Below are 72,089 nucleotides of genomic sequence, written 5' to 3' on the forward strand. Positions count from 1 at the left end.
CATAAGTGAACACAAAATGCCTGATACTTCTGCCTTCCAGCAGCACCAAAGCTCCTCTTCATCTACTGTCAAGATGTCAGAGCAGAGGCTCATAGGGCCTCTGTATTCGCTGCTGCAATAATTATTCTGTTTCTATTGCTCAAATTAGGTTGCATTCCAACCTGCCTGTCCCGTTAACTGTGGGTAATGACACAGCAAACTCCTTGACTGTTAATATTGTGCAGCTTACTTCTGCAGCTGCTTCATAATATTTTTCATCAGAATGCCTCTGTGTCATTCTTTAAGCCCAGCCAGCAGCCCAGAACCACGCAGACGCTCACTCACTCCCCCACCTTCTTCCCCTGGCTCCTGGAGGGATGGGGAGGAGAATCGAAAGAATGTAACTCCCATGGGTTGAGATAAGAACAGTGCAGTAACTAAGGAGTAACACAAAACCACTACTGCTACCACCGAGAATAATAATGATAAGGGAAATAACAAGGAGAGAGAATACAACCGCTCACAAATACCGACAAATACTTCTGAAGCAGCTCGAACACCTTCATAGGCTGCCAGTATCTCTTTCTCAGTTGGGGTATAGCTGGCCTCAGATCCTCTGTATACCCGACTCCAAAAGCCGAGGGGTCGTCCTCAAGTCTTCCCTGGAGCTTTCTGCCAGAGGCTCCAGGTAGGGCCATTCTCCTCGGCTTGGGTGTACAGCACATTTTTTACATCAGGCCCAGTCCAGACTGCTCCAAGGGGTACTGCATGAAATCTCTCTCGTTTAATTTGTTCAAAGGCTTGTTGTTGCTCAGGGGCCATTTAAAATCATTCTTCTTCCGGGTCACATGATAGAGAGGGCTTACAATCAAACTGTAATTCAGGATGTGCATTCTCCAGAACCCCACAGCACCCAAGAAAGCTTGTGTTTCTTTCTTATTAGTTGGTGGAGACATTGCTGTTATCTTGGTGATTACATCTGTGGGGATCTGCCTACGGCCATCTTGCCATTTTATTGCCAAAAATTGTATCTCGTGTGCAGGTCCCTTGACCTTGCTCCGTTTTGTGGCAAAACCGGCTTTCAGCAGGATTTGGATTATTTTCCTCCATTTCTCAAAAAATTCTTCCGCTGTATCACTTTACATGATAATGTCATAAATGCATTGCAGGTGTTCTGGAACTTTCCCCTGTTCCAATGCAGTCTGGATCAGCCCATGGCAAATGGTAGGGCTATGTTTCCAGCCCTGGGGCAGTCAGTTCTAAGTGAACTGGACACCCCTCCAAGTAAAAGCAAACTGTGGCCTGCACTCTGCTGCCAAAGGAATTGAGAAAAATGCATTGGCAATATCAATCGTGGCATGCCACTTGGCTGCCTTTGACTCCACTTCATGCTAGAACTGCAGTTCTAGCATGTCCAGTATGGCAGCAGTCAAGGGTGGTGTTACTTCATTCAGGCCACGACTACTGTTAGCCTGCACTCTCCGTTAGACTTTCTCACTGCCCATATGCAGCTATTAAAGGGTGAGCGGGTCCTACTGATCTCTCCCTGACTCTCCAGTCTACGGATAAGCTTATGGATGGGAATCAGGGAGTCTCAGTTGGTGCTATATTGCCGCCGGTGCGCTGTTGTGGTCACAATTGGCACCTGTTGTTTTTCAACCTTCAGCAACCCCACAACAGAAGGATCCTCAGAGAGACCAGGCAAGGTGGGCAGCTGCTTAATTTCCTCCATCTCCAAAGCATCAACACCAAAAGCCCATCGGTACCCTTTTTGGGTCTGTGAAGTACACTCTCCTGAGGTAGTCTATGCCAAGGATGCATGGAGCCTCTTTAACAGTCACAATGGGGTGCTTTTGCCACTTACTCCCAGTCAGGCTGATTTCAGCCTCCAGTAGAGTCAGAGCTTGGGATCCTCCTGTTACTCCAGAAATATGGATGTCTTTTTCTCACACCCCTTGACAGCTTGATGGCCTCAGGGTACGCTGTGTACTGGCATCTACTAAAGCCTTATATTTCTATGGGACTGATGTGCCAGGCCATCTGGTCCACACAGTCCAGTAAATCTGATTGTCCCCTAACTCCACCTCGCTGGAGGCAGGGCCCCTCTAATAGTTATCACAACACTGGTCACTTCCATCTTGTTGACAGGGACTAGTCTTTATCACGGGAGCTGAAGTAAAATCAGCTCTTCCGCTCCATCTGGGAACCTGCTCACCAGAGACTGAAGCTGCAGCTTTCATGGGATGATCATCCGTGACCTTTGTTCTCCTCTTCAATTCATGCACCCGTTCCTCCAGAGCTGAGGTAGGTTTTCCATCCCACTTTGTCATGTCTTCTCCGTGATCCCACAGGTAAAGCCATAGGGTGGCCCGTGGCGTATACCTCCTGTATCTCCTCTCTCGAACAATAGGACGCCTTTTGTTAATAGCTGAGATGTGTTTTGGTACACGTGAGGAGCTGGATAAATCAGATAGATCGTCTCTCAATTTTTTGAACTCCTGAGACAGCTTTTCCACAGTTGAAATGATGGAAGTGGTGTGATTGTCTTTGAACTCTCGGAGTTGATGAAACATTTCGTCCACTGTTGGTGGTAATTTGTCATGCCAGGTTATTGCTGCCAATGAGTGGGCATATGATGATGGTGCATTCTGTGTAAATTTCCACCACATGGGCCATGTACATTCAACTTCACCTGGATCTATGGGTGCATTCCCAGCATCCAGCCTGCAGTAGATCATCTCTACAATGGCTGATTCCCTCAGAGACTGGATGCCTTTCTCTAGAGTAGTCCACTTGGCCGAACGACTCATAACATCATCCTTGTATGGAAACCTTTCTTTCACAGCTGCCAAGAGCTGCATCCGAATGCTGAGGGACCGTTTCTCTTTTACAAGTGCTTTCTCAATTTCCCCTTCCCTAGCAAGTGATCCCAGCTGCTTAGCTTCCCTAACCTTCTAGTTTGTTACCTTGGCCCCTTTGTCCCAGCATCGGAGCAACCAGGTGATGATGTGCTCCCCGGGCGACGGGTGAAATCTTCTCTCATATTCCATAGCTCGGTTGACGTCTGGGGTCGAGATGTCACCTCTTCCTCTGATCCACATAATAGTAACTCTTGTTCAGATGCTGTCCCATGTAGTAAGTGCATTGTTTCTTCATCTTTCTTCTCTATGTGGGTTGTTTTTTGTGCCTCTTGTTTGCTTTTCCCCTTGCGTACAGGGGCAATTGATATTGGCACAAATTGGTCCTCTGATTTAACTGCAGTGATTATCTCTGTGGTTGGAGTGGCTGCAGTGTCTGCCACTAGAGTGGGAGTGGCTGCAGTATCTGTTGTCGCGGTTGGTGCAACCGCTGTGCTTGGGGCTTGAGTAGCACCTGCAGCTGCACTGTCTGTTGCTGTTAGGGTTTGAGTAGCTGCTGTAATTGTCACTAGGGTTGGTGTAGCTGCTGTATTTGGAGGTTCAGTAGCTGCTTGCTCTGTTGCTTTGCCATCAGATCCAGAGACATTTTTTTCCCTTAGAAGGTGCTGGATAGTGTTGAACAGGGCTCTGCAGGCATAGGCCAAGCCCCAGCATGTTGTCATGGTTTGTCCCTCTCTGGTATGACCAGGATGGCAACACACCTTGTTTAAGTGTTTTACTAGTTTTTCTGGATTTTGCACTTGTTCAGTGGTGAAGTTCCAAAGCACTGGAGGGGCCCACTGGCCTAGGTACTTGCCCATACTATCCCACACACCCTGCCACTCATGTCAGTCAGCTGATCGGAGCTAGCCCAGCTAGAGCTGCAGCCGGCACGCTTCAACGACTGTGAGGTTCAACTGAGATTAGGAAAATCAGAGGGGATAGTGCAGAGGCATCCCGATTCCCGACATTTCCCAATCCCTGAAGCCCCACCAGCACTTGCGAGAGAATGGCTGACGTGGCGGGGGGCATTCCCACGGTGACGGCGATCACCTCCCCGCCCCTTGACTTGAAAGAGCCTTTGAGAGAGCAGCGACACGTTGCTGCCCACCAGGCACAGGGAAGAACAAGCAGGTCGTGTTGCTGACCAATATGGTCGCCTCCAGAAAGAGAGCTAGCAGTAAGAAGACTGTAGCAACTCAGATAGAGACCTCGTCCCAAACCGTGGCTGTTCAAATCTCTGGATGCAAGGAGTGCCAGAGCCTGCTACTGCCGGGGGAGGGAGGACAGCATTCCATATGCGTGAGGTGTGAGCAGGTAGAAGATCTGCTTAGCTTGGTGGCAAAACTTAAGGAGGAGGTTGAGACACTGAGGACCATCATGGAGTGTGAAAGGGAGATCGACTGGTGGAGTAACTCCCTGGTGGGCCAGTTGGAACGGTTCCAGGGTGATACCCCCCCAAAGGGGACGGACCCCCTGCCCTCTCAGACAGAGGGGGATGGCCCGAGACAGCCCCTGCCCTGTAGCTGTCACATGGAGGTAGGGGACCAAAAAGATGACAAGGGTTGGAAGCGAGTTCCAGTTCGGCGTCGTGGGCAACCCTCCTCCCTTCCTGCCCTGCTTCCCCAGGTGTCCCTCCGTAATAGGTTTGAGGCCCTGGATCTTGAAGGAGAGGTAGGGTGAGGATGTGGTGCAAGGCCCGCCTACAAGGCCACATAGGAAAAAGCGGTTGACTTCGCACCTCAAGACTGCCTCTGTAAGAAAGAAAGAAGGGTCATTGTAGTGGGTGATTCCATTCTGAAAGGAACAGAGGGCCCGATATGCAGAGTTGACCCTCATCATAGGGAAGTGTGTAGTCTGCCTGGAGCCCGGATCAGGGATATCACCAGGGCGCTCCCCAACCTGTGCACCCGACAGACTACTACCCACTGCTGGTCTTCCAGATGGGTGAGGGGGAAGCTGCTTCCCGCAGTCTGAGGGGGATGAAGAAAGACTACAGGGCCTTGGGGCAGATGGTGAAAGACTCTGGGGCTCAGGTGATCTTCTCCTCACTCCTTCCATCTTCTGTTGATGATGTGGGACTGAATGGGAAAATTCAGTCCATAAACGATTGGCTTCGAGGCTGGTGCTGCAGGCAGGGCTTTGGATTCTTTGATAACGGCTGGTTTTATAGGGCACCAGTCTGGACATTGGCATGTGGGAAAGGTTTATCGCACAGAGGTAAAAGGATGCTGGGGCACGAATTAGCGGGGCTCATTTGGAGAGCTTTAAACTAGATTTGAAGGGGGATGGGGTTGTAGCTGGGCTTGCCTCAGTGGGACAGCGCTCCAGAATTGATGAAGACTGGGAGGCCTCCTGTAATCCTAGGGTGAAATCGGTGTGCTCGGCTCGCTCCCTGAAATGTCTGTACACCAATGCGCGCAGCATGGGAAATAAGCAGGAGGAGCTAGAAACCTGTGTTAAGTCAGGAGATTATGACCTGGTGGCAATTACAGAGACGTGGTGGGACAGCTCACATGACTGGAATATAGTCATGGAGGGCTATGTCCTTTTCAGGAAAGACAGGCCAGCCAGGCGGGGTGGTGGGGTTGCTCTTTATGTGCAGAGCAGCTACAATGCGTTGAGTTCTGTCCGGGGACAGATGATGAGCGAGTTGAGAGTCTGTGGGTGAGAATTAAGGGGCAGGCTGGCAGGGGCGATACTGTTGTGGGGGTCTGTTACAGGCCACCGGATCAGGGTGAGGAAGTTGACGAGGCCTTCTACAGGCAGCTGAGAGCGGCCTCACAGTCACAGGCCGTGGTCATCGTGGGGGATTTTAACTTCCCTGATGTTTGCTGGAAGGACTACTCGGCAACCCAGCCGCAGTCCAGGAGGTTCCTCCAGTGTATGGATGATAACTTCCTCATGCAAATGGTGGATGAGCCAACCAGGAGAGGTGTGCTGCTGGATCTCATCCTCACTAACAAGGAGGGTCTGGTTGAAGGAGTGAAGGTTGAGGGCTGCCTTGGTTGCAGCGACCACGAATGGTGGAATTCAGGATCTTGTGTGGTAGGGTCAGTAGAATAGCAAGTAGAATCGCAACCCTGGACTTTAGCAGGGCAAACTTTGGCCTCTTCAAGCAATTGCTAGGGGAAATCCCATGGGCTAGGCTGCTTGAAGGTAAAGGGGCCCAAGATAGTTGGTTGACGTTCAAGGACTGCTTTTTCCGAGCTCAAGATCAGAGCATCCCGACACGTAGGAAGTCAAGGAAGAGGGTCAGGAGACCTGCGTGGCTAAATAGGGAATTGCTGGGTATGCTCAAGTGGAAGAGGAGAGTTTACAGGTCATGGAAGGAAGGGCTGGCCACTTGGGAGGAATATAAGGCTGCTGCTAGAGGATGTAGGAAGCTGCTAGGATGACTAAGGCCTCCTTGGAATTAAAGCTGGCGAGAGGGGTCAAGGACAGCAGAAACAGCTTTTTCAAATACATGTGTCCTGGGTTTAGCAGCAGCAGTCATTTTTCTCCTTCTTGGTAGCTGGTGCAGTGCTGTGTTTTGACTTTCGGGCTGGGAACAGAGCTGATAAAAATGATGTTTTGGTTTGGCCAAGGACTTTGTGAGCCTCATGCTCTGCCAGGGAGGAGGGGAAGCTGGGAGGAAGCAGAGACAGGACACCTGACCCAAACTGACCAAAGAGGTATTCCATACCACAGCACGTCATGCCCAGGGGGGAACTGGGAGTTACCCGGAAGGAGAGGGGGTCTGCCGGGTTGGACTCGTTGTTCGGCACGTGGTATTGTTCTCCTTTCCCTTGCTATTTTCTCTTATCATTGTTGTCATTGGTGGTAGCGGTGGTGATTTGTATTGCACATTAGTTACTAGACTGTTCTTATCTCAGCCCGTGGGAGTTGCATTCTTTTGATTCTCCTCCCCATCCCTCTGGGAGCGGGGAAGGGGGGGGCAGCCCCTGGGCAAGGGGGGGACTAACGTGGGCCTCGATTGCTTCCAGCCTGGCACCACTCACTGGGATTAAGTGCACAACTTGTCTGGCTGGGGTTAAACCACGACAGTTCTTTTTTGGTGCCCGACGTGGGGCACAAAGGGGTTGAGATAACAACAGATATGACCGGATTAATAGTCACTCGTCACAATGCTGATTTATTGGCTCTTAAGGTTGTTCCTCTTGATCTCACAGCTTCAGAATGTTGTAACTTACTTAGATCTGGTATTTGCTGTATTAATGTTTTTCAAGTGTGGGGCTTGGGTTAAAGTTCTTGTCTCATTGTACTTTATGGTAATGACTTGTAACACAATAGAATTATTGATCATGAAACTTATCTGGCTTATGTTCCCAGTATGGTCACCACCTTTATACTTTGGAAAGTATATAATAGAAGTGCTTTGCAATTACACATATTCTTTCTCCTTCTCGGGTGGTCAACCTGTGAAGGAGGCATTCTTTTACCCTCCCAGTCCTCCCCCCAGAGCATTTACAGCATCATTTGAGAGTTTTGAATGGCCTCTTAATGCTGTTGAGACTTGTTTCCTGATTGTGATGGGGATCACCATGTTGGCACGTATACAGGGTGTATTTTGCCCACAGCTATTTCATCTGTTTTCAAAAGTTAAGCAGAGTCAGGTTTGGGTCTTGTCTGGGGTTAAACAACAAAGTAGGAGGACCAAGAGATTTTCTCTGCGGCTGGACAGCCATGAGTGCAGGGTGTGTGGGACAGTATGGGCAAGTATCTAGGTCAGTGGGCCCCTCCAGTACTTTGGGATTTCACCACCGAACAACTGCAAAATCCATAAGAATTAGTAAAGCACTTAAATGAGGTGTGTGGTCATTCTGGCCATACCAGAGACGGACAAATCATGGCAACGTGCTGGGGCTTGGCCTATGCTTACAGGGCCATGTTCAATGCTTTCCAGCACCTTCAAAAGGAAAAAAATGTTGCTGGATCTGAGGGCAAAGCAACAGTCAGTACAGTTGCTCCAGCTCCAAGTACAGCAGCTACACCACCCCCAGTAACAAGTACAGTTGCTACTCAAACTTTGGCTGCAGTAGATAGCACAGCTACCCCAGCGGCAAGTACAGCAGCTACTCAAACTTCGACTGCAACAGGCAGCGCAGCTATCCCAGCTCCAAGCACAGCAGCCACACCACCCCCAGCAACAAGTACAGTCGCTACTCAAACCACAGTGATAATCACTGCAACTAAACCAGAGGACCAATTCGTACCAATATCGGTTGCCCCTGTACGCAAGAGAAAAAGCAAAAAGGAGGCAGGAAGGTTAAAGCAAGATGAAGAAACAATGTATCCACTACTCGACCCAGAACCTGATCAGGAGTCATCATCACATGATGAAGAAGAAGAAGGAGAGGTGACTTCTCGACTTCGGACCTCAGCCGAGCTACGGAATATGCGAAAAGATTTTACCCGTCAACCAGGGGAGCACATCATCACCTGGTTGCTCCGATGCTGGGACAATGGGGCCGATGGTCACGAACTAGAAGGTACAGAAGCCAAGCAGCTGGGATCACTTGCTAGAGAAGGGGGAATTGACAAAGCAATTGCAAGAGAGAAAAAGTCCCTCAGTCTTTGGAGGCGGCTCTTGGCAGCTGTCAAAGAAAGGTTTCCATACAAGGACGATGTTATGAGTCGTTCGGCCAAGTGGACTACTATAGACAAAGGTATCCAGTCTCTGAGAGAATCAGCCATCGTAGAGATGATCTATCACATCAAGCCGAATAACAGGAATATACCCATAGATCCAGATGAAGTCGAATGTACACGACCCATGTGGCAAAAACTTACACGGAATGCACCATCATCATATGCTCATTCATTGGCAACAGTAACCTGGAATGACATAGTACCACTAACAGTGGATGAAATGGTTCATAAACTCCGCGAGTTCGAAGACAATCTCACCCCTTCCATCATCTCAGCTGTGGAAAAACTGTCCCAGGATCTCAAACAATTGAGGGACGATATATCTGACTTATCCAACTCCTCGCGTGTACCAACACACGTTTCAGCTATTAACAAAAGGCGTCCCACTGTTCGAGAAAGGAGATACAAGAGGTATACGCCACGGTCTACCCTATGGTTTTACCTGCGGGATCACGGAGAAGACATGACAAAGTGGGATGGAAAACCTACTTCAGTTTTGGAGGAACGGGTGAGTGAATTGAAAAGAGGAGCAAAGGCCAAGACTGATCGTCCCATGAGAGCTACGGCTTCAGTCTCTGGTGAGCAGTTTCCCAGGTGGAGTGGAAGAGCTGATTTTACTCCAGCTCCTGTGATAAAGAAGAATAATCCCTTTCAACATGACTTAAGCGTCCAATCCTGTGATGACTATTAGAGGGGCCCTGCCTCCAGCCAGGTGGAGGTAGGGGACAATCGGATTTACTGGACTGTGTGGATCAGATGGCCTGGCACATCAGTCCCGCAGAAGTATAAGGCTCTAGTAGATACCGGTGCACAGTGTACCCTGATGCCATCGAGCTGTCAAGGGGTGGAACCCATCTGTATTTCTGGAGTGACAGGAGGATCCCAAGAGTTGACTGTACTGGAGGCTGAAATCAGCCTGACTGGGAGAGAATGGCAAAAGCACCGTATTGTGACTGGCCCAGAGGCTCCATGCATCCTTGGCATAGACTACCTCAAGAGAGGGTACTTCAAAGACCCAAAAGGGTACTGATGGGCTTTTGGTATTGCTGCTTTGGAGACTGAGGAAATTGAGCAGCTGTCCACCTTGCCTGGTCTCTCAGAGGATCCTTCTGTTGTGGGGCTGCTGAAAGTCGAAGAACAACAAGTGCCAATTGCGACCACAACAGTGCACCGGCGGCAATATCACACCAACCGAGACTCCCTTATTCCTATCCATCAGCTGATCCGTAGACTGGAGAGTCAGGGAGTGATCAGCAGGACCCGCTCGCCCTTTAATAGCCCCATATGGCCAGTGCGAAAGTCTAACGGAGAGTGGAGACTAACAATAGACTATCGTGGCCTGAATGAAGTCACACCACCATTGAGTGCTGCCGTACCAGACATGCTAGAACTTCAGTATGAACTGGAGTCAAAGGCAGCCAAGTGGTATGCCACGACTGATATTGCCAATGCGTTTTTCTCAATTCCTTTGGCAACAGAGTGCAGGCCACAGTTTGCTTTTACTTGGAGGGGTGTCCAGTTCACTTGGAACCGACTGCCCCAGGGCTGGAAACATAGCCCTACCATTTGCCATGGACTGATCCAGACTGCACTGGAACAGGGGCAAGCCCCAGAACACCTGCAATACATTAATGACATTATAGTGTGGGGCGATACAGCAGAAGAAGTCTTGGAGAAAGGGAGGAAAATAATCCAAATCCTGCTGAAAGCCGGTTTTGCCATAAAACGAAGTAAGGTCAAGGGACCTTCACAAGAGATTCAATTTCTGGGAATAAAATGGCAAGATGGACGTAGACAGATCCCCACAGATGTAATCACCAAGATAACAGCAATGTCTCCACCAACTAATAAGAAAGAAACACAAGCTTTCTTGGGTGCAGTGGGGTTCTGGAGAATGCACATCCCAAATTACAGTTTGATTGTAAGCCCTCTCTATTATGTGACCCGTAAGAAGAATGATTTTAAATGGGGACCTGAGCAACAACAAGACTTTGAGCAAATTAAACACGAGATAGTTCATGCAGTGGCCCTTGGACCAGTTCGGACTGGGCCAGATGTAAAAAATGTATTGTACACCGCAGCTGGGGAGAATGGTCCTACCTGGAGCCTCTGGCAGAAAGCTCCAAGAGAGACTCGAGGTCGACCCCTTGGTTTTTGGAGTCGGGAATACAAAGGATCCGAGGCAAGCTATACCGTAACTGAGAAAGTGATACTGGCAGCCTATGAAGGGGTTCGAGATGCTTCATAAGTGATTGGCACTGAAGCACAGCTCCTCCTGGCACCCCGGTTGCCCTTGCTGGGCTGGATGTTCAAAGGCAGGGTCTCCTCTACACATCATGCAACTGATGCTACATGGAGTAAATGGGCTGCAGTAATTGCACAACGATCTCAAATAGGAAATCCCAGTTGTCCAGGCATTCTAGAAGTCATCATGGACTGGCCAGAGAGCAAAGATTTCGGAATGTCACCAGAGGAGGAGGTGATGCGTGCTGAAGAGGCCCCACCATATAATCAGCTGTCAGAAAGTGAAAAGCAGTATGCCTTGTTTACTGATAGGCCCTGCCATATTGTGGGAAAACATCGGAGATGGAAGGCAGCTGTATGGAATCCTCGACGACAAGTTGCAGAAATTGCTGAAGGAGAGGGTGAATCGAGTCAGTTTGCTGAGGTGAAATCCATCCAGCTGGCCCTGGACATTGCTGAACGAGAAAAGTGGCCAGTACTTTATCTCTATACTGACTCATGGATGGTGGCAAATGCCCTGTAGGGGTGGTTACAGCAATGGAAGCAGAGCAACTGGCAACGTAGAGGTAAACCTATCTGGGCTGCTGCACTGTGGAAAGATATTGCTGCCCGGGTGCAGAACCTGGTGGTGAATGTACATCATGTAGATGCCCATGTACCCAAGAGTCGGGCCACTGAGGAACACCAGAACAACCAACAAGTGGATAAAGCTGCTAAGATTGAAGTGGCTCAGATGGACTTAAATTGGCAACATAAAAGTGAATTATTTTTGGCCCGGTGGGCCCATGACGCTTCAGGCCATCAGAGCAGAGATGCAATATATAAATGGGCTCGTGATCGAGGGGTGGACTTAACAATGGACTCTATTGCCCAGGTTATTCATGAGTGTGAAACATGTGCTGCAATTAAACAAGCCAAACGGTTAAAACCTCTCTGGTATGGAGGACGATGGCTGAAGTATAAATACGGGGAGGCCTGGCAGATTGACTATATCACACTGCCACCAACCCGCCAAGGCAAGCGCCATGTGCTTACCATGGTGGAAGCAACCACCGGATGGCTGGAAACGTACGCTTAGCCCCACGCCACTGCCCGGAACACTATCCTGGGCCTTGAGAAACACATTTTGTGGCGACACGGCACCCCAGAGAGAATTGAGTCAGACAATGGGACTCATTTCTGGAATGACCTTATAGACACTTGGGCCAAAGAACATGGCATTGAGTGAGTATATCACATCCCCTACCATGCACCAGCCTCTGGGAAAATCGAAAGGTACAATGGGCTGTTAAAAACTTCACTGATAGCAATGGGTGGGGCAACTTTCAAGCATTGGGATACACACTTACCAAAGGCCACCTGGTTGGTCAACACCAGAGGATCTGCCAACAGGGCTGGCCCAGCCTGATCAGAACTTTTACGCACTTTAGAGGGGGACAAAGTTCCTGTGGTGCATATGAAGAATTTGCTGGGGAAGACAGTCTGAGCTATTCCTGCTTCAGGTAAAGGCAAACCCACTCTTGGGATTGCTTTTGCTCAGGGACCTGGATACACTTGGTGGGTAATGCGGGATGATGGGGAAGTCCGATGTGTACCTCAAGGGGATTTAATTTTAGGGGAAAACAGCCAATGAACTTAACTGTATGTTGTTGCCTGCTGTGTAATACTTTAATAGCCCATCAACCAGATGTCTTCAGGCCACCAGCGAATAGCCCTGACTTCCCTTCAACCATCACCCCAACAGAGAATGAACTTTGACAGAACCAGACAAATTCTACAGTAAGGGAATGATCAGCATCAGCAGGCAATGATCCAATACTGCACGCAGCGTCTCCTGTTCTGAAAGACTGTTACAAGAGATGGAGCCTGACATCATGGACCAGATGGACTCAGCAGCTTTACAGGGACTAGTCCATGCACTAAGATAGAAGTGCACTGAGATCAGAGTGATGGTATATTGAACATGTAGGATCTGAGCATGACGGGAATGGTATGGAATAAGGGGTGGATAATGTCCTGGGTTTAGCAGCAGCAGTCATTTTTTTTCTTCTTTGCTGTTGCAGTGCTGTGTTTTGACTTTCGGGCTGGTAACAAAGCTGATAACAATGATGTTTTGGTTTGGCCAAGGACTTTGTGAGCCTCATGCTCTGCCAGGGAGGAGGGGAAGCCGGGAGGAAGCAGAGACAGGACACCTGACCCAAACTGACCAAAGAGGTATTCCATACCACAACACGTCATGCCCAGGGGGGCAATGGGAGGTACCCGGAAGGACAGGGGGTCTGCCGGGTCAGACTCGTTGTTCGGCGCTTGGTATTGTTCTCCTTTCCCTTGCTATTTTCTCTTATCATTGTTGTCGTTGGTGGTAGTGGTGGGGATTTGTATTGTACATTAGTTGCTAGACGGTTCTTATCTCAGCCCCTGGGAGTTGCATTCTTTCAATTCTCCTCCCCATCCCTCTGGGAGCGGGGAAGGTTGGGGCAGCCTCTGGTGAAGGGGGAGGGACTAACGTGGGCCTCAATTGCTTCCAGCCTGGCACCACTCACTGGGAGTAAGTGCACAACTTGTCTGGCTGGGGTTAACCCACGACAACATGGCAGGTAAAACTAACACCAGAGGCAATGTAGGCCCACTGATGAACGGGATGGGTGCCCTGATGGCAGAAGATACAGAGATGGCAGAGTTACTGAATGCCTTCTTTGTCTCTGTCTACTCTGCCAGAGGCAGTCCTGAAGAGCCCTGTACCTCTGAGACCTCAGATGAAGTCAGGTCAATGGAGCGGTTTGCCTTAGTCGATGAGGAATGGGTTAGAGACCAGTTGAGCAATCTGGACATCCATGGGTCCAGATGGGATGCACCCGTGGGTGCTGAGGGAACTGGCAGAAGTCATTGCTAGACCACTCTCCATCATCTTTACCAAGTCTTGGGAAACGGGAGAGGTGCCTGAGGACTGGAGGAAAGCAAATGTCACTCCTGTCTTCAAAAAGGGCAAGAAGGAGGACCCGGGTAACTATAGACCGGTCAGCCTCACCTCCATCCCTGGGAAAGTGATGGAACACCTTATCCTTGGTGCCATCTTAAGGCATATCAAGGATAAGAGGGTTATGAGGGGCAGTCAACATGGCTTCACCAAGGGGAAGTCATGCTTGACCAATCTCGTAGCCTTTTATGAGGAAATAACACGGTGGATGGATGATGGCAGAGCGGTGGATGTGGTCTACCTTGACTTCAGCAAAGCGTTTGACACAGTCTCCCACAGCATCCTCGCAGAAATTGAGGAAGTGTGGTCTGGATGATCGGGTAGTGAGGTGGACTGTGAACTGGCTGAAGGAGAGAAGCCAGAGAGTTGTAGTCTATGGGGCGGAGTCTAGTTGGAGGCCTGTATCTAGTGGAGTGCCTCAAGGGTCGGTACTGGGACCAGTATTATTTAATATATTCATCAATGATTTAGATGAGGGAATTGAGTGTACTATCAGCAAGTTTGCTGATGACACTAAGCTGGGAGGAGTGGCCGACACGCCAGAAGGCTGTGCTGCCATCCAGCGAGACCTGGACAGGCTGGAGAGTTGGGCAGGGAATAACTTGATGAAATATAACAAGGGAAAGTGTAGAGTCCTGCATCTGGGCAGGAACAACCCCAGGTTCCAGTATAGGTTGGGGAACGACCTGTTAGAGAGCAGTGTAGGGGAGAGGGACCTGGGGGTCCTAGTGGACGACAGGGTGACCATGAGCCGACACTGTGCCCTTGTGGCCAAGAAGGCCAATGGCATCCTGGGGTGTATTAGAAGGGGGGTGGTTAGTAGGTCGAGAGAGGTCCTCCTTCCCCTCTACTCTGCCCTGGTGAGACCTCATCTGGAATATTGTGTCCAGTTCTGGGCCCCTCAGTTCAAGAAGGACAGGGACCTGCTGGAGAGAGTCCAGCGCAGGGCAACTAAGATGATTAAGGGAGTGGAGCATCTCCCTTATGAGGAAAGACTGAGGGAGCTGGGTCTCTATAGTTTGGAGAAGAGGAGATTGAGGGGTGACCTTATTAGTGTATATAAATATATAAAGGGGGAGTGTCACGAGGATGGAGCCAGGCTCTTCTCAGTGGCAAACAATGATAGGACAAGGGGCAATGGGTACAAATCTGGAACACAAGAGGTTCCACTTAAACTTGAGAAGAAACTTTTTCTCAGTGAGGGTGACGGAACACTGGAACAGGCTGCCCAGGGAGGTTGTGGAGTCTCCTTCTCTGGAGACATTCAAAACCCGCCTGGACACGTTCCTGTGTAACCTTATCTAGGTGTTCCTGCTCCGGCAGGGGGATAGGACTAGATGATCTTTTGAGGTCTCTTCCAATCTCTAGCATACTGTGATACTGTGTGACTATCCAGCCTCAGGGAATATCTCTTGGTTCTCCTATATCATCGTGTAATCCCAGACAGGATCTGACCCTGACTCTGCTTAACTTTTGAGATCATCCGAATTGGTCATGGGTAAAACACACTCTGTATGTGTGCCAGCGTGCTGATCCCCATCACAATCAGCAGGCAGGTCTCCAGGGAACCCAAAGGCCATTCAAAACTGTCAGAACTCTCAAATAATGCTGTAAATAGTCTGGTGGGGGGGGGCTGGGAACGTAAGGGAATGTCTCCTTCATAGGTTGACCACCCGAGGAGGGGAAAAAATATGTGCAATTGCTAAACACTTCCATTATATACCTCCCAAAGTATAGAGGTGATGACCACTTTGGGAATGCAAGCAAGATCAGTTTCATGATCAATGAGCCTATTGTGTTACAAGTCATAACCATAAAGTTCAGTGAAACAAGAACCTTAGCCCAAACTCCCAGGCAATAAATACTAAAACAGCAAATAATGGCTGTACGTAAGGTACAACATGCTGAAACTCTTGAGATCAAGAGCAACAACTTTTAGATCCAATAAAACAGGACTGTGACGAGTGACTATTAATCCGAAACAATGAATGCTTATCACAAATATGATTAAACACATTCTGGTTAGATCTGTCGTTACCTCAACCCTTCACTCCCCATGTTGAGCGCCACAAAAAATTGTCATGGTTTAAGTCCAGCCGGTAACTCAGAACCATGCTCACTCACTCCCCCCTTTCTTCCTCCCCCCACTCCCGGAGGAATGGGGAGGAGAATCGGAGGAAAATAACTCCCACGTGTTGAGATAAGAATAGTCCAGTAACTAAGGTATAACATAAAACCACTACTGCTACCACCAATAATAATTATGATAAGGCAAATAACAAGGGACGAGAATACAACCGCTCACCACCCACTGACCGATACACAACCCTACCTGAGCAGCCATCTAGCCTTTCCAGAACTGCCTGTGGGAAGTGAAGGTGATAAGATTTTCATGAAGAACAGTTTGTGAATGAGCTCTGAGGCCTTGGTGCTTGACAAGCCCTGGGGCAATGAGTTGGGGTGTTGAAGGCCAGAGGATGTGGGGGTTGTGAGAGGGTCTGCAGCATTGTGATTGGACTATTTACCTGGAGAGTTTTACAGGGGCCAATGAGATTGAACATTGTATGTATGTGCAGGTTAGAAAAGTACCAAACAGGGGGATAAAAAGGGCTTGGTTGTAATAAAGTTGGATTTGAGTCTCCTCATCAGCTTGGGTCTGTGTCATGAAATGCCACAAATGGCACCCACCATGTGGGGCATGAAAAGCGACTAGTTGTCAATCCAGTAGCGTGGCTCAGCCAAACTGCTTGATGAAAGTAAGTAAAGGTGTACGCTGAAAGGAAGCGAATTCAAACCGCACGGATTGCCTCTCGCAGGACAGGGGTAAACGGCTGAGAACTATGGAGTCTGCTTTAACAAAAGAGCAAGGAAACGTTCTAGAAGATCTTGCTATATTTCTTAAGCAGTATGGGAAAAAAGTTGATGAGGATGAATTGAAACAGATCCTTCTCTGGGCATCAGAGATCTATTAATTCTACTAATATTTATACCATGGAGATTTGGGATAAAATTGGTGTTAATTTGTGGGACCATGCGGCAAACAGTGATAAAGTCGCCACCACTTTATTGAGTTTGTGGCGAGTTATTTCTGAAACTTTAAAACTTCATGCCAGCTCACAAGCACAGGGGGCAGAAGTGGTACCTTCGGCTCCCTTACCACCACCCTCTTTGTCGGACTCTGCCGTGAGACCAAAAAATCAGTCTGCTGTTATTGGTCCTGTGGTTCTGCTGCCTGATAATTCTGATGCTGACCTGGATGGTCCTTTTGACCCGGGGCCTACTGATTTCGAAAAGGAGCCCGATTTATATCTCCCAGATCCTCATGATAAATGGGCAGCCGTAAACAGAGAAGCGAGACGTGTGGGGGATGCAGACGCATTGTGTATTTTCCCGGTGGTGTATGTGCCGGATCAAGACCTGCGGTGGGAAGGTCTCTCATATGCTTTTATCAGGGGTATCGGGTGGACTGTGGCAAGCCGCGGACTTGTGATTTGGAGAAAAATCCAGGAACTTGCCAACAAAGTTTTAAGCTGACAAGCAGGTATTCTTTCTTGCGGCGCTGGGAGGCACGGGGGATGGCTCCTCCAGGCATGTCTCTCCCACGCATCAACCAGGCTGTGATTATATTGTCCTTAAACATACATATTCATTAGATTACATACATTACATCATACTTCTTAGAGAATGCCTCCTGTATGAATGCAAAAAAGTGGTAGTGGGCTTTTGGACACCTGGTGGTTATTTTTTCATCACTTTGTTTTAGGATCATTGACATATCAGTAACCACCAGGTGGTTCTGGCAAAGCTTATCTCAGTAATTTTGTTTTCTCTATAGTTGCTAACAAAGCCTAACATTCTTGAGGTTACCTATTTACAACCCTATTCTTCAATCAACCCCATTCTTCAATCCACCTTATTCTTCAATCCACCTTATTCTTCAATCAACCCCACTCTTCACTTGGAGCCCCGTATACAACTCATTTGATACAGTCTCTCTGTGATACTCATGTACTAGAAGTTGGCAAATATAAGTATGTGCATGTTTCTATAAACCCTTGGAGACCTTTATCGATATTGCTGGCCACTTCTTCCAACATAGGCTGGCCACCTGTGTCGGAATGAGTGTGCATTTTGGTCAGTATAAAAGCCCAAGCCTCATGCGATGTGGGGGAGGCAGAGCCTCTGCAGGGATGCCTGCCAAGGTTGAGCCTGCCACCTTGCACTGCAATGATGCTTCTTGGAGCTGGTTTCCCGATAGTCTTCACAGGGTCTGTGTGCCACATTCTGTATGTGGGACTGTGTTCTGGAAGTAATGATTGTCTGGATTTTGTGTTTCAAATATTGTAGTTGTGTGGACTGTGCTTGTGGGATCCCATACGTGTGTGTGTATGTTGAGGGCAGATGGTGTCCTGTCTATTTTTTTGTTGTTGGGTTCATGTAAAAGTTTTTAATGGGTAGCAGATTAACATTCCGGGCAAGAAAGGGTTAATGCAAAAGTGCAGTTGCCGGCAGGTATTTATGGTTGCTGCTGAACAGGCAGGCATTTATAGCTGCTGCCAAGCAGGCCGGAGTTTGTAGCCATGCAAAGCAGGGTGAGCAACTTCGGAAAAAAAAACAAAACAAAAAAAAAACCACGACAAAAATAAACCCCACGTTATTTGCTAGAGTTCGGTCCCCATGTTCAAAAGAAGCTGCCCTCCGATTCGGCTCCCAGTGCTCTACCAGTGGAACGGCCAGGATAGATGCCAGAGCTGTGCAGTGAAGAAAGAAAAAATACCCCAAAAACCCAAAAAAACAAACCTCTTGATCTATTGAAGTATTGGGGCAGTTTGTAGAAACACCACAAAGAAAGCCTAAAGAGCGCCTGCAACATGCTGGGTACATGGCAGGAGCCTTGCTTAGTGCGTTTAAAGTAACCTGTGGCTGAATCCAAGACTTGGAGGAACAGATCGGTTGAAACAAGAACTGCTAACTGAAAAAGCAAGAGGGGTAGTGCAACCACAAACTTTATCAGCCATCACCCAAGCAGCATCAGGGTGGCAGAGAAAGAAGGAAAAAAAATGGGTAATGATAAAGCAGACTCTTTTGACTGTTAACACTGTGCAGTTTACTTCTGCAGCTGCTTCACGTTCCTTTTGCATTAGAATGCCTCTGCTTTAAGGAATCACTTTAACCTGTCTGCTTCTCAAGAACTGATAACCCGGGGGAGGGGGTATATTTGTGTCCTCCTACCTACAGGTCCATGGCGGCTGCCTGCAAAGTTTGTCAAGCCTTACCGTGAGCTGGACAGATGAGTGGAAGAACCTGATGCCTCAGCTACAGGAGCTGACCGTGAATACCCCAAGCAGAATGAGACAGAGGAAAACGAATGATTGCAAAACATCACTTGGGGGCAACTGAAAAGTAACAGCTTGAATATGTGTGCTTGTAAAGTAGCTATTATTAGAGGCTGTGATTTTGTGTATAAAACCACCTGTATTTACTAGCCAGTTGCTAATAAGAAACTACACCTTGTATTGTATGGATTTGTCACTTGTAAAAGAGATGTTAGAGCATGCAAATTTGCAGCAGCTGTTAGAAAATGCTAAGGCAAAAGCTAGAAAGATCCTAACACAATGGTAGTGTTATAAAGTACGTAATGGAACAAATTAAGAGGGTAGGAGAAATCCTCTGGTAAGAAATTTCTTTGGCTAGTCCCTCGCTAGTTTGCTAATGTAAATCTGTGTGTGCTTTGCCATAGTAGTGACTTGTTACTGGATGAAGCAGGTGAAACTCTGCATTGACAACAAGGTGCAGGGACTGAGGTTGGCCAAATGCCTGCTACCACTGTCAAGGGCAAGACTGGGTTGGCCTCTGCATTTGCCACCAGGAAGAACCTTTAGCTCCGCTGTTGGCTGCAACCCAACAGGCGTTAAGCAGTGGGGACACATGCCATGCCAGTCCTTGATGTGAGGGATGGACTCCCCTGTTATCAGAGAGCCATCCAGGAGAAAAAGGGCAGACCAAGCAGCCTGTGATTGGCATAGGTAGGAGATATGATCTAGTCCAAATCCCCTGATCAAGTAGGGTCATCTAAAAGATATATAAAACAACAACAACAAAAAAAAGGATGCAAGGATTTTCTCCACACGGACAGTTAGCAAAAGCACAATTTGTACTAAATTCTTTAAATTTGTCTAATTTAGATTCTCTTTCCACAATACAGCGATTGTGACATCTGACAGACAATTCCTTGCCCAAACCAGTGGTTCTATATAAAGACCTACATGATAATGAGTGGGAAGGACCAGTGCCATTGCTGACATGGGGTCAAGGATACAGCTATCGACAGAACCATACTGGCTGCCAGCAAAATGTGTAAAGCTCCAGAACTCAACAACAAAAAGAAATGACAATGACAGAAATCTTTGTAATATCTGTTCTATTATGTGTGACCATGGGTAATGGACAAGTATACTGGGCACATTTGTTAAATCCCCCATTCCGACCTGTTAAATGGTGTGTAGGATTCACTGGTATGCCACATGTTATAAAGGTTCAAGTGACTTCAAATCAGACTAATCTTACTGAAATAATGCTGCCTGGAGTAGTGGGTGGTTATGTTAATTACACAGGTCAAGCAGTGATAGAGTGGGCACACCAAATTGTTAAAAAACCCACTTCTAGTAAAACAAAAAGGGGGAATGATAGGGGAGACCCCAAATGCATGAATCAATAAAGCATTGTTTGTCTAAATTTTCTAACATTATCCAGGTCTGATTTACACACGGGCACGAATGTCCCCCCAGTGATTAGGCATTTTTCTTCACTAACCCATGAAGGCCTAGATCCGATACTGGGGAAAGAACTCATTATGGTAACGCTAAAGTCTTTCGAAAATCATAACTGGGAAGGTCCTTTTAGGTTAATAAGTTGGGGAAGAGTCTCTACAGAACGAGGACCCTGATGGGTCCTCATACAATGTACCCATCCGTTTATACAAGTGACGGCTGCCAATGAAGATTGATGCCGCATTAATTGCTGGTGTGAAGTTATCTCGTAGGAGCTGTACAAAGCGAACTGATCTCTTTTTGGAGAGCCAGTCAACAGAGAGCATATCTGTGCGGGAGCGTATCGCAACTGGACTTTCCAGCCACTAGGAACAGACTGGGAACATTTGACCCCTAAAATGGTACCACTGGACAACAGGGTTGCTTTTAGATGTTGATTCTGTGAGGCATGCCTCACTACAGAACAGAACGACTGTTGATATTTACTGTTAGCTCAAGTCCATGGGTGTGAAGATTTTGACAGTAGGTGCTGCACGAATTCATCAGATCGTCCATAAAAGCATTCTGGACTTAATAACAAGGACAGCACACCTGCAGACGTATTGTGTGTTTTCCCCGTGGTGTATGTGCCGGATACATATGTGCTGAATACAGCGAACAGCGGGCGTAGGTCAGTGGCCCTTCCCAAAAGAAAAACTGCTGCAATTACACAAATTGGTGAACAACTGAAAGCTGGTCACATAGTCCCCACAACCATCCCATGGAACACACCTGTCTTTGTGATTCAGATGAAAAATAATGTTTGGAGGCTTTTATATGACCTAAGAAATACAAATGAGGTCACGGAGGATATGGGAGCTTTGCAACCTGGGCTGCCCTTGCCAACAAGCGGGGGCTGGTGGAGCTGGTCCGATAAATAAGGGGAAGAGCAGATTTGGTAGGAGGCTTGCCAGACTGGTCAGGGAGGCTTTAAACTAGATGTGTTGGGGGAGGGGGACATCATTCCATCCCAACACACCCAGTCAGTTGCCAGCTCCTATAATAAATGCTCTGAGCAATGTAGAGATATTCCAGCTGCTCCAGCCAATGAGCCGGCTTCATTTGGAGCTCGACTCAGATGCCTCTATACAAATGACCGTAGCATGGGTAACAAACAAGAGGAATTAGAGACGTGTGCATGTCTATGGGGGTATGATATAATAGCCATCGCAGAAACATGGTGGGATGGCTCCTGTGACTGGGGTGTTGGAATGGAAGGTTACAGACTATTTAGAAAAGGCAGGCCTGGCTGGCGGGGAGGGGGGGTTGCCCTTTATGTTAGGGATAGGCTGGAGAGTATGGAACTTTGACTGGGGATAGGTGAGCAGTTAACAGAGAGTTTGTGGGTCAGGGTTAAAGGGAAAACAGCTATGGAAGACATTATTGTGGGGATCTGTTACAGACCGCCTGATCAAGAGGAATCTGCGGATGAAGCACTCTATAGGCAGACAGGAAAAGCCTCACACTCACAGGCCCTCATTCTCATGGGTGACTTCAACCACCCTCACATCTGTTGGAATGACGGTACACCCGCCACAAGCATTCCAGGAGGTTCCTCGATAGTGTGGAAGATAACTTCCTTCTGCAAGTAATAGAGGAACCGACAAGGAGAGGTGCCATGCTCGTGCTCACCAACATGGAAGGGCTCGTTGGAAATGTGGCGCTCCAGGGCATCCTTGGATGCAGCGATCACGAGATGGTCGAATTTGAGATACTCAGGACAGTGAGAAGAGCGTGCAGCAAGCTCACTGGCCTGGACTTCAAGAGAGCAGACTGTGGCCTCTTCAGGAACCTGCTTAGTAAGGTTCCATGGGATATAGCCCTAGAGGGCAGGGGGGCCCAAGACTCTTGGTTGGTCTTCAAGGATCACCTGCTACAAGCTCAGGAGTGTTGCATCCCAACCAGAAGGAAGTGCAGCAGGAGAGCCAGGAGACCTCCTTGGATGGATAAGGAGCTGCTGAGGAAAATTCAAATGAAAAATGAGTCTTACAGAAAGTGGAAGCAAGGACAGGAGACCTGGAAAGCTGCAATGATAACGGTCGCCTCTTACTAGAGTTCTGTGCAGAGCAACAGCTTACCATCACCGACACTATCTTCCAGCAGAAAGACAGCTGGAAGACAACCTGGATGCATCCACGATCTAAACATTGGCACCTTATTGATTATGTTTTAGTGCGCCAGAGAAATATTTGTGATGTCTGTCACACCCGAGTGATTCCTAGTGCAGAATGTCAAACAGACCACCGCTTTGTGCATTCCAAACTTAATTTCCACTTCAAGCCCAAACCTAAGAGGGGCGGCATTCCAAGGAGGAGGCTCAATGTTGATAATCTTCAAATAGCTGCAGTGAGGGACAGCTTTCAGGCTAACCTTCAAACTAGGCTTGAAGACCAACTTATAGATTCTTCTCCTGAAGCGCTTTGGCAACATATCAAAAACAGCATCCTGCAGTCCTCCGTAGAATCCATTGGGTTCTCCTCAAAGAAAAACAAAGACTGGTTTGACGATAGCAACCAGGAGGTCCAGGAATTGCTGACAAAAAAAGAGATCTGCTCATCAAGCACACCTCGCTCAGCCACTCTGCCATGTAAGAAAAGCAGCCTTTCGTCTTGCATGTAGCAAACTCCAACAGAAACTTAGAGACATCCAGAACAAGTGGTGGGTCAACCTAGCAGAAAAGACTCAACTATGTGCAGATTTGGGTGACCACAGAGGATTCTATGAGGCTCTGAAGGCAGTGTATGGACCCACATTCCAGGTTCAAAGCCCCTTACTTGGTGCAGATGGCCAAACGCTTCTTACAGATAAAATTTCCATCCTGAATCGTTGGTCTGAACATTTTCAAACCCTCTTTAGTGCTAATCGTGTAGTCCAAGGTGAAGGAATCCAGCACATTCTGCAACATCCGGTGAAAAACGAATTGGATTTAGCCCCTACCATGGGAGAGACTCTTAAGGCCATACAGCAGGTGAAAACTGGCAAGGCAGCTGGGGTTGACGGAGTCCCACCTGAAATATGGAAGCATGGAGGCCAAGCACTCCACGCTAAATTTCATGAGCTAGTTTTGTGCTGTTGGGAACAAGGCAAAATACCATCAGACTTTCGTGACGCAATCATCGTCACTCTGTATAAGAAAAAAGGTGCCAAGTCAGACTGCTCAAACTACCGTGGTATAACTCTGCTCTCCATTGCTGGTAAAATTCTTGCAAGAGTACTATTGAACAGACTAGTACCTGCCATCGCAGAAGAACTTCTACCTGAAAGTCAGTGTGGTTTCAGGGCTAATAGAAGTACCACAGACATGGTATTTGCTCTCAGACAATTGCAAGAAAAGTGTAGAGAACAGAATAAGGGGTTATACGTAACTTTCGTTGACCTCACCAAAGCTTTTGACACTGTGAGCAGGAAAGGCTTGTGGCTGATCTTAGAACGATTAGGTTGCCCCCCCAAGTTCCTGAAAATGATTATTCTGTTACATGAGGATCAGCAAGGCCAAGTCAGGTATGGTGATGCACTCTCTGAGCCTTTCCCAATAATCAATGGTGTGAAACAAGGTTGCGTTCTCGCACCGACCTTATTCACAATCTTCTTCAGCATGATGCTCCAAAGGGCTACAGCAGACCTCGATGAACAAGACGGCATTTATATTCGATATCGTACCGATGGTAGCCTATTCAATCTAAGGCGACTGAAGGCCCACACTAAGACCCTAAACCATCTTGTCCGTGAACTGCTCTTTGCTGATGATGCCGCCCTTGTTGCCCACACAGAAGCAGCTCTGCAGCGTTTAACATCTTGCTTTGCGGAGGCGGCTGAGGTTTTTGGGCTGGAAGTCAGCTTGAAGAAGACAGTAGTCCTCTACCAACCTGCACCCCAAGAAGATTATCGCCATCCCCATATTACCATCGGCGAGTCAGAGCTTAAGACAGTTCAGGAGTTCAGCTATCTGGGAAGCATCATTTCCTCGGATGCCACGATCGACAAAGAGATAGACAACAGAATAGCAAAGGCATATAGAGCCTTTGGAAAACTCCATAAAAGAGTCTGGTGCAATAAACACCTGCAGAAAAGTACAAAGGTCAGTGTCTATAGAGCCATTGTATTGTCTACTCTTTTATATGGGTCTGAATCATGGGTCATCTACCGTCATCACCTGCGACTCCTGGAACGCTTTCATCAGCGCTGCCTCCGTACAATTCTAAACATCCATTGGACTGACTATGTGTCTAATGTCACTGTCCTTGAACAGGCGGGGGTCACCAGCATCGAGGCCACATTGCTGACACTGCAGCTGCGCTGGGAAGGGCACGTCTCTAGAATGAAGGATCACCGCCTCCCCAAGATCGTGTTTTACGGTGAACTTGCCACGGGTAGCCCTAAGAGAGGTGCCCCAAAGAAGAGATACAAGGACTCCCTGAAACAATGCCTTAGCCTTGGCCATATTGACTACCATCAGTGGTCCACCTTGGCCTCCAATCGGGAGACTTGGAGGCACACCATACATAATGCCGCTGACTCCTTTGAGAGTTCACGAAGAACTAGTCTCGAGGAGAAAAGACAACGCAGGAAGAATCGTGTCCCACCTGTCCCACCCAAGGAGACCTTCTGCTGTGCTTTTTGTACCCGGATTTGCCTATCCCACATTGGCCTTCTTAGTCATCAGCACGCTTGTAGTAAGTGTGGGTAAATGCCCTTCCCAAATCTTCGTTCGCGAAGTCAAGCCATGATGATGATGATGACAATTGCAACATTGTGTTGACACCCATGGGTCAATCTATTTTTCGTGAGTTAGTTTTAATTTCAGTCTGTCATTGCCGCTTGATATGATTTTCCAGGGTGCCTTTGGAGCCTTCTTGACTTGAGTATGATGAATCCAGACGTTTTGTTCTCTAACTTTGATAGCTGTGAAATTTGTGAGGAGTACTTGGAACGACACTTTCCACCATGGTTTGAGGTCTACTTCCCCTGTAGGTCTGAAAGATTTTATATACACATAATCCCCAGGTTGTATATTATGTACAGGACTATCCAGTCCTCTGTTTCGAGTTCCAGCCACATATTTTTCAATTTTCCTGAGTTGTTTTCCTAACTCTATTATATAATTATTCATAGTCTCTTCTCCCACTTGGAGAGACGTTCCCTGTTGGACCCCATATGGTCTTCCATACAGAATTTCGAAAGGACTCAACCCTTCTTGAGTTCTTGGTTTAGTTTGAATTCTCAACAGGGCTAATGGAAGTGTCTGGGGCCAAGGTAAACTGGCCTCCTGACCCAATTTCACAATTTGTTGTTTAATTATATAGTTCATTTTCTCCACCTGACCACTTGACTGAGGACGGTAGGGAGTATGAAGTTGCCAATCAATACCTAAATGTTTGTTAATTTGTTGTACCACTTTTGAAACAAAATGTGGTCCTCTATCTGAAGATATAGTGGCTGGAACTCCATATCGTGGTATTGTTATAAAAATTTAGCATAGACAGGGTTTTGGTCCAAATTTAATTTATTTACAATTTATTGAGAGGCAATAAGCAAGCAGCGCTGGGTGCGCAGGGGAGCCTTCACTCCACCAGCAACGCACACCGAGAGTTCTGGGGTACAGTGTCTTATACTCCTCGGTCTTGGGTTTCAGCCAATCCTGTCGTCTCCTTCACCCAAATACCGACGTGATTCTTTTTCATTGTTCTCCTCCTGTTGCTGGGATCTTATCTTTGGGTGATGAAACTTCTTAAAAAGTCATTGAATTCCATGGCAATACATTAACAGGGAATGTCTGTCACAAGCTTAACCACTATCTTAGCCCCCTCAATTCCATTTCTTATATAGTTACATATCGAATACCAAGTTTCACCTCATCCCGTAACAGAATGTATCCCTTGATTACCTAACCCCCTTAAGGTATTCAAGCAGTTAAACAAAACACCCTCTGTAGTTAGCAAAGCATCTGAGACATTCAAGTAGTTAAACAAAGTACCCCTTAAAGTAACAAAGACTTTGATTAGGAAGGATTATTCCTTTGTTCCTTCTTTTCTTTCATCATTGTATTTACAGGAACTCCCATCTTAATCTGATCATTCCTATACATTCTACACATGATTTTCGATTCCTCCCAAAGTGCAATGATGACAAGGACTCCTAAGTTTCTGACACGAATCATTCCTATATACCTCACAGTATTATTTCCTGTAACAATATTTTTGTTACCTCCCGGGCTTGTGCGCTTCTTGTTGGAAAGGCTTCTGGCCAACCTGAAAAGGTGTCTGTTAGTACCAACAGATGTCTATGCCCCCTTTTTCTTGGCAGTTCTGTGAAGTCAATCTGCCATTGTTGGCCTGGTCCATTACCTCTGCTAATTTAGCCTAATTTAAGCTTGGGAGTAATTTTGGGATTTGTTTGAAGGCAAAGATCACATTGCTGAGATACTTGTTGGATGGTAGCATATAAATTTCTAGCTAGTATTTTGTTTATTAAATATTTATGTAAGGCATCCACTCCCCAATGGGTTTTCTGATGTTCATTTTTTATAAGGGCCCATAACAAGCATGAGGGAACAATTAGCCTCCCCTGTGGTGTACTAGCCCACCCTTCCTCATTAAATATTCCATCCTGATCTATAATCAATTTCTGATCTTCCTTATTATAGTTTGGCTTACCTTCCAGAGAAATTTTCCCATCTGGAACTAAAACTCCTTCAATTGTTATCTCACCCTTTGCTGCTTCTTTTGCCTCTCTGTCTGCCAGCTCATTTCCTTCTTCTAATTCTGAGCTCACCTTCTGCTGTGCTTTGATGTGCATAATTGCCACCTTCTCAGGTAGTTGGACTGCTTCCAATAGTCTCAATATTCCTTGTGCATGTTTGATATTTTTCCCATGTGAATTCAACAGTCCTCTCTCCTTCCAAATAGCACCATGTGCATGTACAACTCTGAATGCATATCTTGAATCTGTATAGATGTTTAACCTTTTCCCTTTTGCTAGTTCCAGAGCTCTAGTCAGTGCGGTCAGTTCCGCCTTTTGCGCGGAAGTGTTTATTGGCAAGGGTCCAGATTCTATTACTTCTCTGCAGGTGGTGACTGCATACCCAGCATGTCGCTTTCCACTGGTGATATAGCTGCTTCCATCAGTAAACCAGGTTTCTGTGTTGTCCAAAGGGGTATCTTTCAGGTCTGGGCGACTGGAGTATGTGGCTTCAATGGTGTCCAGTCAATCGTGGTGTACAGGTTCTCCTTCATTTCCACTAAGGAAAGAAGCTGGGTTGACAATGTTAGTTACCACTATCTCTATATCATCTTGTTCCACAATGACAGCTTGGTATCTCAGGAACCTCTGAGGGGAAAGCCAGTGTCCGCCTTTCATTTCCAGTACTGCAGACACTGTATGGGACACTAGCACTGTCATTCTCTGGCCCAAGGTAAATTTGCGTGCTTCTTGGATATTCAGCACGACTGCTGCGACGGCTCTAAGGCACCCAGGCCATCCTCTTGCCGTTACGTCTAACTGCTTAGAAAAATAAGCAACTGCTCGTCGGTATGGACCCAAGTCTTGTGCTAGTATTCCCAGGGCAATCCCTTGCCTCTCATGAGAAAATAGAAAGAATGGTTTGCTCACGTCTGGAAGTCCTAGAGCTGGAGCTGACATGAGAGCATTCTTCAACTGGCCAAAGGCCTGCGTGGCCTCCTTTGTCCATTGGAGGTTTCTATTTCCATTGGCAATGAGTGTATATAGGGGCTTTACAAGCAGCCCATAGTTGTAAATCCACAGCCTGCACCACCCTGTCATACCCAGGAAGGTCCGCAATTCTTTTATTGTTCAGGGTTTCGGGGTTTGAGATATTGCTTCCTTACAATCTTGCCCTAAAGTCCGTTGTCCAGCACTAATCTCATAGCCCAGGTAAATCACTTTCTGTTTCACTACCTGAGCCTTTTTCTTAGACACCCTATATCCCTGGAGTCCCAGGAAATTTAAGAGGCTTACTGTCCAAGCCACACACGTTTCTTCTGTCTGGGTGGCAATTAAGATGTCATCTACGTACTGCAGTAGCTTCCCTTCTCCCGGCGGAGCCTCCCAGGATTCTAAGTCTTTTGAAAGTTGTTCTCCAAACAGAGTGGGGCTGTTCTTAAATCCTTGAGGCAGCACCGTCCACATGAGCTGGGTTTTGCGCCCACTCTTAGGGCTTTCCCATTCAAATGCAAAGATTTTCTGGCTGGCTTCGTGGAGAGGGAGGCAAAAGAAGGCATCTTTTAAATCTAAAACGGTAAACCAAGTTAGCTCCGGTGTTAAGCATGTTAGCAAAGTGTATGGATTTGCTACTACAGGGTAAAGATCCTCAGTTATTTTGTTGACAGCTCGTAAGTCCTGTACCACTCGGTATGACCCGTCAGGTTTCTGAACAGGTAAAATAGGGGTATTGAAATCTGACTGGCACTCCTTTAACAGTCCCAGTTGTAGGAAATTCTCAATTATTGAGTAAATTCCTTCTTTATCTTTCTTTTTCAGAGGGTACTGTTTAATCCTGACTGGCTGTTTTCCCTCCTTGAGCTTAATCTGTATCGGGGGTGCATTTTTGGCCCTCCCAGGTATGTTTGTGGCCCATACCCCTGGGAATACTTGGTCCAATACATCTTCCCTGATTTCTTCCACAACATGATTGGCAATTAAAACTAAACTTAACATCTCTATATATTGTTGGCCATTTACTTTTAAAGTAATCTCGCCTCCTCTGAAAGTAATAATTGCTCCCAAATGTTCCAGTAAGTCTCTCCCTAGGAGAGCTTTTGGGGAATTAGGCATATATAAGAATTTATGAATGCCCCATTGCTTTCCCAATTGATATTTCAATGGTTTACAAAAATACGCCTTCTCACTTTGGCCAGTTGCCCCTTTTACCATAATATAATCATCCCCTAAGGGCATTAAGGCTTTGTTTAAAACAGAATATGTTGCACCCGTATCAACCAAAAATTCCACCTCCTTCTCCTCGTCCCCTAGCTTCATCATAACCAGTGGATCTGCTAGGGAAGATTCCTCTGGTTCTCGTCATTCTTCCTTCACATGTGCAACCACCCTTCCTTTAGTAGCCCTGTTTGGACGGCGGTTCTTTTTGTTTTCCGGACATTCGTTCTTCCAATGTCCAAACTTTTTACACAATGCACATTGATCTCTACCCAGTTGGGGTCGTTGTCTTTTGTCTCTTCTTCCCCCTTCTTCCACTACTGCCATCAATCTTCGTATTTCTTGCTTATAACCTTCCTCCCGGTTACTGAATACTCGCCATGCTTCGTCCAGCAAAATCTCTAAATTTCTACTTTCTGTTGGTCGTAACCTTTGGAGTTTCCTCCTAATGTCTCCAGTAGATTGTCCTAAAAATAAAGATACTAATTGCTGTATTCCTATCTCTGATCCAGGGTCTAATGGCGTGTTACGGCGCATAGCATCTCTTAATCGATCTAAGAATTCCGATGGTGATTCTGAAGGGCCTTGTTTCACCGCATATAGTGCTGACCAGTTCATGGTTTTTGGTATTGCCCTCTCGACTCCTTTTACAATCCATTCTTGGTAAGCTTGTAATTTTTCTAACTCTGCCAAACGGTTGGGATCCCATTTTGGATCCTGAAGTGGAAAAAATTCCCTTACATCTTCTTGTTTTACTTTGTAATAGTCTTCAGCTAGTTCTCTTGCTGTTTTTAGTATCAATTGTTTTTCTGTTTCCGTCATTGCTTCTAATAATAACTGCATGTCACTCCAATCTGGATTATGTTGTTTTATAAAGAACTGCAAATGTTTTGTAGCACTTACGGGATAGTTACGATAATCCTTTGCCACCTTTCTCCATATTTCCAAATCCAAGGTGGAGAACGGTACTTTAATCAGCACTGGAGTTCCTTCAGGTCCTACTGTTTCCCGAAGAGGTGCTTGCAGGACATGTCTTTGCTGGTTTCATTGGGTTCGTGAGGAGACCGGACTCCCCAGGGGAGTAATGGTGTCTTCTGAGTCCGTGTCCACCTGTGCCTTTGGTGGGGGCTTAAACACATCTATTAATTCCTGGTTTGCATCTTGGTAAATTTTATCCTGTTTAATACATCTCTGACCTATATCACACGATGAACAGCATCGCTTAGGCTTAATTTTTTCTTTATTACCCCTCTCAAGGGCTAATACCAAGGGATCCTGGGGTGGTATTATCCCACAGGCTCTTTGCCATTCCGGGTGGTTTCGGAGAGTGAAGAACATATCTGCATATGATACTTCATCCCACTTCCCTTCCCTTCTTAAAAATAACATTAATTGTAGCATAGCATTATAATCCAGTGTCCCATTAAGTGGCCACTTCACCCCGTCTTCTAATTTATAGAGAGGCCACCATTGGTTACAGTACTTAATCAGGGTTTTCTTATTTTCTGAGCCCTCGGGCCCTGTAATTTCTTTCCAATTTACCAAAATACACCCTAAGGGGCTCTTTCTTAATATTTCTTTACTTTGGTTTATTCCCATTTTACTTTCTCCTTTGTAATCACGTATCCTCAAACTTCTTTGATACTTTTACAAACACGTTCTCAGGTTTTTCTCACTTCCCGAGAACTCCTCAGGACTCTGTGGCTCCACCACAGATCAATCCACTTATCTTAGTTCCAAGAAATGGCCAGCCAGAAATTTCTGATTATCCAGAACAATATCTAGCCCACCGGAATTTTGTGTGACTAAAATAACAAAAAAACAAACTTTGCAGTAAACACGTTGTCACCACATACTGTTACAGTCACACAGCCACAATATCCACGTGAAATGCAGCCACGCTCGCACAAGGCACACAGCCACAATGCCACTGTCACGTCCACTTAACTCCCACAACGTCCACAATGCCACCGTCACGTCCACTTTGCTCCCACAACGTCCACAATGCCACCGTCACGTCCACTTAGCTCCCACAAGGTCCACAATGCCACCGTCAAGTCCATTTAGCTCCCACAAGGCCACACACAGGACAACTTCCACAAGGCACACAGCCACAATACCACCGTTACGTCCACTTAACTCCCACAAGGCACACAGCCACAATACCACCGTCACATCCACTCAACTCCCACAAGGTACCCACGCGGAATGCCACCATCACATACAGTTACACTCCCACAATACCACCGTACACTTCACTCCCACAAGGCACACATAGAATCTTTTCTTGGTGTCTGGCGTGAAGCTAGCCAACATAGGAGGGGCAGTTGCTCCCTCCCCTAATTTTAAACTACCTTTAGTTACAAACAAGACACACAAGACAAAAGACAGGAAACATAAACACTTCGTCCGTCTCCGGCCGCTCTCCTCGCGGAGAATACGGAACCGCGGATTAGGACTCTGCACTCGCTTCGTAGCTATGCCACGTCTCAGTCATACAAGGGTACACACGGCATCCCATACATTCACACAGCGGTGTCGCTTACCCTCCTCTTGGCTCCCGAAATCTGAGATGCAGCCAAAACCTGGAACTCGCTTAGTTTACGGCAGCCCCTGCTGGGGAGTTTCTGAACTCACCCGACCCACCACCAGGGTCGCTAGCGGCCGCTCTGTCGGTCGGCGAGTCCGTTCGCAAGCCCTACCTACCAAGGGGAACTACGCTGTGCGCCAGACGTCTCTGCGTGCCTTACCAGCAGCCCCGGGTCAAGCGTGCGACTTATAGACCCCCAAAATTACTAAAATAAATTTCAAGCATACCGTTTTTCCGCAGCCGGCACAGGTTTTTGTCTGTCCCCGCAGTGAGCGGACAAGAAGCGGAGCTCCTCCAGGCAAGCGGCCTGGGGCACCCAGGATATCCGTCTCCCAGCCGGTCCTGCAGTCGACAGAGATCTCCTGCCTGGCTCGCCAAATTGATAGCGGAATAGACTCCACAACTTCGTTAAAGTTGTAAAGTAGGTATGCTTTATTCAGCTGAAGACGCACGGGGGATTGGTCCTCCAAAAGGCATGCGTGCCTCAGTGTTGTTTCCCTCTACATTTATCCTCTAAAGTTACAAGGTTGCACAATACGCCTATACATATTCATATTCTATCCCCGCTTCGTATTATAATGACCTAGAAAGTCCTCTGCGCCTGCGCAGTGCCCCCTCTGGTCATGGGCAGGGGTCTCAAGATGAAGTAAATGAGTCTTCCTCTTGTGGGTAGGGGTCTTCAAGATGAAGTAAATGAGTGTTCCTCTTCTTGAACTTGTCACCTTTTAGTCTTCACACATATGGTTTTAGGGTTTGGTCGGTGCCCCAGCCATAAACCATCTGCTTCTTCCCGTATCCGGCGTCTGCTTATCAATAGGACCAGGTGTCTGCTTTTGCTTATCAATAGGACTTGGTGTCTTTGTTCTGCTTAGTAAGCACTTACAACAGACAATACCTTGTCTAGGCAAGTAAATTCCTCTAATGCAAGCAAATTCCTCTAACCCCCCTGTACAACCCCCCTGTACATTGGTCAACCCTCTGCATCACAGTGGTATCTGGGGTAGCTTAGCCTCAAGCTCCGACCCCCTCCCCCCCATGGAATCAGAAGGCTTGCTTTTCTTCTGTCCCATCTTCCAGAGTGCCTTCTCACACACACACAGTCTTTCGCTCCCTGTTCGTGGCCCAGTCCCTCGTCGGAGATGGGAACCACACTACTAAGGGCCGGGATGTGTCAAGTAGACATGTCGAAACTAGGCCAAAAGTCAGGAGGAAGATAGCTTATCTTCATCCCCACAACCACCAAGAGATAGAATACAGCCTTGAGCAACAAGCCCCACATGAGAAGATAAGAACAAGAAGGACACCTCATTCAGCCTCCCCGTGGGTTCAGTGGGTGTGGGGAGGAAGGCTCTTTATCTTCTTTTCCCTACCTAGTTTACTTTAACAGATCCTTGCAGTCTATATGCCAAATGGCAAAGTGTCAAAATTTTCCAGAAACCTTTAAGCAAGCAAGTAACTCTTAAACAATTAACTTTTAAGCAAACAAGATTTGATTAACAAACAGGAATTCACTCATCACAGTCAGTATTTTCTTATTTCTTCTAATTGCTTTTCCCAGATTGATCAGAAACTCTAGGAGATAACCTTCTCCCACTTCCAGAAGACTTTCTCCTTTAAACTGGGACTGATATTGTCTTCCATTTAAATTTTACATGGGATAGCCTCTTCTTTCGACTGAGGTTTAGTTCAAATTCTTAATAGAGCCAGTGGTAAGGCTTGGTATCAGTATCTTGACATATTTTACTAATCTGTGGTTTTATTATCTTTTTAACTTGCCCACTGGCCTGTATGGAACATGTAGTTGCCAATGAATTTCTAATTTTTGCTAATTTCTTGTACTAAAGTTTGAGCCTCTGTCAGAAGAAATTACCTCTGGTACTCCAGAACAAGGTATTACACTGTTTAACAATGTTCCAATTACTTGTCTTGCATTATTTATTCTACAAGGGAATGCTTCTGGCCATCCTGAAAAAGTATTTGTTAACACCAACAAATATTGGTCTCAATAATTCAGAAAAAATTATTTGTCAGTGCTGTCCCAGACAACTTCCTCCCCAGTTGTACCAATTTGATTTCTACTTTCAATTTTAGGGTTATTCTTGAAGCAGAGCTGACATTGTCACTAATTGAACCATGTTATACAGATTCCTTCCTTCAATTTGTTCGTCTAAGTATTTATCTTCCTGAACTAGCTTCCAGAGTTGGCTATAGGGGATTATAATTCGCCCATCAGGTATCTAAACCTAATCTTCTTTGTTTTCCTCTCCTTTGAGAGCTCCAATCAATTTTCTATCCTCCTCTGAATATCTAGGTTTAGATTTCTCAATTGTTAGTTTGCCATCAGGGATTAAGGGAATGAGTTTAGATTGTTCAGCTGCTCATTTGGCTTCAAAATTGGCCAAATTATTTCCAATTTCCTGATCAGATTCACCTTGTTGATGCCCTCAACAATACATAATAGCTACTTCCTCAGGTAGCTGAACAGCTCTTAGTAGTCATAGAATTTCTGTAGCATGTTTAATCTGTTTCTCCTGTGTGTTCAAACATCCTCATTCTTTCCAGATGGCACGCTGTGCATGGACCACACCAAATGCATATTTAGAATCAGTCCAAATATTTATCCTTTTGTCTTTTGCCAATTGCAGGGCACGTTCCAGAGGTTTCTTTCAAATCTGGTTGCCTTGAATATACAGTTCAGTCGGGTGTGAATAGTTCTGTTGGTTGTTCTGCAAAAGGATTCTGGATTGACAACACTGACCACAATTTCTGTATCATGATGTTGCACAAGGGTGGCCTGGTATTTTAAAAAACTTGAAGGAGATAACCAGTGGGCTTCTTTCTGTTCCAGGAATGCTGATACCACATGGGACACTAGCACAGTAACCCTTTGTCCCAAGGTGAATTTGCGAGCCTCTGCAATATTCATGACAACTGCTGTCACAGCCCTTAGGCATCCAGGCCATTCTTTGCTCGCTTCATTCAGCTATTTTGAAAAATACACCACTGCCCTCTTATAGGGTCCTAGTTTCTGAGTAAGGACCACGAAAGCTATTCCCTGTTCTTCATAAGAATATAGCCAAAAGGATTTAGTCATATCCAGAAGTCAGAGCTGCAGTTCTCATTAGCTCTGGTTTTTAATTTCTAAAGCCCTCCTCTAATGAATCAGTTCATTCCAAAGAGAGGGGGGCTTCTTTTAACAGTTCATATAGGGGTCTTACCAGAACACCATAATCAAGCATCTAAAGTCTGCATCATTCAGTCACTCCCAGAAACATATGGAGCTCCTTGACGGTCGACAGTCGTGGAGTTTGACAAATGGCTTCTTTTCTAGCAGTTCCAATTTTTCTCTGTCCTCCGGTTATTTTATATCCTAGGTAGGAAACTTGGGTTTGGATTAGTTGGGTCTTTTGTCTGGTTACCCAATAACCATTCAGTCCCAGAAAATTCAATAATCCCACCATTCATTGGGTACGTTCTTCCTTTGTTTCAGTAGCAATTGATAGGTCATCCACATATTGCAACAGAGTCCCCATCCGAGTGGGTGGTTTCCGTGATTCTAGTTCCAGTGCTAAATTATTTTGAAAAATCATTCGACTGTTTTAATACCCTAGAGATAATACTGTCCAAGTTAATTGGGTTTTCCTTACTGTATCAGGATTTTCCCATTCAAAAGCAAATAAATTCTGGTTTTCTTTGGCCAATGGTAAGCAAGATGGCAAATCATTTCTGATTCAATTTAGTCAATAAGGTATACGGATTAGCTATTACTGGATGAATATCCTCTATAAATGTGTTGATTCCTGAGATCTTGAACCAATCTGCAACTTTATTTCATTACTGGCAAGATAGGAGTATTATATTCCAATTCACATTCAATTAAAATAAATGATTTTTTTAATTTTTTTCTTTTAATTCCCTTTCCTGCAATTTTACGGGATATTGTTTTAGTCTAATTGGGCAGGTCCCCCTTTTTATTTCTACTTTAACAGGCAAAGCATTTTTCGCCTTACCTGGAACTTCAGATGCCTGTACTCCCAGATATACCTGGATTAAGGATTTCTTCTATTTCAGGGAGGTCCTGCTGTCTGCTTTTTCTGTTGAATTAAACATAAACTCAAAACTGCAATTAATTGATTTTAACTCTTAATTCCATTTTGCCTTCTTTAAATGTTGCTTATTGCCCTAATGAAGATTTCAGAGAATTTAGCATGCATAAAAATTTTATGCTTTCCTATTTGTTATCCCAATTTGTACTTTAAGGCTTGCGGTTTTGTTGGGGTTTTGTTTTTTTTTTTTTTATTTTCGGTTTTTTGTTGTCTTTTTTTTTTTTTTCCTTTGTGGCCAGTAGCTCCCACATCTAATTATTTTCCCTCTGATGTAACACCGAATAAGTTGCTCCTGTATCCACTAAAATTCCGCTTTATTTCCTCTAGTCCATAGTTTTAATGTAACCAGTGGATCTGTTAGGGTAGTTTCCACATGTCCCTTGTCAGTCTAGCTCCAATTCAGCCACCGGAGCCACCCCATGGCACTCCCTCCCCTGCAGGGCAGTCTCACTTCCAACGTTCAAAACTCCCCACAGCACACACACACCGATCAGGTCCCATAGGAGAAGAACCCACTTCCCCCACCTTTGCTCGACATACTTCCTCCATCAGTTTCAAAGCACTTCTGTCCACATTTATTCGACAACCCCTCAGTCCCGTCTGTCAGCATGTCTGTTCCCACTTGTTTGCCTGCCCCAGCACTCATCCCGTGCTCAACCACAGGAGCTGAGCGAGCTCCCCTCCTTTCCACTTGGTTTCTTAAAGTGAAAAACATATCTGTATATAGTACCTAATCCCATTTTCCTGGCCACCTCAAAACCAACATTCATTGTAACAACGTATTATAATTCAGAGTTCCACTTTTAGGCCATTTCTCCTGATCTTCCAAAGTATATAAAGGCCACCATTGGCTGCAATATTTTATCAATGTTTTCTTGTTTACCGAGCCCCCAGAAGACCCTCCCAGTTCTTTCCAATGTGCCAAAATGTAACCCAATGGGCTTTTCTTCAGAATCCCCTTGTTTTGACTGACTCCCATTTCAAACAATCTTTTACAAATCTCTATAGCTTCTCTTTCCCAGTGCTCTGAAAATGCACTTTAAAAATATGAGAGCACCTACACACAAATTTTATGATATTCTCAGGGGGTTCAGTAAAATAATATCTCTGGTTTCTGCAGATCAACTCCCCTGTTGTTAGATCATAGTTTCAGTTCTATCAAAATTTACACTGTCCTAGTATCCACGGCAGGTTCCACTGTTCAAAAGTTATTATGCACCCATATGTGAGGCTACAAGCCTCTGTACTGAGTGTAAAGTCCAGGTATCAAGAGTAAGACTACAGACATTAGAGGTTATACTTCTGTTATAAAGCCACTGGGGCGCAGAAGGAACTCTTCTTAACACCCCCACCCCCTCAATAGCAACAGTTTACTTTTGTCTACTCCTCCCCCACCGCTTAAGCACTGTAATCTTTAACACTAACGACAGACATATACACACAAAGCACTTAGACACAACACAAAACAAAGATGCTTCATCTGTCTCCAGCCGCTCTCCTCACGGAGAACACGGAACCGCAGATCAGGACTCCGCACTTGCTTCGTAGCTATGCTACGTCTCAGTCACACAGAAACACAAACACACACATGGGATCCCACACACCCACTGTGATAAACTATAGACTAGGGTATTGTTTATTAAGATTTATGTTAAGCCCAATGTAAAGCTTAGGCAACAAAAGATATGAAATCGCTTATGCAAACAGCCACCAGACACAGCTTACGCAAGATAAGATAACCGCAATCGCTTACACAACTAAACCAGATACCGATTGTGCAAACTGAAGATAACTGCAAGATGCTCCAGGAAATGGAAGAAAGTAAGATAACAACTCCATATAAGGACATATGAGTAAAAGGTCAACTATGTGAAGCATGCGCAGAGTACCTCCACTACTTCATGAACACGGAAGTAAAGATGTATAAAAAGGGGCTGTTTGAACTGCTCTTCACGGCAGTTGGCGGAGCGCAGACTCCCCTGTCGTCCAGCGCTGTTTTTGCTCATATTCTACTTGCTATAATTAATAAAATTTTAATTGGATTATGATCCGTTGTGGTCTCAATTTATAACAATTTCTGGTGCCGTGACTCGGATTAGGAACGGTGGGCTTTGGTCCTCCGGGGAGGCGCCCCGCGACATTTCGCTGCCCCGTGACCAACAGCTTACCCCAACCTTACCGACGAACCTAAATTCTAGAATAATGAGCAAAGGAAAAACCGGTAAAATCCCATAAAAATTCTGTGCACGGGAGTCTGGACGAAGACGCAGGACGCGTAAGTATATTGCGAAGTTGTTCGCGGGTTTGCCGTTCAGGCGGGATTGGGTTTCCTGGAATATAACGAGTGAGAGGTTCGATATACTGAACCAAGCGAGTGTGGACCCTTAAGTACTGCGTTTCCCATCTCCCGCGAGGGACTGGGCCAGGAACAAGGGGAGCAAGTGAGTGGATGTTTGTAGATATTCCAGAAGATGGGGACGAAGGGCAGCAAGCCTTCGACTCCCATGGGAAGGGTACCCACTGTACCTAAGAATACCCCTCTGGCATATATCTTAGACAATTGGAGAATATTGTACTAAGATATGGGGGGGGAAGAAGATTTCTAAGAATACCCCTCTGGCATATATCTTAGACAATTGGAGATATTTTCCCTGGAACCCTAGGGAAAGATGAGCAGAAAATGATAGAATATTGTACTAAGATATGGGGAGGGAAGAAGATTTCTAAAAATGTCTTTTGGCCAGTCTATGGGTCAGAAGAAGATTGGGTAAGACAGCAATTAAACCTCTGGGTTAATAATAAAAAAAACTCCTTAACCCGGAGGAGAGTCAATATGCGGAAGTGTGGCTAGAAAGACCGGGAGCTAGACTTTATCCGCTGAATGAAATAAAAAACTAAACAAAAGAAAAAGAAGGAAGAGTTAGACGAAACCCTTCTAACCCCCTCTCCTTACATTCCTCCTCCTGTTCCTGCAACCCCTCCAGAGGTCCCCAGAGCGCCCACTCCCCCACCAGGATCGGAACAAGGGTCTCCCCCTCCTCCTAGACGCGTAACTAGAAGTCAAAAAGGGGCAGCTCAGATGTACCCCCTAAGGGAAATACCCATGGGGGGACCTCAACCTGTGATCGGATATATTTCCGTACCCTTAAACTCGGCTGACCTACGAGATTTTAAAAGAACCAAGATGGGAAACTTAATAGAGGACCCACTTGGAGTAGCAGAAAGATTAGATCAATTTTTGGGACCAAACCTTTATACTTGGGATGAGATGCAATCTATCCTTGGTCAATTATTTACTACCGAGGAAAGAGATATGATTAGATGAGCAGGAATGAGACTGTGGGATGCTCAACATGACCAGGGACCTCAAGCAGATATTAAATGGCCACTCCAAAGACCTAATTGGGATAATCAGGATCCGGTGCATAGAACTCATATGCAGGACCTGAGAACTATAGTAATTCAGGGAATTAGAGAAGCAGTACCCCGTGGCCAGAATATCAATAAAGCATTTAATGGAATTCAAAAGAAAGATGAAAGCCCTACTGAGTGGCTGGAACGACTGAGGAAAGCCCTTGTACTCTGGGGTAAATCCAGAATATTTAAGCATTCTGTTGAAGCCTATGAAAAAAAAAAACAAAAACAAAAAAAAAAAACAAACAAAAAAAAAAAAACCTGGAACTTAATTATGTAATATATACACTATATTGTATATAAATAATTTGGCCTATGAATAGGAAATAGTTTTTCTAAATTAAATGTTTTGATGAAGATAAATAATTTCATTTTTTTATGATTAAATTTTTATCTGGGTAATCTAGCATTTTTATTCCAACTGATATCTACTCTTAAAAAAGTAAAATGTAATAATTGCTTTTAGTATGGCTTGTGTGTTGTATGGATGCTGGATTCCAAACTGGCGAAGATACTTCCTCATCTCCAATTTTACTCATTCAGATATGGTTTGAAAATTAATAACCTTACTTTTGCTTTTTGATAATTTAATACAAAGTTGATAATTTGTATTTTTAAAAAAAAATAATTAATTAAAGTTTTATTCACATTTTTTATCTTGAAAGACTGTAGTCTGTGATAATAAGATTATTTATTTTTTTTTTACTCTGGGAATGGTCAAGTCTTTCTACTCTAATAATTGGAGGGAAATCTTTGATTGCTTTTAATGGTTTTTGAAGGTAAGCATTTTGTAAGAAATTTTGTTATGCTGAAGTGCCTGTGTTTGCATGTACAAGTGTTTAATATTTGATTTTATCTCAAGAAATATGAACAGCAGCTTTTTCATTGGGTTTGTGAAAGCAGGAGTTTGCAGTTGGCCTTTCCATCTGACTCCACTGCCAGATACAGCCCTTTTAAGGCAGTAAATTTCTAAGTCTGACACTTAGTAGTATCACTGCTATGAGATATAGTGATTTAGTGTCAGTAAAAGAGAATTAGTCAGATCTTGAATATTGTCACACATATTCCTGATCAGTAATATTTACTGAAAAATACTTAATCTGGGATTATTTTAAAACATTTCACTAGAAAGGTATTATTCCAAATATTTTTGTTACAGAAAATTAAAAATATGAATCATAATAAAATCATTTGTATTTTGCCCTAATAATTATGTATACATTTTATGCTTGAAATCTGTTTATATCTCATTTTCTTTCTTGATTTACTGTTACTTGAACACATTATATCTCGATATGGAGTACCTGAAGTAATCGACTCGGACAGAGGAACACACTTTGTGTCAAAAATTGTTAGAGATCTAACAGAAAGCTTGGGTATTAAGTGGCAATACCATACACCATGGCATCCGCAAAGTTCGGGAAAAGTTGAAAGGATGAATGGAGAAATTAAAACTATTTTGACTAAATTAATGATAGAAACCAAATTATCATGGATTAAGTGCCTACCCATGGCACTATTAATTCTCAGAACCAGACCCCGAGCAGATGTAGGAATATCAGCGTTTGAAATGGTGTATGGAATGTCTTATAGAATTGAAAGTCCACAAACAAATGTTTTAATTCGAGACCGTGTGATTAACGAATATGTTTCACAATTAGCAGAACATCGTAACAAGCTTTGGGAACATGGACTGATTGTGCAACGACCCCTGTTGGACTTAAAAATTCACAATGTTAAACCTGAGGATTGGATATTGATTAAAGTGTGGAAGGAAGAAACCCTAAAACCCAATTGGGAGGGACCTTATCTTGTTTTGCTTACAACAGAAACAGCTGTCCGAACTGCTGAGCGTGGATGGACTCATGCCAGTCGCATTAAAGGCCCAGTGACGAGATCCCACTGGAAAGTAATCAGTACTCCAGGTGACACCAAGATAACCCTGAAAAGATAACGTAATGATAAAGACTTTATTTGATTATTTTGCCGCATTACCTTTTGGCATAAAGTGTGTATTGCTGTTTATATTTGCTATAATTATTTCTCTTTTTTCTATTATATATGGAAGCGTACAAAGTGTGTTGAAGGAAATTGCTAAACTTATGCAACCACACAATAGTGAATATAGAAGATATACTGATGTAAATAATATATGTACTCTAGATATACGAATTAAGTGTAATAATTTGAACTGCAATTGTTATCCATTTGCTTGTTTTAGGTGTAAGGTATGCCAGGATAAATGGTGGACACACTGTGAATATGGATACCCTCCAATAGGAGTTTGCACACAGTGTTGGAAAATCCAAAGAACTCTCACTGAGTGGAAATTAAAACAATTAGAGTCTAAACAAGAAATTATTCGGGAATCCCATGAGTGGTGGGAGATTTTTGCCAAAGGAATAAACCCTCAATATTATTGTTACCACTCCAACGAACCAGTCCCCTGTGTAGCTGAAATTTTGGTTATAAAGTGTAGAAGGGAAGTACTAACCGTGTCTTGCTTTGCCCCATTAGTTAAAGCTGCAAAGTGGGAAGCCTATGTAAACAGGCAGAAAGCCCGAAACAACTGTTCTCCTGAAGAATTCCCTTGCTGCCGAGAAGATGGTACACCCCGTGGCTCGAAGCAACCGAGTCGACGGGCGAGGCAGAGGAGGAACAAATTGTGGAGAAAAGAACCAGAACAATGGGACGCAAAAGCAGCAATGGCCAAACTTCCCCAGGACTGGTAAAAATATACTTAAATTGGCAAAATTAACAGACACCCTTTTTCCTGGTATACCGTTAGTTTTGTTATTGATAATAACCCAAGCAAATGGAAACCCTCATGAACCTATGGTATGGAAGATACATAACTTACAGGAAACACATGCCATTCAAAATATTACAACTCCGGAAAAGGTTAGATCAACGTAAGAAAGATCGTGAGGCGGGCAGGTCATGGTATGAAAACTTGTTTAATGTTTCACCTTGGCTAACCACTTTGTTGTCTGCTTTAGCAGGACCGCTTATTATGTTGATTCTGGGACTTATATTTGGGCCTTGTATATTGCGCTATATTTTACACTTTATTAGAGAACGGTTTGTCATAGCTAAACTGCTTATTTTAACTACGAGGTCTGGGGCAAAATATAAGAGTGTATCTATTAATGAGGATGAAGATTATTGTGAATGTGTTATGCCACGTGAAAGCTATGCCTATTGTAATTGTGAGGTATTGCCTTGTGAGTGTTATGGTAAATGTTGGGATTGTGGAAAAAGGTTTGCTTACAGTGCCGAGAATGAAAGCAGCGTCTAATAAACAATAATAGGATAAAAAGAAAAAGGGGGGATTGTGATAAACTATAGACTAGGGTATTGTTTATTAAGATTTATGTTAAGCCCAATGTAAAGGTTAGGCAACAAAAGATATGAAATCGCTTATGCAAACAGCCACCAGACACAGCTTACGCAAGATAAGATAACCGCAATCGCTTACACAACTAAACCAGACACTGATTGTGCAAACTAAAGATAACTGCAAGATGTTCCAGGAACTGGCAGAAGTAAGATAAACAACTCCATATAAGGACATATGAGTAAAAGGTCAACTATGTGAAGCATGCGCAGAGTACCTCCACTACTTCATGGACACGGAAGTAAAGATCTATGAAAAGGGGCTGTTTGAACTGCTCAGTACGGCAGTTGGCGGAGCGCAGACTCCCCTGTCGTCCAGCGCTGTTTTTGCTCATATTCTACTTGCTATAATTAATAAAATTTTAATTGGATTATGATCTGTTGTGGTCTCAATTTATAACACCCACACTATGGTTCCGCTTACCCTTCTCCTTCTTCTTAAGGTAGAAGGTCTGTCCTGCTTCCCAAAACTTGGGATGAAGCGAAAACCCAGACTCACCCGATGCACCCTCAGGGTCGCTAGCGGCCGCTCTATCGGTCGACGAGCTCCCTGCTTGCAAGCCCTACCTACCAAGGGGAACTACGCTGTGCGCCAGCGTCTCTGAACGCCTTACCAGCAGCCCCGGCCATGCGTACGCCTTACAGGCCTCTACCATCCTAGGACAATTACACCTAAATTTCAAGCATACCGTTTCTCCGCAGCGGAGGCTTCATATTACAGTGAGCTAGAAGGTCCTTTGCACCTGCACAGTGCCCACTCTGGTCATGGGCAGGGGTCGCAAGATGAAGTAAATGAGTCTTCCTCCTGTGGGTAGGGGTCTTCAAGATGAAGTAAATGAGTCTTCCTCTTCTTGAACTTTTCACCTTTTAGTCTTCACGTATGGCCTTAGGTTTTGGTCCGAGCCGTAAACCATCTGCTTCTCCCCCTTAACAGATTCAGGGGTCTGCTTTTCCCTATCAATAGGTGCTTATCGGTAGAATCAGGTGTCTGCTTTTCCTTGTCAATAGAACCAAGTGTCTGCTTTTCCTTATCAACACTTAGTGCCTTTGTTCTGCTTAGTAGGCATGATAGGTACAGACAATACCTTTGCTTAAGCAAGGGAATTCCTCTAACCCCCCTGTACAACCCCCCTGTACAACTCTCTGCATCATTATCTTCGGGTGAAGAAACTTCTTAAAAAGTCATGGAGCTCCTTGGCAATACATTAACAGGGGATGTGTACACAAGCTTAACCACCATCTTAGCCCCCTCAATTCCATTTCTTATATAGTTACTTATTCAATACACAAGTTTCACCTCATCCTGTAACAGAAGGTATCTCTTGATTACCTAACCCCCTTAAGCCATTCAAACAGTTAAACAAAGCACCCCCTGTAATTAGCAAAGCATTTCAGACATTCAAGTAGTTAAACAAAGTACCCCTTAAAGTAACAAAGCCTTTGATTAGGAAGGATTATTCCTTTGTTCCTTCTTCTCTTTCATCATTGTACTGACAGGAACATCTATCTTAATCTGATCATTGGTATACATTCTACACATGATTGTCGATTCCACCCAGAGTACAATGATGACAGACTCCTAAATTGCTGACAGGAATCATTCCTGTATACCTCACACAGGGGATGTCTGTCACAAGCTTAACCACCATCTTAGCCTCCTAAATTCCATTTCTTATATAGATACTTATTCAATACACAAGTTTCACCTCATCCTGTAACAGGATGTATCTCTTGATTACCTAACCTCCTTAAGGCATTCAAGCAGTTAAACAAAGTACCCCTTAAAGTAACAAAGTGTTTGATTAGGAAGGATTATTTCTTTGTTTCTTCTTCTCTTTCATCATTGTATTGACAGGAACATCTATCATAATCTGATCATTCTTATATATTCTACACATGATACAATGATTTCAAGGACTGTCGATTCCACCCAGAGTACAATGATGATAAGAACTCCTAAGTTGCTGACACGAATCATTCCTATATACCTCACAGTATATATGCATCTTGTACAAAAGGTTTTAGATTTTTCTGTTATTTGACTTTTGTTGTGGCTTGTTATAGTTATGATTTTGGTCTTGTGATTTTGGTATTGGTGACAGACTGTTATAAATGCGTTATTCATTGTTTTCTCTGTTTCAAGTGTTGTAAGATTTTGGTCTTGTGATTTTGGTATTGGTGACAGACTTTTATAACCGTTAACTGCTAGTTTGATACAATGTTAGTCTTTGTCTCGAGTGCTGTAACTGTGTGGAGTGTGTTGATGGGATCCCGTGTGTGTGTGTGTGTGTGTGTGTGTGTGTGTGTGTGTGTGTGAATGCGAGACTGATAATGGGAAATCAGCAGAGTGGAGAGATCTTGAAAAAGAGTCCTTTAGAGTGCATTTTGGCACATTGGAATGAACTGGGAGGGTTTCCTGGGGGTTCGTTAAATGAGAAAACATTGATAAATATTGTAACCAATGGTGGCCTTTGTACACTCTGGAAGATCAGTAAAAATGGCCTAAAAATGGAACTTTGAACTATGATACATTGTTACAATTGATGTTGTTTTTGAGGGGGCAAGGAAAATGGGATGAAGTAATGTATGCAGATATTTTTTTCACTTTAAGAAGCCGCCCCAAGTGGCAGACGGAATGCAAAATTAATATAGTGCTGCCAGATCCCTTAACCTTGGCTTTGGAAAAGGACAGGAAAAAAACTGAAAGTTAAGCTGGAGAGATGTTGTTCAGATTGTGATACTGGGGAAAGATGCTTAAAGTTAAGGAAAACATAGGGGAAATGAGGGGAGCTTGAGCAGTTCCTGTGTTTGAGTGTGGAATGAGTGCTTGGGAGGCAGAGGTGGAGGGATGTTGAGCAGAGGGGGAGTGGGTTCTTCTCCTATGGGACCGGATCGTTGTGTGTGTGCTGTGGGGAGTTTTTGTGCGTGTTTGGACACTGGAAGTGAGACAAGGGGGGGGGGGGGCACAAAATGGAATATAGAAATCTTTAGAATTAGTTTTAAGTAATGTTAAGTTTGATGGCTTTGTAACAGTAGCAATGGAAAATTACTGAGGTGCATGATACATAGAGAAAAAATATATAAAGAGAGTGCAGCTAGAGAACATACTGAGAATTCTCACAAGATAAATTGTTATAGTTGACATAGCTTTAAGAAAAAACAGTCTAGAAGAACAGGACCTAGGGATAAGGAGTATTTGGGAACCGCAGGTGTCCAGGATGGGCTACAGTTAAACTAACTGATAAGTAGGAGGATAGGAGGATTATTATGTCTCTGGTGCTAATGAACCAATTAAACTGGTATAAGCATCTACTGCGCGTGCTTCAAAGGCTGCCAGAAGTGATGAAGATTGTTGGAAGAAGTAAACGACCTACAGAGACCACCACCAAAATTCTGTACACCTGCAGGGAACTTTCTGGAAAATGATGTAATCCATACGTAGCCTCATGAATATGTATGTATGCCCAGGGACTATAAAAGGATGCCTTGTGTGGCAACTGGGGGACCCACGCTAGGTGGAGCTATCCCCTGTGTCTCCTGGTGCCGCAATAAAGAATACCTGGTTGTCAGCTTGAAAATTTTGTTGGCAAGTTTGTTCCTGGAGTTTTCTCCGAATCAATTTGGCGACCCAGATGGGACCCTCTCTGCTCGGCTGTAGGACCCGCTGAGGACAGGGCTCCCTAGGGCCCTCGGGAATTTTTCCCGGAGGGACCCCTCAACTCATTCAGATCACTGTGGGAGCAGACAAGGACCATCTCATAAAAGGTATTATTTTATAGTCTGTAAAGTGCAGGGGGCATCTTGCATAAAGACTAAATTGGTAATTGGGTTGGTTTGGTAAGTATACGCAAGATTTGGAAGCCTTCCATAAATCGAGATAGGAAATCTCGTAGGTAAAGGCGTATACCCGGCTGCTAGTGTCCATTTCGTATACACCCACCAGAAGCAGGGGGCTTCTTGTGGTTTGGGTCCTGCAAGATGCAGTGGGCGTCCTGTAGAAAAAGTTTTGGATTTTACTGGTATATACCCATAAGAAGCAGGGGGCTTCCTGTGGTTTGGGTCCTGCAAGACACAGGGGGTGTCTTGTGGAAATGGGTTTGGATCTTGTTGGTATTTGATTTATTTTGTGGCTTGTTACATTAAGGATTTTGGTCTTGTGATTTTGATATCAGTGACAGACTGTTATAACTAAGCATGGGGCATCCTGTGGTTTGGGTCCTACAAAGCACAGGGGGTGTCTTGGGGAAATGGTTTTGGGTCCAGTGTGCTATCAACAGCCCATAAGGGATTTGATTCAGTGATGCTGTCAGTGTGGGTCCCTGAAGAGGTTAGTCAAATCACCCTCCAATACAGTGGGCTCTCCAGTATCGTTCCCACAGTGGGACGCAGACAGGCTGGTCAGACACAAGGGTCTCATCCTTCTTGGCGCACTGACAGGCTGGTCAACTATAAAGGGTTCAAGGAACCCCCCCTATTAATGTTACAATATGGTCTGAGACATAGGGGTTAGGAAGAATTGCTTTTGATTCTACTGGTATTTGTCTTATTTTGTGACTTGTTACAGTAATGATTTTGGTCTTGTGATTTTGGTACTGGTGACAGGATGTTATAACTGTGTTATTAACTGTTGTTTGGTTGGTTGAATTTTCATCCCTGTCTTTGTCTCAAGTGTTGTGACTGTGTGGAGTGTGTCTGTGGGATCCCGTTTGTGTGTTTGTGTCTGTGCGTGAATGTGAGATTGATAATGGAAAATCAGCAGAGTGAAGAGATCTTGAAAAAGAATCCTTTTGGGTGAATTTTGGCACACTGGAAAGAACTTGGAGGTTCTCTTGGGGGCTTGGTAAACAAGAAAACATTGGTAAAATATTGTAACCAATGGTGGCCTTTGTATACTTTGGAAGATCAGGAAAAATGGCCTAAAAATGGAACTCTGAACTATAACACATTGTTACAATTAATGTTGTTTTGAGGTGGCAAGGAAAATGGGATGAAGTAATGTATGCAGATATGTTTTTCACTTTAAGAAATCACACGGAGTGACAGACGAGCAACCTCTTAATCTGTTCTATCTGGTATTGATAAGGAGGAAGAGAATGCTGTCACTGGCAATAAGTTGCACATTCACATTCAGAGTTAAGAAAGGGTTATAACAGAAGTGCTGTTGCAGAGGCAGGTATCTGCAGCCCCTGCAGAAAAGGGTGAGCAACTGTGAGGAAAAAAAAAAAAGGAAAACCAAGGGGGAAAGGAGGGGAGCTCGAGCAGCTCCTGTGTTTGAGCATGGCAGGAGGGATGTTGGACGGAAGTGGGGGAGTGGGCTCTTCTTCTGTGGGACCAGATTGGTGTGCGTGCTATGGGGAGTTTGGACGCTGGAAGTGAGACTGCCCTGGGGGGAGCAGTGCCATGGAGTGGCTCCGGTGACTGAATTGGAACTAAACTGACAGGGACCTGGGGAATCTACCCTAGCAGATCCACTAGTTAGATTAAAACTAGGGACTAGAGGAAATAAAATGGAATTTTAGTGGATACAGGAGCAACTTATTTGGTGTTAAATCAGAGAGAGAAGAATTTGTTACAGATGTGGGAGCTACTGGCCACCAAGAAAAAGAGAAAAAAAAAAGAGGCATTGTTTCTGAAACCTTTAAAGTACAACTTGGGAAAACAAATAGGAATGCATAAATCTTTAATTCAACAGAAAAGCAAAAAGGAGAACCTCCCTGAAATAGAAGAAAACCTTAATCAGGTATATCTGGGAGTATGGGCATCTGAAGTTCCAGGTAAGGCAAATAATGCTTTGCCTGTTAAAGTGGAAATAAAAAAAAGGGGGGGGGGGGGCTTGCCCAATTAGAATAAAACAATATCCCTTAAAATTAGAATATGAAAGGGAATAAAAAATTGATAAATTTGAAAATATAGATTATTAAATGAGTGTGAATTGGAATATAATACTCCTATCTGGACAGTAAAGAAATATTATGGGAAAAGTTGCAGATTGGTTCAAGATCTCAGGGCAATCAAAAAAATTGCAGAGAATATTCGTCCAGTTGTAGCTAATTCATATGATTTATTGACTAAATTGAACAATAATCAAAAATTGTTTGCCATCCTGGATTTAACGGACGCCTTCTTTTGCTCACCGTTAGCCAAGGAAAGACAAAATTTATTTGCTTTTGAATGGGAAACTCCTGACACAGGAAGGGAAATTCAATTAACTTGGACAGTATTACCTAAAGGGTTTAAAAACAATTTTGCTAAATTTTGCTAAAAAAGCTAATTTGGAAATTAGCTACCATGAGAACTAGAATCATGGAAGCCACCTACTCAGATGGGGACTCTGTTACAATATGTGGATGAACTGTTAATTGCTACAGAAACAGAGGAAGAATGTATCCAGTAGACAATGGAATTATTAAATTTTGTGGGACTGAATGGTTATTTGGTATCCAAACAAGGCCCAACTAATCCAAACCCGAGTTTCCTACCTAGGTTATGAAATAACAGGAGGACAGAGAGAATTTGGAAATGCTAGAAAAGAAGCTATTTGCCAGACTCCACGACTGTCATCTGTCAAGGAGCTGCGGATATTCCTGGGAATGACAGGATGATGCAGACTTAGGATCCATAATTATGGTGTTCTGGTAAGACCACTATATGAACTGTTCAAAGAAACCCTTCTCTCTTTGGAATGGATTCATTCAGCAGAGGAGGACTTTAGAAATTTAAAAGCAGAGCTAATGAGAGCTGCAGCTCTGTGACTTCCGGATGTGACTAAATCCTTTTGGTTATATTCGTATGAAAAACAGGGAATAGCTTTGGTGCCACAGATGCCACAGATGTAGGTCACCATTCAAATTGCAATCATACGATTAATATAGATGGTATTGTAGTTCAGTGGTTGCCTGTTCCTAAAGGGAAAGGATGGTATTGGTTATGTGGAGAAAATGTTTATAAGATTCTATCCCCCCACTGGAAGGGGGCATGCACCTTAGGTGCTGTAATACCCAATTTTACTATCGACAGGTATCCTTCCGGGACCTGAATTAGAAGTTTTGCTAAACAAATTAAGCGAGGGTTTAACCCTATTATTGAATGGCACACCGCATTTCATACTTTTGTAAGAGGGCTAATTCCATCTTTGGCAGTAAGTGAATTAGAGAAGGCAATTGTAAACATCTCAGCAACCATAGAGAAAATGGAAAGTAAAAACATCGATATAATCCAGGCAGAACAGCAAGATATAACTAGCCTATCTAAGGTGATATTACAAAACTGAATGGCTCTAAACATGTTACTGGCATCACAAAGAGGGGATTCTTCCATAATCAATGAAATTTGTTGTTCCTATACAGACTAAAGTGGCAGAATTGAAACAGATCTGGAGGAAATTTGGAAACAAACTAAGATATTTCATGCAATGGCCATGGATGACACCTCCTGGGGTATTGAAGAAATATGGAAAAAGTTAACTCCATGGTTACCCAATCTCTCCTGGGTGAGGCAACTTGTTGCAGGAATATTGGTGTTAATTATTTTAATATTGATTACTTGTGGTATGATACAATGTTCCCTCTGGTGTTGTAAACAGTCTATGATAAATTATGAAGATTGGAAAAGGAATGAAATTAAGCACCAAGTAGAAATGGGAAATTATTTCAAAAAGACTTTTGATGGCAATGGTAATACATAAAATGTTGCAAAAGAATTTGCAAAAGGATAGAACAAGGGGGGAATTTGAGATGGGGGGGGCAATATCCCAAAATGGAATATAGAAATCTTTTGAATCTACCCTAGCAGATCCGCTGGTTAAATTAAAAATAGGGACTAGAGGAAATAAAGTGGAATTTTAGTGATCATAGGAGCAACTTATTTGGCATTAAATCAGAGGGAAAAGTATTTGCTACAGATGTGGGAGCTACTAGACATCAAGAAAAATAAAAGGCATTCTTTCTGAAACAAAGTACAAATTGGGAAAAAATTAGGAATGCATTAATTTTTATGCATGCTAAATTCTCCGAAATCTTTGTTAGAGCAAGAAGCAACATTTAAAGAAGGCAAAATGGAATTAAGGGTTAAAAATCAATTAATTGCATTTTTGAGTTTATCTTTAATTCAAGAGAAAAAGTGAACTGGAGGACCTCCCTGAAATAGAAGATATCCTTAATCCAGGTATATCTGGAGTATGGTCATCTGAAGTTCCAGGTAAGGCGAAAAATGCTTTGCCTGTTAAAGTAAAAATAAAAAAGGGGGGCCTGCCCAATTAGAATAACACAATATACCCTAAAATTGCAGTCAAAGGGAATTAAAAGAAATAATTGATAAATTCTAAAATATAGATTATTAATTGAATGTGAATTTGAATATAATACTCCTAGCTTACCAGTAAAGAAAAGTTGCAGAATGGTTCAAGATCTCAGGAATCAACAGATTTGTAGAGGATACTCATCCAGTAATAGCTAATCCGTATACCTTATTGACTAAATTGAATCAGAAATGGTTTGCCGTCTTGGATTTAAAGGACTCTTTCTTTTGCTTACCATTGGCCAAAGAAAACCAGTTTATTTACTTTTGAATGGGAAAATCCTGACACAGTAAGGAAAACCCAATTAACTTGGACAGTATTATCTCAATGATTTTAAAACAGTGCAACAATTTTTCAAAATCAGTTAACAGTGGAATTAGAATAATGGAAACCACCCACTCAGATGGGGAATCTGTTACGATATGTGCACGACCTATTAATTACCACAGAAACAAAGGAAGAATGTGTCCAATGAATGGTGGGATTATTGAATTTTCTAGGACTGAATGGTTATCGGGTACCCAGACAAAAGGCGGAAGTAATCCAAACCTGAGTTTCCCATCTAGGATATGAAATAACAGGAGGACAGAGAGAACTTGGAAATGCTAGAAAAGAAGCCATTTGTCAAACTCCGTGCCCTTCCATCATCAAGGAGATCCAAACGTTCCTCGGAATCATGCAGACTTTGGAAGCATGATTATGGTGTTCTGGTAAGACCCCTATATGAACTGTTAAAAGAAACCCCTCTCTCTTTGGAATGGACTAATTCAGCAGAGGAGGGCTTTAGAAATTTAAAAGCAGAGCTAATGAGAACTGCAGCTCTGTGACTTCTGGATGTGACTAAATCCTTTTGGCTATATTCCTATGAAGAACAGGGAATAGCTTTGGTGGTCCTTACTCAGAAACTAGGACCCTACAGAAGGGCAGTGGTGTATTTTTCAAAACAGCTGAATGAAGCAAGCAAAGGATGGCCCAGATGTCTAAGCGCTGTGGCAACATTTGTCATGAATATTGAAGAGGCCTGCAAATTTACCTTAGGACAAAAGATTACTGTACTAGTGTCCCACATTGTATCAGCATTCCTGGAACAGAAAGAAGCCCACTGGTTATCTCTTTTATGTTTTTTAAAATACCAGGCCACCCAGGCAACATGATGATACAGAAATTGTGGTCACTAATGTTGTCAATCCAGCATCCTTTTGCAGGAACAACCAACAGAACTATTAACACACGACTGCTTGGCCACCATATGAAACTGTATATTCAAGCCAACCAGATTTGTAAGAAACTTATGGAACATGCCCTGCAATTGGCAAAAGACAAAAGGATAAATATTTGGACTGATTCTAAATATGCATTTGGTGTGGTCCATGCACAGCGTGCCATCTGGAAAGAACAAGGACCATTGAGCACACAGGAGAAACAGATTAAACATGCTACAGAAATTCTATGACTACTGAAACTACTGAGGAAGTAGCTATTATGCATTGTCAAGGGCTTCAGCAAGGTGAAATTTGGCTGATTTTGAAACCAAACGAGCAGCTGAACGATTTCAAATCATGTCCTTAATTCCTGATGGCAAACTAACAATTGAGAAATCTAAACCTAGGTATTCAAAGGAGAATTGATTGGAGATCTCAAAGGTGAGGAAAACAAAGAAGATTGGGTTCAGATACCTGATGGGTGAATTGTAATCCCCTATAACCAACTCTGGAAGCTAGCTCAGGAGGAACATAATAAAACTCATTTGGGTACCAACTCTTTGTATAAATACTTAGATGAAGAAATTGCAGGATTGAATCTATAAAACATACTTCAATTAGTGACAATGTTAGCTCTGTCTCAAGAATAATCCTAAAATTGAAAATAGAAATCAAATTGGTACAACTCGGGAGGAAGTTATCCGGGACAGCACTGGCAAATAAATTTTTCTGAATTACCGAGACCAATATTTGTTGGTGTTAACAAATACTTTTTCAGGGTGGCCAGAAGCATTCCCTTGTAGAATAAATAATGCAAGACAAGTAATTGGAACAATGTTAAGCAGTATAATACCTTGTTTTGGAGTACCAGAGGCAATTTCTTCCAAACGAGGCTTGCCCTTTAGTGCAAAATAGTTATAAGAAATTAGAAAAAATTAGAAATTGATTGGCAACTACAGGACTCAGACAAGTGATCAAGTAGAAAAGATGATCAAACAACAGATTAGTAAAATATGTCAAGATATTGGTACCAAGCCTTACCACTGGCTCTATTAAGAATTTGAACTAAACCTCGGTCAAAAGAAGAGGCTATCCCATGTAAAAATTTTATATGGAAGACCATATCAGTCCCAGTTTAAAGGAGAAAGTCTGCTGGAAGTTGGAGAAGGTTATCTCCTAGAGTTTCTGATCAATCTGGGAAAGCAATTAGAAGAAATAAGAGAATACTGGGGACAAGAGCGAGAGGTGTGGATCATCCGACTCACCTTTTTAGATCCAGAGACTGGGTTTATGTTAAGAATTTTTCAGGAGATCCTCTACAGGAGAAGTGGAGCAGACCGTACCAGATAATACTGACCACCTTTACAGCAGTGAAGATAAAGGAACAACCTGCTTGATACATCATTCAAGAATGAAGAAAGCACCAGAACCAGAGAAGATATGGCGGATTGAACCTTCAGGACCTTCACATATGAAACTGTATCAGTCGTAATTTGGATTTACGTGATAACTGACATACCAGCTTGGGACCAATACTTATACCTGAAATTAATGCAGAATGCTACTAAAGTTGTTAATTGTAGTGACTGTTGAGTGTGTGCACAATTGCCTGAATCAGGAGAAGATCAGGGCCTTCCATTAACTGGCCTTCCAATTTCCAACACTATCTCATGGACAAATTTAAGATTTGGAATAGTTAATCCTAATCCAAGTAAAGAATATTATACCTGTGTACAAAGATGTATTACACCAGGAACCAGAGTGTGAGGTTGTTTGTTTAAAAGTCACAGGTGTAAGTCAATATTCAAATTGCAATCACACTATTAATATAGATGGTATTGTGGTTCAGTGGTGGCCTGTTCCTGAAGGGAAAGGATGGTATTGGTTATGTGGAGAAAATGTTTATAAGACCCTACCCCCAACTGGAAGGGGGCATGCACCTTAGGTGCTGTGATACCCCATCTCGGACCCTGGGTTGGAAGTTTTGCTAATTTCATAGTTTTGTGAAATGGCTAATTCCATCTTTGGGAGTAAGTAAACTAGAGAAGGCAATCATAAATATCTCAGTAACCATAGAGATAATAGAAATTAAAACCATTGATGTAATCCAAGTGGAACAAGAATCAATGAAAGTTGCTGTTCCTGAAACAGAGCTGGAGGAAATCTGGAAACAAACTAAAATATTTCATAAAACAGCCAAGGATGATACCTTCAGGGGGTTTGAAGAAATATGGAAAAAGTTACCTTCATGGTTACCTGATCTCTCCTGGTTAAGGCAACTGGTTGCAGGAATATTAATATTAATAGTTTTAATATTGATTACCTGTGGTATAAAAAAAATTTCTTTCTGGAACTTTAAACTGATACGCGGATAGACTCCACAACTAGTTAAAAGTTGTAAAGTAGGTATGCTTTTATTCAGCTAAGACGCACGGGGATAATTCCGCAAAGTCATGCGTGCCTCAGTGTTGTTTCCCTCTACATTTATTCTCTAAAGTTATGTAAGGTTGCACAATATGCCTATACATAACCATGTCCTATCTCCGCTTCATATTATAATGACCTAGAAAGTCCTTTGCGCCTGCGCAGTGCCCCCTCTGGTCATGGATCTCAAGATGAAGTAAATGAATCTTCCTCCTGTGGGTAGGGGTCATCAAGATAAAGTAAATGAGCCTTCCTCTTCTTGAACTTTTCACCTTTTAGTCTTCACATATGGCCTTAGGGTTTGGTTGGTGTCCCAGCCATAAACCATCTGTTTCTCCCCCTTATCAGGCATCTGCTTTTCCTTATCAATAGCTGCTAATCAGTAGAATCAGGTGTCTGCTTTCCTTATCAATAGAACCAGGTGTCTGCTTTACCTTATCAATAGAACCAGGTATCTTTGTTCTGCTTAGTAGACATTTACAACAGACAATACTTTGTTTAAGCAAGCAAATTCCTCTAACCCCCATGTACAACCCCCCTGTACCACCCCCTTGTACATTGGTCAACCCTCTGCATCAATCCCCCCTTTTTCTATAAAGTGAGTAAATTCTTTTACTATATTATTTATGACAGAGCTATCCATGTTCCTTCTATCTATTTATGAAGTGATTTCGATATACATTGTATTATGCAAGGTACAATCATTAAAATGAGTAGTCCTATAGCTAAGATTAGAAGGCCTTGTTTAAGTCTTTCCCTGAACCATCCAGTAACTCCTAGATTATTTAGCCATTCATCCAATCTGCCTCCAACAATTCTAAGCTCTTGCATATTTTCCTGCTTAGTATGAATTGATTCAGAATGGCCAGAGAAGTTCACGAAGCACATACCTTTGAAATCCTTACAACCATGTCCATGGGCCAATAATAAAAAGTCAATTGCTGCTCGGTTTTGTAAAGATGCGTGTCTTACACTATCTGTGTCTGTGGCAAGCGAGGATAGCACATCTGAAGTTATATTTAATTGCTTAGCCGCCCAACATGCCAAATGATGCATATCTGTCAATGCTTTCCCCGCAGCTATACTTGGTACAAATAATGCTGCCAAAAATCTTGCTGTGCGATTCCAGATTCTTAAAGTGGAATTGCAATTCAGGCCTAATTGCCCAATGGATCGTTTGTTTCTGCGAAGGCTGTGCGGTCAGAGCCTTTGCCAGTGAAAACCAAGGTAAAGAAGTCATTCAGAACCTCAGCCTTCTCCAAATCCTGGGTAGTTAGTTCTCCCGAGAGCTTCCTGAGGGGGCCTACGTTCTCCCTAGTTGTTTATTTGCTATGTACCTGTAGAATCCCTTCCTGTTATCCTTAATATCCCTAGCCAAGTTTAATACTAACTGGGCCTTAGCTTTCCTAACCTGGTCCCTAGCTTCCCAGACAGCATCCCTGTACTCTTCCCATGCTGCCTGTCCTTGCTTCCACTTTCTATAAGACTCTTTTTTCCTTTGAATTTTCCTCAGCAGCTCCTTATCCATCCAAGGAGGTCTCCTGGCCCTCCTGCTGCACTTCCTTCTAGTTGGGATGCAACACTCCTGAGCTTGTAGCAGGTGATCCTTGAAGACCAACCAAGAGTCTTGGGCCCCCCTGCCCTCTAGGGATATATCCCAATGAACCTTACTAAGCAGGTTCCTGAAGAGGCCAAAGTCTGCTCTCTTGAAGTCTAGGGCAGTGAGCTTGCTGCACACTCTTCTCACTGTCCTAAGGATCTCAAATTTGACCATCTTGTGATTGCAGCATCCAAGGCTGCCCTGGAGCACCACATTTCCGAGCCCTTCCCTGTTGGTGAGCACAAGGTCAAGCATGGCACCTCTCCTTGTCAGCTCCTCTATTACTTGCAAAGGGAAGTTGTCTTCCACACAATCGAGGAACCTCCTGGATTGCTTGTGCTGGGCCGTACCGTCATTCCAACAGATGTCAAGGTGGTTGAAGTCACCCATGAGAACGAGGGCCTGTGAGCGTGAGGCTTTTCCTATCTGCCTATAGAGTGCTTCATCTGCAGATTCCTCTTGATCAGGCGGTAACAGATCCTCACAGTAATGTCTCCCATCGCTGTTTTCCCTTTAACCCTGACCCACAAACTCTCCTGTTAACTGCTCACCTGTCCCCAGAGTTCCATACTCTCCAGCCTATCCCAAACATAAAGGGCAACTCCCCCTCCACGCCTGCCAGGCCTGTCTTTTCTAAAGAGTCTGTAACCTTCCATTCCAACACTCCAGTCATAGGAGCCATCCCACCATATTTCTGCGATGCCTATTATATCATACCCCCATGGACGTGCACACATCTCTAATTCCTCTTGTTTGTTACCCATGCTACGGGCATTTGTATAGAGGCATCTGAGCCAAGCTCCAAATGAAACCGCCTCATTGGCTGGAGCAGCCGGAATATCTCTACATTGCTCTGAGCATTTATTATAGGTGCTGGCAACTGACTGGGAGTGTTGAGATGGAATGATGCCCCCCTCCCCCAACACATCTAGTTTAAAGCCTCCTTAACCAGTCTGGCAAGCCTCCTACCAAAACTGCTCTTAGACCAGCTCCACCAGTGCCCGCTAGACCTGGCCTACAAACTTTTAACCATTTATTAACCTGGCTAATCCTTCTAGCTCTTTTTAGGTCCTCCCCTGTATCCTGGAGAATAGATGAGAAGACTATCTGAGCTCCAGAGCCCTTAACCACCTCTCCCAGGGCTCTGTAGTCCTTCTTTATGTTCCCCAGGCTACTACTATCTATATTCCTAGCACCCACATGTATCACCAGAATTGGGTAATAGTCTGTGGGGCTTACCAGAGCAGGCAACCTCTCTGCCACATCCCTGATCCGTGCCCCTGGTAGGCAACACACCTGCCTTGAGACCGGGTCAGGCCGACAGATGAGTGCTTCTGTCCCTTTCAAAGTAGAATCCCCTACTACTATGACCCACTGCTTCTTCCTGGTAGCACCAGTAGAGATCTTCTTTACTAGTGCATCAGCCGGCTGTTTCTGGCACAAGTGCATTTCCTCATGAGCCCCCTGCAGGACAGCAAAGCGGTTCTGCGTGGGGACAACAGATTTAGGAGAAAGTCCCTTGCTTTTAATAGTCCTTTTCCTCCTTTTTTTGTTGTTTCTTTTTTGTCACCAATTCCCAGCTTCATGGGTTAATGACCTCCTTTTTTCCTCCATGAGCTACAGGGGAAGCTTGAGGACTCCGCACAGTTTGGGCCGGGAGCAAGCATTCCTGCTTCCTCTCAGCTACCCTGACATCTTGTAGCCTATTAATAGATTCCCGCAGCTCAGCCACCTGCTGCAGGAGGACCTCCACAAGAAAACACCGAGTGCAGCCCTGCCCATTGTATACATTGTACACTGCAGCCTCCCCTCTAATCGGCTCTTCCTGGGTGTCTACGGTGGCCACTGCTCGGTCAGCCAGAGCAGAGCTCCCAGACCGGGCCTTGGTCATACGGCGAGTGCTCACCATCCCATTTGCCTGCCCGCGCAAACTGCCTCGCCGCGCTCCTGGTCGCTCACACTCCCTGGTGCAGGTTTTTAACCAGTCAGGGCTAGCGCCGTTCCTCCTGGCTGTGGAAGCGTGGTTGGCAGGCAAGGGTTACGTTCCCATGGCTGAACTTAGCCAGGGACCAGTTTTGTAAAAGTCAGTGAGAAACCCAGCTCAGTAAAAAACACCAGTTGTGCAGGGGGGTAAACTAACGAGTATCTTGAAGGGAGGAATAAGGATGTTAGAAAGCGGGATGGCCTATAAAATGTAAACCACAGAAGTTTCCCAAGAATATGTGAATAACAACCTGGCTGCATATACCCCAGGCTTAAGCAGAATAAACGGATCACTTCTATCAATCATATTGGTTGTGCTGTGTTCCCTCCGCATCGCGACGACATAAAATCTCCGACACCTGGCTCCGCCCCCTGTGAGTCACCTGCTCGTGTCAGCTGAGCTGCCGGCTCCTGGGCAGGTCCTGTCAAGGACTTGAGGCTCCCTTGGTGGCTCTTGTTGCTCTGAGTTGAGGCTCCTGGACGCTGATCTTCCCCCGCTCCGGTGTTCAAGGCATACTCTCTCGAGCTACTCGCCTCAGGAATTGACCCAATTGCAACATTGTGTTGACACCCATGGATCACTCTATCTTTTGCGAGTTCGTTTTAATTTCAGTCTGTTCTTACCGCTTGATGTGATTTTCCAGGGTGCCTTTGGAGCCTTCTTGACTTGAGTATGATGAATCCAGACGTTTTGTTCTCTAATTTTGATAGCTGTGAATGTTGTGAGTAGTACTTGGAACGGCCCTTTCCACCTTGGTTCGAGATCTTCTTCCCCTGTGGGTCTGAAAGATTTTATATACGCATAATCTCCATGTTGTATATTATGTACAGGACTATCCAGTCCTCTGTTTCGAGTTCCAGCCACATATTTTTCAATTTTCCTGAGCTGTTTTCCTAACTCTATTATATAGTTATTCATAGTCTCTTCTTCCACTTGGAGAGACGTTCCCTGTTGGACCCCATATGGTCTTCCATACAGAATTTCAAAAGGACTTAACCCTTCTCGAGTTCTTGGTTTAGTTCAAATTCTCAACAGAGCTAATGGAAGTGTCTGGGGCCAAGGTAAACTAGCCTCCTGACCTAATTTCACAATTTGTTGTTTAATTAGATGGTTCATTTTCTCCACCTGACCACTTGACTGAGGATGGTAGGGAGTATGAAGTTGCCAATCAATACCTAAATGTTTGTTAATTTGTTGTACCACTTTTGAAACAAAAAGTGGTCCTCTGTCTGAAGATATAGTGGCTGGAACTCCATATCGTGGTATTATTTCCTGTAACAATATTTTTGTTACCTCCTGGGCTTGTGCGCTTCTAGTTGGAAAGGCTTCTGGCCAACCTGAAAAGGTGTCTGTTAGTACCAACAAATGTCTATATCCCCTTTTTCTTGGCAGTTCCATGAAGTCAATCTGCCATTGTTGGCCTGGTCCATTATCTCTGCCAATTTGGCCTACTTTAAGCTTGGGAGTAATTTGTGGGTGTGTTTGAAGGCAAAGATCACATTGCTGAGTTACTTGTTGGATGGTAGCATACAAATTTCTAGCTATGATTTTGTTTATTAAATATTTATGTAAGGCATCCACTCCCCAATGTATTTTCTGATGTTCATTTGTTATAAGGGACCATAACAAAGATGAGGGAACAATTAGCCTCCCCTGTGGTGTACTAGCCCACCCTTCCTCATTAAATGTTCCATCCTGATCTATAATCAATTTCTTGTCTTCCTTATTATAGTTTGGCTTACCTCCCAGAGAAATTTTCCCATCAGGAATTAAAGCTCCTTCAATTGTTATCTCACCCTTTGCCTCTTCTTTTGCCTCTCTGTCCGCCAGCTCATTTCCTTCCTCTAATTCTGAACTCACTTTCTGGTGTGCTTTGATGTGCATAATTGCCACCTTCTCAGGTAGTTGGACCGCTTCCAACAGTTTCAATATTCCTTGTGCATGTTTAATGTTTTTTCCCTGTGATTTCAACAGTCCTCTCTCCTTCCAAATGGCACCATGTGCATGCACAACTCCGAATGCATATCTTGAGTCTGTATAGGTGTTTATCCTTTTCCATTTTGCTAGTTCCAGAGCTCTAGTCAGTGCGGTCAGTTCCGCCTTTTGTGCGGAGGTGTTTATTGGCAAGGGTCCAGATTCTATTACTTCTCTGCAGGTGGTGACTGCATATCAAGCATGTAGCTTTCCACTGGTGATATAGCTGCTCCCATCAGTAAACCAGGTTTCTGCGTTGTCCAAAGGGGTATCCTTCAGGTCTGGGCGACTGGAGTATGTGGCTTCAATGGTTTCCAGGCAATCGTGGTGTACAGGTTCTCCTTCATTTCCACTAAGGAAAGAAGCTGGGTTGACAATGTCAGTTACCACTATCTCTGTATCATCTTGTACCACAATGACAGCTTGGTATTTCAAGAACCTTTGAGGGGAAAGCCAGTGCCCGCCTTTCACTTCCAACACTGCGGACACTGTATGGGACACTAGCACTGTCATTTTCTGGCCCAAGGTAAATTTGCGTGCTTCTTGGATATTCAGCACGACTGCTGCGACGGCTCTGAGGCACCCAGGCCATCCTCTGGCCGCTACATCTAACAGCCTAGAAAAATAAGCAACTGCTTGTCGGTATGGACCCAAGTCTTGTGCTAGCATTCCCAGGGCAATATCTTGCCTCTCATGAGAAAATAAAATGAACGGTTTGCTCACGTCTGGAAGTCCTAGAGCTGGAGCTGACATGAGAGCATTCTTCAGCTGGCCAAAGGCCTGCGTGGCCTCCTTTTTCCATTGGAGGTTTCTATTTCCATTGACAATGAGTGTATATAGGGGCTTTACAAGCAGCCCATAGTTGTAAATCCACAACCTGCACCACCCCGTCATACCCAGGATGTTTCGCAGTTCTTTTATTGTCTGGGGTTTCGGGGTTTGACATATTGCTTCCTTACGATCTTGCCCCAAAGTCCGTTGTCCAGCACTAATCTCATAGCCCAGGTAAATCACTTTCTGTTTCACTACCTGAGCCTTTTTCTTAGACACCCTATATCCCTGGAGTCCCAGGAAATTTAAGAGGCTTACTGTCCGAGCCACACACATTTCTTCTGTCTGGGTGGAAATTAAGATGTCATCTACATACTGCAGTAGCTTCCCTTCTCCTGGCGGAGCCTCCCAGGATTCTAAGTCTTTTGAAAGTTGTTCTCCAAACAGAGTGGGGCTGTTCTTAAATCCTTGAGGCAGCACCGTCCATGTGAGCTGGGTTTTACGCCCACTCTTAGGGCTTTCCCATACAAATGCAAAGATTTTCTGGCTGTCTTCGTGGAGAGGAAGGCAAAAGAAAGCATCCTTTAAGTCTAGAACAGCAAACCAAGCTAGCTCTGGTGTTAAGCATGTTAGCAAAGTGTATGGATTTGCTACTACAGGGTAAAGATCCTCAGTTATTTTGTTGACAGCTCGTACGTCCTATATCACTCGGTATGACCCATCAGGTTTCTGAACAGGTAAAATAAGGGTATTGAAATCCGACTGGCACTCCTTTAATAGTCCCAATTGTAGGAAATTCTCAATTATTGAGTAAATTCCTTCCCTATCTTTCTTTTTCAGATGGTACTGTTTAATCCTGATTGGCTGTTTTCCCTCCTTGAACTTAATCTGTATCAGGGGTGCATTTTTGGCCCTCCCAGGTATGTTTGTAGCCCATACCCCTGGGAATACCTGATCCAATACATCTTCCCTGATTTCTTCTGCAACATAATGTCTCTATATATTGCTGGTCCTTTACTTCTAAAGTGATCTCACCTCCTTTGAAAGTAATAATTGCTCCCAAATGTTCCAGTAAGTCTCTCCCTAGGAGAGCTTTTGGGGAATTAGGCATATATAAGAATTTATGAATGTTCCATTGCTTTCCGAATTGATATTTCAATGTTTTACAAAAATACGCCTTCTCACTTTGGCCAGTTGCCCCTTTTACCATAATATAATCATCCCCTAAGGGCATTAAGGCTTTGTTTAAAACAGAATATGTTGCGCCCCTATCGACCAAAAATTCCACCTCCTTCTCCTTGTCCCCTAGCTTCATCATAACCAGTGGATCTGCTAGGGAAGATTCCTCTGGTCCACATCATTCTTCCTTCACATGCGCGACCACCCTTCCTTTAGTGGCCCTGTTTGGACGGCGGTTCTTTTTGTTTTCCGGACATTCATTCTTCCAATGTCCAAACTTTTTACACAATGCACACTGATCTTTACCCAGTTGGGGTTGTTGTCTTTGTTCTCTTCTTCCCCCTTCTTCCACTAATGCCACCAATCTCCGCATTCCTTGCTTATAACCTTTCTCCCAGTTACTGAACATTTGCCATGCTTCATCCAGTGAAATTTCTAAATTTCTTCCTTCCATTGATCTTAACTTTTGGAATTTCTTCCTAATGTCCACAGTAGATTGTCCTAAAAATAAAGATACTAACTGCTGTATTCCTACCTCTGATCCCAGGTCTAATGGCATATTAAGGAGCATAGCATCCCTTAATCAGTCTAAGAATTCCGATGGCGATTCTGAAGGGCCTTGTTTCACCGCTTATAGTGCTGACCAGTTTATGGTTTTTGGTATTGTCCTCTCGACTCCTTTTACAATCCATTCTTGGTAAGCTTGTAATTTTTCTAACTCTGCCAAACGGTTGGGATCCCATTTTGGATCCTGAAGTGGAAAAAATTCCCTTACATCTTCTCGTTTTACTTTATAATAGTCCTCAGCTAGATCTCTTGCTGTTTTTAGTATCAATAGTTTTTCTGTTTCCATCATTGCTTCTAATAGTAACTGCATATCACTCCAATCCAGATTATGTTGCTTTCTAATGAACTGCAAATGTTTTGTAGCACTTACGGGATTGTTATGACAATCTTCTGCCACCTTTCTCCATATTTCCAAATCCAAGGTGGAGAACGGTACTTTAATCAGCACTGGAGTTCCTTCAGGTCCTACTGTTTCGCGAAGAGGTGCTTGCAGGACATGTCTTTGCTGGTTTCATTGGGTTCGTGAGGAGACCGGACTCCCCAGGGGAGTAATGGTGTCTTCTGAGTCCGTGTCCACCTGTCTCTTTGGTGGAGGCTTAAACACATCTATTAATTCCTGGTTTGCGTCTTGGAAAATTTTATCGTGTTTAGTACATCTCTGACCTATATCACACGATGAACAGCATCGCTTATGCTTAATTTTGTTTTCTTTATTACCCCTCTCAAGGGCTAATACCAAGGGATCCTGGGGTGGTATTATCCCACAGGCTCCCTGCCGTTCCAGGTGGTTTCGGAGAGTGAAGAACATATCTGCATATGATACTTCATCCCACTTCCCTTCCCTTCTTAAAAATAACATTAATTGTAACATAGTATTATAATCCAGTGTCCCATTAAGTGGCCACTTCACCCCGTCTTCTAATTTATAGAGAGGCCACCATTGATTACAGTACTTAATCAGGGTTCTCTTATTTTCCAAGCCCTCGGGTCCTGTAATTTCTTTCCAATGTACCAAAATACACCCTAAGGGGCTCTTTCTTAATATTTCTTTACTTTGGTTTATTCCCATTTTACTTTCTCCTTTGTAACCACGTCTCCTCAAATTTCTTTGAAATTTTTACAAACCCTTTCTCAGTTTTTCCTAACTTCCCAAGAAATCCCCGGGACTCTGTGGCTCCGTCCACAGATTAATCCACTTATTTTTGGTCCCAAGAAATGGCCAGCCAGAAATTTCTGATTATCCAGAACAATATCTATCCCACCAGAATTCTGAATGACTAAAAAAAAAGCTTTGCAGTGGACACACTGTCACAATATAATGCCACTGTCACATAGTTACAGTCACAGTCACATAGCCACAATGTCCATGTGAAATGACACCGGCACATACAGCCACAATATCCACGTGAAATGCCACAGTCACATACAGTTACACTCCCACAAGGCACACAGCCACAATATCCACGTGAAATGCCACTATCACACACAGCCACAATATCCACGTGAAATGCCACTGTCACATACAGTTACAGTCCCACAAGGCACACATAGAATCTTTTCTTGGTGTCTGGCGTGAAGCTAGCCACCGTGGGAGGGGTAGTTGCTCCCTCCCCTAAATTTTAAACTGCCTTTAGTTACAAACAAGGCACACAAGACAAAAGACAGAAAACATAAACACGTTGTCTGTCGCCGGCCGCTCTCTTTGCAGAGAACATGGAACCACAGATTAGGACTCCGCACTCGCTTCATAGCTGGGCTATGTCTCAGTCACACAAGAGTACACATGGGATCGCGCACATTCACAAAGCGGTTTCGCTTACCCTTCTCCTGCTTCCGCATTAGCAGGTTAGTCCTGGCTCCCAAAATCTGAGATGCAGTGAAAACACGGAACTTGCCCTGTTTACGGCCGCCCCAGCTGGCGAGTTCCTGAACTCACCCGACCCACCCTCAGTGTCGCTAGCGGCTGCTCTATGGGTCGGCGAGTCCCCCACTTGCAAGCCCTACCTATCAAGGGGAACTATGCTGTGCGCCAGCCACCATATACTATACCAGCAGGAAGCCTAATCACACACTTAATATATTTTTCACCCCAGTTACTGGATGCTGTCCACACAGACATGTTTTAACTCAGCAGGGATACCTGAAATTTATTGGTCTCAACAATTAACTTTGGACTGATCCCAGTTGTCCAGTACTTTAAAATCACAGGGGACTAACATTACTTTGCAAGGAATTGTCCATAGTGGAGCAGATGTTAGTCATTTATGCATCACAATGGCCCCATCATAGGCCTTTAATGGATGCTCATGCCTCATTAGAGGGAATTGGTGGTTGACCCTCTCAGAAGTAGAGCAGACAGCTTGTTGCTATTTTTGGACCAGAAGGGAGATCTGCCTTGATTAGGCCTTTTGTGTTATCTGGACCTCCTACCTTATGGGGCAGAGAATGTTTAAGCTAATGGGGAATACATTTAAGTATGGATTTTTCCTAGGGGCCACTACTTTGCAGCAGGTCTCACCTTTAACTTGTGTAAAATATGAACTCACTCCTCTAAACAAGATAACAAGGTTTTATTGAGGGACAAAGTCAATAAAGCAAAAGCAACAGCTCTGGGCGCATGACTGTAGCCAGAGGCGCAAGTGATTAGCATTTGTTACAGGTTTATACACTTTCACTATTACGTTAGTTACATGCATATTCATAATTCCCACATATAGGCGGGGAATATTATAACTAACTCCAGGAACTTATTATCGTAAGTCCCCTCCTCTTGGCATCTGCGCACTGCTCTCCTGTGATTGTGGGCAGGGGTCTTGAGCATGAAGTAAGCAGTCTTCCTCTTGTGAGTAGGGGTCTTCAAGATGAAGTAAGGAGTCTTCCTCACAGTGTACTTTTCACCTTTGGCACAGTTGGATGCCCCAGTAATCACACAACCAGCTGAAACCAGCTATATCTGTAATTCTTCTGATAACTAGCAAAGATTTGAAACAGTGTGACCTTCCTGCAAAATTTATTGCAGGATAGGCAGACAAGGAGTATCACAAGCTAGCAGATGTTTGGGAGGCTGTCTCTAAACTAACTGATAAGCAGAAGGATGGTGTGAAATAAGTCATTCATGTTTAGTGGGGCCACTAAATCCTGTTATCTCACCACAGACTTACAACACAAACATTGTTCTTTAAAACTAAAGATATTTTAGAAGACTAGTGTGAAACAATTAACTCATGTTTAGTGCGGCCACTACATTCCACAGACTTAAAACATAAACATTGTTCTTTTCCTACAACCTAAGTTAAGCTAAAAAGTGCTTTAACTCTATGTTTTTCAGGCACTAGCTTTTCTTATATCAAACCCCCCCTCTTTCTTTTACCTTTACAAATTCTTTTGTTATGTGACTCCGCTTTGCTCAAGAGTTCTGGCCCTTTTTAACTTGTTGTCTAATCTTGTGTCTTTAGGGAGCTTTGTTTCTGTTACTGTAAACTGGTACAGTTATATCCACATAACCACACCTATGATTTGCGAAAGCGAATACATTTATGTGCTTATCACACCTGTAAATCAGATGAGCCAGTGTGGGTAGATCAGTGGCCCCTCCCAAAAGAAAAACTGCGGCAATTACACAAACTATTACAAAATACTAAGAAGGGAAATAACAAGGGGAGAGAATATAAAACTAAAGGGGAAAAGAAAACAATAAACACAAGTGATGCCCAACACAATTGCTCACCACCCACCTACCGACACCCAGCTTGATCCAAGCAGCAATCTGGACCTTCTGGGTAATTCCACTCACTTTATATACTGAGCATGACGTGCTGTGGTATGGAATACCCCTTTGGCTGGTTTGTGTCAGGTTTCCTGTCTCTGATTCCTCCCGGCTTCCTGTGCCCCTCCTCATTTCAGAGCACGGGAGAGTGAGAAGTACTCGATCAGAGAGAGCATTACTTAGCAACAACTAAAAATATTGGTGTGTTATTAGCACTTTTCTCAGACTAAAGTCAAAATCTCAGCACTGCACCAGCTACTAGAAGACAGAAAAATAACTGGTACAGCTGAAGTCAGGACCCTATTGTCGTGGTTTAAGTCCAGCCAGGAACCCAGAGCCAGCCACGCATCCGCTGGTTATTCCATAAAATTCACATCATGGTCAGGTCCCATATTTTCAAATATACCATTGTGTTCTGTTTTATATATATACACACAAAGAGACAAATATTATTCCTTAGTCCACGGACAATGGCTATAAAGTCCAACAAGTTGATTAATTCCATGTTAGGCTCCATTTTTCATTGCAGTCTTTGCAGGCAGGAGAGATGGTGTGTAGTGTTGGATTGCTGCCTGCTGACAACACTGCTGAACTCATCTGGTATCATCAAAGGTCATTCTTTATTTGGGTGATGATTGGAGGGTTAGTCATAGAATCATAGAATAATTAGGGTTGGAAAGAACATTAAGACCATTGAGCTCCAATCCCATAGCCATGGGCAGGAACACCTCCCACTAAACTATGTCACCCAAGGCTCCATCCAACCTGGCCTTGAAAACTGCAAGGGATGGAGCATTCACAACTTCCTTGGGTAACCCATTCCACTGCCTCACCACCCTCAAAGTAAAGAACTTCTTCCTTATATCCAACCTGAACTTTTCCTGCTTAAGTCTGAACTCACTACGCCTTGTCCTACCACTACAGTCCCTAATGAAGAGTCCCTTCCCAGCAACCTTATAGGCCCTCTTCATATACTGGAAGGCTGCCATAAGGTCTCCATGCAGCCTTCTCTTCTCCAGGCCGAACAGCCCCAACTTTCTCGGCCTCTCTTCATACGGGAGGCGCTCCAGTCCCCTGATCATCCTCGTGGCACTCCTCTGGACTTGTTCCAACAGTTCCATGTCCTTTTTATGTTGAGGACACCAGAACTGTACACAATACTCCAAGTGAGGTCTCACAAGAGCAGAGGAGAGGGGCAGGATCACCTCTTTCAACCTGCTGCTCATGCTCTTTTGATGCAGCCCAGGATATGGTTGGTTTTCTGGGCAGCAAGTGCACACTGCTGGTAGTTTCTCATCAACCAAAGCCCTCAAGTCCTTCTTCGCAATTAGTGAACACACACATAGCTCCCTTAAGACTATGTTGCAGAAACAAAAAAGGGGGAGTTCAGGGTTAACCCCACAAGAACGTATAGCAAAAGTTTGTTATGTTTTGAATTTTTTAAATCACTGGAGGGAGGATGGACATTTCGGAGGTTCTAAGAATTTTGAACAGAGGAAAGCTCATGTTAAATTATGTAATCTTGAAACTCATGAATGGGAAGGCCTGTTCCCTTTAATAACCTGGGGATGAGGGTATGCTTGTGTTTCCACAGATAAAGGACCTCATTGGGTCCCTGCATGATGGGTTTGCCCTGCCTTGTCTTCTGTCTCTTCATCACAAGAGGACTGACCCTACCTCAGTTTCCCACCCAGCAAAAAGAGAACATCTGTAGAACATCAGCCAATGCGACAGGACAAGACACCCTGTGCCTGTTGGTTGCCACATCTATGAGTCCTTTCAGACTGCTGTTGGAAGCAATGGCAGCCTGAAATCCTGTGGACATGGGGGATGGCTGGGTGGTATAACAACACAGTCCCAAGAAATTGATGATCTGTAAAAATGGATATGTATCTCTATTTTCATTATATAGCTTGAAACCAATTGTTACTGCAGAATGTTAACTGTTCTTTAACTGTTTATTTGCTAGGCTAGAAGCACGATTGAAAAAACTGTATTAAGAATGTTTGTTTTGTTAGTTTTTATTAGTTTATATAGTTTCTTATTAATCGAGCCTTAAGCAGGTGCTGATAGTGTACATACAAAACAAAAAAGGGCGAGATGTGGGGAGTGAAGGCAAACAGTTTGGGAGTGAGCTCTGAGGCCTTAGTGCTTAACAAGCCCTGGGGCAATGAGCTGGGGTGATGAAGGACAGGGAAGGTCGAAGAGCAAGCCTCGGGAGGATGGGCCAGGATGCAGTTGTGGCGGGAATCTCAGATGGAGGCCAGAGGATGTGGGGTTTGTGAGAGGGTCTGCAATATTGTGATTGGATTATTTACCTGGAGAGTTTCACAGTATCCAGTGAGATTGAACGTTGCATGTATGTGCAGACTGGGAAAGTACTGAACAAGGGGATAAAAAGGGCCTGGTGGTAATAAACGAGGATTTGAGTATCTGCATTAACTTGAGTCTGTGTCGTGAAATGCCACAGTCCACCTATCAAATTGATGTCTCTCCAATTTAGAAGGTTGGGGCTATTCACCCTGGAGAAGATCCTCCACTTACTTCCTGTACAAAGGGATAAGAATCCCTTATTGTAGGAGTAGGAGTAGAATCAGCTATTCTAGTCCATGTGGAAAGCTGAACACCAAAATCTGAAATGATGGAAGGGCTAAGATTGCCTTTGAACTCTCGGAGTTGAAAACTCATTGAGGAGATAGAGGAGCTGGGATAGAGAACAGAAGAGAGGACTGTCCTGGGTTCAGCAGTAGCAGTCATTTTTCTCCTTCTTAGTAGCTGGTGCAGTGCTGTGGTTTTGACTTCAGTCTGGGAACAACGCTGATAACACTGATGTTTTCACTTGTTGCTAAATAATGTTTACTCCGATCAAGGACTTTTCAGTCTCATACTCTGCCAGGGAGGAAGGGCATGGGATGCCAAGAGGAAACAGAGACAGGACACCTGACCAAAACTAGCCAAAGGGGTATTCCATACTACAGCACATCATGCCCAGTATAGAAACCGGGGGGAGCTATCCGGAAGGCCCAAATCACTGCACGGGTGAGGCTGGGTATCGGTCAGGTGGTGGTGAGCAATTGTATTGTGCATGACTTGTGACTATTGGTTTTTTTTCCTTTTCCTCTTTTACTTTCATATCCTCTCCCCTTGTTATTTCCCTTGACATTATTATTATTGGTGGTAGCAGTAGTAGTTATGTATTGTACCTTAGTTACTGGACTGTTCTAACCTCTACCCATGGGAGTTACATTCACAGTATCACAGTATGTTAGAGATTGGAAGGGACCTCAAAAGATCATCTAGTCCAATCCCCCTGCCGGAGCAGGAACACCTAGATAAGGTTACACAGGAATGTGTCCAGGTGGGTTTTGAATGTCTCCAAAGAAGGAGATTCCACAACCTCCCTGGGCAGCCTGTTCCAGTGTTCCGTCACCCTCACTAAGAAGAAGCTTCTTCTCAAGTTTAAGTGGAACCTCTTGCGTTCCAGTTTGTACCCATTTCCCTTTGTCCTGTCATTGTTTGCCACTGAGAAGAGCCTGGCTCCATCCTCGTGACACTCACCCTTTATATATTTATATACACTAATAAGGTCACCCCTCAGTCTCCTCTTCTCCAAACTATAGAGACCCAGCATTCTTTCAGTTCTCCTCCCCATCCCATCAGGAGATGGGGGAGGCAAGAAGGAGGGAGTGAGTGATCGGCTACGTGGTTCTGTGTTACTGGCTGGGCCTAAACAAAGACACGTTATGTTGAGGACACCAGAACTGTACACAGTACTACAAGTGAGGTCTCACAAGAGCAGAGCAAAGGGGCAGGATCACCTCCTTTGATCTGCTAGTCACACTCCTTTTGATGAAGCCCAGGATACAGTTGATTTCTGGGCTGTAAGCACACACTGAAGCCGGGTCATGTTTACTTTCTCTCCACCAATGCCCCCAAGTCCTTCTCCACAGGGCTGCTCTGAATCTCTTCTCTGCCCAACCTGTAGCTGTGCCTGGGATTGCTCTGACCCAGGTGTAGGACCTTGCACTTGGCACGGTTAAACTTCATAAGGTTGGCATGAGCCCAGCCCACCTCACAAGCGTGTCAAGGTACATCTGGATGACATCCCTTCCCTCCAATGAATCAACTGAACCACACAGCTTGGTGCCATCAGCAAACTTGCTGATGGCTGAGACGGGGGGGAGGCACAAATTTACAAAATGGAACATATAACCCTTTAGAGACAGTTTTAAGTAATGTTAAGTTTGATGGCTTTGTAACAGTAGCAAGGGAAAATTACTGAGATGCATGATACACAGAAAAAAAAAGTAGAGTACAGCTAAAGAACATACTGAGAATTCTCATGTAAGATAAACCGTTATAGTTGAAGTAGTTTTAGGCCCTATGACCTTAGTAAAAAATGAATGTAAGAAAAACAGGCTAGAAGAACAGGACGCAAGGATAGGGAGTATGTCGGAACGGCAGGGGTCCAGGATGGGCTGCAGTTAAACTAACTGATAAGTAGAAGGACAGGAGGATTATTCTGTCTGTGGTGTTAACAAACCAATTAAGCTGGTATAAGCATCTCCTGCATGTGCTTCAAAGGCTGCCAGAGGTGATGAAGATTGTTGGAAGAGGTAAACGACCCTCAGAGACCACCACGACAATTCTGTGCACATGCTGGGGACTTTCCGGAAAATTATGTACTCCATATGTAAACTCATGAATATGTATGTATGCCCAGGGACTATATAAGGGTGGCTTGTGTAACAATACAGGGACACACGCTAGAAGGAGCTATCCCCCGTGTCTCCTGGCACCGCAACACAGAATACCTGCTTGTCAACTTGAAAACTTTGTTGGCAAGTTTGTTCCTGGAGTTTTCTCCGAATCAGGGTGCCCTCAATCCCACTGTCTATGTCACCGAAAAAGATGTTGAAGAAGACCGGTCCCAACACTGATCCCAGAGGGACACCACTCGTTACTGGTCTCCAGCTGGACATTGGGCCATTGACCACAACTCTTTGCGTGCAGCCATCCAGCCAGTTCTTTATCCACCGAGTGGACCATCCATCAAATTGACGTCTCTCCAATTCAGAGACAAGGATGTTGTGCGGGACAGTGTCGAATGCTTCTTTGCACAAGTCCAGGTAGATGACATCAACTGCTCTACCCCTGTCCTTTATGTCCGTAGCCCCATCATAGATATCCACCAAATTGGTTAGGCAGGATTTCCCCTTAGTGAAGCCATGCTGGCTGTCACCAATCACCTTGTTGTTTTTCATATGCCTTAGCATGCTTTCCAGGAGAATCTGCTCCAAGATTTTGCCAGGCACACAGGCGAGACTGACTGGTCTGTAGTTCCCCGGGTCATCCATTTTCCCCTTCTTG

The 72,089-nt window shown here is 44.3% G+C and overlaps 2 long non-coding RNA genes across 2 annotated transcripts; one reads left to right on the plus strand and one right to left on the minus strand.

Moving 5' to 3' along the window:
* Positions 1-19,842: 19,842 nt before the first annotated feature.
* On the minus strand, positions 19,843-37,814 carry LOC133211157 (uncharacterized). Its single transcript, XR_009725136.1, has 2 exons — positions 37,747-37,814; positions 19,843-20,479 (listed from the first exon to the last, which is right to left on the minus strand). It is a non-coding gene; the product is annotated as an uncharacterized LOC133211157 (long non-coding RNA).
* A 463-nt stretch (positions 37,815-38,277) lies between these two features.
* On the plus strand, positions 38,278-54,121 carry LOC133211158 (uncharacterized). Its single transcript, XR_009725137.1, has 3 exons — positions 38,278-38,421; positions 48,649-48,730; positions 53,823-54,121. It is a non-coding gene; the product is annotated as an uncharacterized LOC133211158 (long non-coding RNA).
* Positions 54,122-72,089: the final 17,968 nt, after the last annotated feature.

This window comes from Neopsephotus bourkii, unplaced genomic scaffold (genome assembly GCF_033783945.1).
Source record: "Neopsephotus bourkii isolate Nb327-2 ecotype Australia unplaced genomic scaffold, CSIRO-AGI_Nbou_v1 NB_575, whole genome shotgun sequence".
Lineage (NCBI taxonomy): Eukaryota > Metazoa > Chordata > Aves > Psittaciformes > Psittacidae > Neopsephotus > Neopsephotus bourkii.